The 60,948-nt window shown below is 42.3% G+C and overlaps 2 protein-coding genes across 2 annotated transcripts; both read left to right on the forward strand.

Moving 5' to 3' along the window:
• The first annotated feature begins 40,062 nt into the window (after window positions 1–40,062).
• On the forward strand, window positions 40,063–49,840 carry LOC143696568 (SWI/SNF-related matrix-associated actin-dependent regulator of chromatin subfamily A member 5-like). The gene is given in 12 exon segments (XM_077193137.1): window positions 40,063–40,190; window positions 41,021–41,247; window positions 42,493–42,812; window positions 42,901–43,053; window positions 44,302–44,438; window positions 44,897–45,041; window positions 45,427–45,546; window positions 45,780–45,890; window positions 46,429–46,542; window positions 47,161–47,283; window positions 48,558–48,690; window positions 49,650–49,840. Coding segments are annotated over 12 exon segments (1,887 nt in total). The 3' UTR covers window positions 49,826–49,840.
• A 1,056-nt stretch (window positions 49,841–50,896) lies between these two features.
• On the forward strand, window positions 50,897–60,000 carry LOC143696569 (uncharacterized). Its single transcript, XM_077193138.1, has 4 exons — window positions 50,897–50,904; window positions 51,002–51,533; window positions 54,759–54,883; window positions 58,855–60,000. Exons 1-4 carry the CDS (start codon window positions 50,897–50,899, stop codon window positions 58,946–58,948), a joined length of 759 nt encoding a protein of 252 aa, XP_077049253.1. The 3' UTR covers window positions 58,949–60,000.
• Window positions 60,001–60,948: the final 948 nt, after the last annotated feature.

Genomic DNA, 60,948 nt, shown 5'->3' on the forward strand with positions numbered 1-60,948 from the left:
CCTCTTAAAACACGAAACATAACTTTCCTGAGAAACAGGACAGAAGAAGCACCTGCCAGCCGCACGCGTTCCCAACGAACAAAGACCCACCAAGCTGCCGGAGCCCGCCAGCACCTTCCGGCAGGCGTGAGGAACGGGGCCCCAGCCACACCCTCACAGTCGAGCAGCACTGAGCAAAGGAGCTAAAAAGCCTCTAAAAGGGACGGAACGCCGCCCGCTCACAGCTGCCGCCCACCCCCGCAGAAGTCCTCAAAAGAACGAGGAACAGCTGCGCCCCACAGGTCCCCACCCTGCTGAGGATTTCTGAGGCGGGCACCCGTGAGGGGAGGGCTCTTCCCGCCCTCAGAGGCCTGAAAACGGGCGGGAAGCCGTGAGGGGGCAGCGTTTCCGCCCTCAGCCTCGCCTCCGGGTCGGCGAACAGATGGACACGGACCGGCGGAGACTTCCGGGTGTCTGCGCATGGCAAGTTAATTTTTTTTGGTATCTTTTTGTGCGTTTTTTTTCTGTGTGTTTGGATTTTTGTTTTGGTTTGTTTTTGAGTTTGGCCCCCAAAGCCTCCTCAGAGCCCTGCGGGGGGAGCCGGGTCCGTCCTGACGGAGGTGAGGGTGAACCAACCCTTCCGTGGGGTGCCTCCCTCAGACCCCAAACCAAAATAAAACACCCTTAGAAAGCCTTGTTAAACACAACGAACAGAACGGCCTTTCAGGTGTTCTTAGAATATTTCAGGAGAATCTTTTCCAATATTTCTCAAATATAAGAACTGTTCCTCAAATGGTAGAAGGCCAATCAGCACAAAAAAGTGGTTTAAAACCAAGTTGGCATCACTAGATTCTCAGTCTAAGTAAGCTCTGAGAAAATATAAAGAGAGTGATAACAATGATTTGCATTGCTTGTGCAAAGTCTGCTAGAACAAGTGTGAATGGGTTTCTTTGTTGTAGAAAACTGTTGAAATGGAACAGAGAAATACCATGGCAGCATTGGTGTGGAACTTAGGAAAGAAATGGGTTGATTTATAGAATGTGTGCAGGTGTTTATTCTGTGGGGTTTTTCGTAAAGCAAGTTATATTTATAAAGCATGAATTTTATTTTAAAAACTTGAAGAAATGGGGAAAAGCAGAAACTGACAATCCGCTTTAAATCTAACGTAGCATCTCCAACACCAAATGCTATCTTATGCAATGTTTGCTTTCCTAAGTAATTTAACCAATACATTTTGACACGTGCTGTCTATTATCCATCTCCTGCACGTTTAATGACTGCTCTATAGTTAGAAGTCTGGAGGATTCTAGGAAATTTCTTCTACATGGTTTACGAATCATCTTACTTAAACCCCAATTGTCCCCATTTTCAGTCTGAACCTGCAGCAGTCTGTGGCAGTTTCATGGCAGAGTTGCTTTGTTGCAGTCTCACAGGCTCTCATCTTTAGTAAAAGACAAGGAATTGGTTTGCATGTCCCATTTTTCTCTGATGGTGTTGCAAGCAAATCCTTTTTACTTCAGTCTGGCTGCTTTTCACATATTTAAAAATGTGCTCTTGCTTTTGATTGCTTCTCAAACATCTCTGTTAGTGTTTTACCCATTATATTCTGCATTTGTGATTTTTCTCCATTCAGACCCAGCTAACTTTACTTTTTAAAGGGGTAGTTTTATTCATGATGATTCCCAGCCAGATGTCATTTCCTGACCTAAGCATTCCCCAGCACCTCTTAGATTTCCCAGATATTAATGAAAGTACTATCTTGGTATATAAAACTGGCACTTGTTTCTAGCAGCTGAGGTATTAATGATAGATGGAGTAGGTTGTTTTACCCCAAGGCGTTGCTCTAATTCCAAATAAATGTGTGCTTTTCTTTTTTGTGCTGTCTCTTCACTTTTGCCCTGAGCTCCTGGTCCAGGTTCAGGAGAATGAGCTGCAGTGCTACACTGATAGATCGTTGTGTCTAACAGCAGATACAAGGAAGCTTTTAGTAACTCTAAAGCTTCCCTGTCGTTCAAGGCATCGTTTTCCTTGTATGTGTCCCAAACATGGGAAACACAGCTGGAAATACCAGTGTAGGAACATGGGAAGCTTCTGCCCAGCCATTTAACCAGTTCAGTTTAGCTCTGTGCTGATGGAACTGTGAGATGTGTTTTCTTTGCATTCCTAATGAGCACAGAACAGAGGGGAAGGCTGCTAGTTTAAAGCAAAAAGCTTATTTTTAAAAGTCTGTGGTAATTCCTCACTCTTAAAGAAGTTTACTGTGGTCTATGAGTGTGTGTGGAAAGAAGGTTTGGGTTGTTTGGGTTGTTTGTTTGTTTGTTTTTCTTTGCTTGCATGTTGCTGACCTAACATTCTACATAATTCCAGTGTGTTTTCAAAAGTTCTTGCTAGATTTGAAAAGTTTCCAGAGAAGAAATTGTCTGGTCTAGAGTATGAGTTTCATCTAACTGTAGAGGAAAGATCTTATGAGATTTGTAATACTCTCTCAGGTTCTGAAAAACCTTTAGATCAATTTTATACTGATAACTGGGTTTAATACTCTGCTTTTCATTCACAAAAAACAAAAACTTGGGTTAAAATTCATGTGTTGCAAAGTAGGTCTACCTCGGTTTATTGGTTCTGTCAAAAACCTTACTGTGTACTAACAGATATGTAATGTCCTTTTGAAACCCTGTCCATGAATTCCATGTTGGAATCCCCTAGTTCAGGAAAGCCTTTTTGGGGAGTCTTGGTGAGACAATTTTGTGTGAAAGCTTAACGTGTAACCATTTCATCCCTCCAGTGTTACCTGTGCAGATTGGCAGTGGCATTGCACTCTAGGTCTGCTGAATCCATTTCCTGTGCACAGAAACCACAACAGTCACTTGTAGGTGGAGTAGGTCAGGAGTGTGGACATGGGAAGTGCAGGGGGTGGTGCCAAAAGGAGGAGAAGAAGAGAAATGAGGAATGTAAGGAACAGCTCTCTGGCTTTAGCTGTGGGTGTCCCTGAAGGCTGCTCGAGCAGTGCAGCCACACGTGAGGGAAAGGCTTTCCCTGCAGCCACAGCACCCAGGCCATCATCACACAGGAAACTTCCAAGCACTGCTGAACTTGGTTGTGTCAATGCCAAACTGCTGGATCGATTGATGGGCCAGAAGTGGCAGCTTGGGGAAATATTTGGCCATCCTCTAAAGGAGAAAAGTGAGGGCATAAAACTGGCGGTGAGAGGGTGATTGTTCATTAGAGACTGTGTGATGTAAGAGGTTTAAAAATGGCTTGTTCCTGAGTCAGTGGAGCTTCTCTGAGGCAATCTTCTCACGCATGTTCTCTGGTGCTTTTTGGTATAAATGCCATTATTCTCCAATGCAGCATTCAGTTGGGCTGCAGGTTTTAGTATTGCTTAGGTAATCAGAGCTTTGAGAATGTATTTCTGGACTGGAGTAGATCTGCTGGTGTTGACATCTTTGAAAAGGTTGGCTGCTTGAAATTCAGTTTTGCCTGGGTGATCCTGCCATTTTCTAGGGAAAAGGAAAGTGTGATATTAGCCATTTTTAACATTTTGTTACAGAGTGTTTATTATGAAATTGTGACCGTGTTCACAGGGGTTCTTGGATGAGGGAAAAGACGAGGATCTGACTCCATGTTTCAGAAGGCTTGATTTATTGTTTTATGATATATATTACATTAAAACTGTACTTAAAGAATAGAAGACAAGGTTTCATCAGAAGGCTGGCTAAGAATAGAAAGGAATGATAACAAAGGCTTCTGTCTTGGACAGAGAGTCTGAGCCAGCTGACTGTGATTGGCCATTAATTAGAAACAACCACATGAGACCACCCACAGATTTACCTGTTGCATTCCACAGCAGCAGAGAATCGTTGTTTACATTTTGCTCCTGAGGCCTCTCAGCTTCTCAGGAGGAAAAATCCTAAAGAAAGGGCTTTGCATAAAAGATGACACCTTGAGTATTCTGTATTTCAACCAATTATTACTTGGGATGCATTTTGCTTTTGAATTCACGGGATGATGTTTAATTTAATATTCAGTCAGAAGTACTCGGTGCCGTTTACCATGACAACCAAAAACAATGAATAATATATTTATGTCATCCATTAATAACCATCCAGCCATTTAAAAGTTTCATCCTAATGCATTCTGGAAATCTGCAAATTAATTATGGAAAACCCTGAATGAATATAAAATTGAAATGCTGAAGAATTTAAATGATGCAATTAAATGCTATTGCATGTAACTCAAAGTTATTTTCTTCTAATACTTACTCATCAGTCTTAATTTCAATACCAGCGTTTAGCAACAGAATCAGCTCTTATATCATCTCGAAACATTGGAATTTCAAGTCAAGATTGTGTTCTTTTTCCTTTGGTTGCATTATTTCCAGGCACAAATTGAAAGCCTTTATTTAAACAAAAGTGGTCTTTTTAAAGACAGATTACGATGCTCATCAAATTAAGGAGGTTGAGGTCAGAGGTGTCAATTCTTGTTGTTTAAAAAACCCCAATGAACCCAGTCATGGGAACTGGTCTCCAATCACAGCTACCTAAAAATCCTGATTAAACTCTGTGGTGCTGGCAAATCCATACATAGCTAGTACTAATAAGTAAGATTTGCTGACCAGGCTGCCTGAGAAGTTCATATGTACATAAATATCTTTATCCTTATCACAGTTAATGACCTGACAATAGCCATTGAAGAATAGTTTGTGCCAAAACTAACTTAGACTGTAAAATCCTGAATGAACAAGAGGTCATGCAAACTGTATCCCAGTTAAAAACCAGCACAGTGGTGCAGAAAATCAAAGCTGTTGGGTGTGTACATTGGGTGTGCAGTGAAATCTTCAGGCAGGTCAATTGCTTTGAAAATGAAAAAAAATTGTGATTTGAGGGAAGGGCCAATTTTAACAGCAATAGAGAGAGGGTATAGGATCCCAAGGAAAAATAGCTTGAAGCATCAGGAAATCTTTTATTTGCTTATTTCTGTTTGTTTCACTGATATCAATGCTTTTGTATAAGCTCAATCATTTTGACCAAGGCCAAATGACTGTGCTTAGGTAGTTCTGTTTTAGGTACTATAAAATCTGAGAAATAAAAGACTTTGCAGGAATGTATTTTTTATCAGAAGTTCCACTTTGTGTATCCCTTTAAATCAGCAATTAAGGGGAGTGAGACAGTTTAAAATCTCTTCATAGTCTGGACTGGAAGGCAGCCCAGGAACCTGAACAATGTCACCTCACTGAGTCACCCTCACTGCTGACAAATCAGCCTGGAAATCCAGGTTCTGAGCCAAAACAAGGAGAACAGAAAATAAAAGCCCAGGTGAAGACAAACAGTAGAGTAGGCAGGGCTGAAATGTTTTTTACTAGGCAATCTTGAAAATAATTTTGTTTAAATAATCTGATTTAAACTCTAGAGAGAATGTTTTCTTGAGGGTAAATTCATTGAAACAAACATTTTGAAAAACAAGTCATGAAGGGTATCCATCTTATAGAAAACAGATTTTTTTTTTCTGTATTGTTTTCCTTCTCTTTTCATGAACAACAGTACAATACATGTATTACATGTAAATGATCAGATTTGGCCGTTTCAAGCCAAATTTAATCCAACTAAATATGTGGGGGAAAAAGTAATAACAAAGTGAAGCAGGTTTTTTAAATTATGTGGTTTTCATCAAATAATGCTTATTTTGACATTCCATTATCTGGTCGCGTATTTTGGGACAAAAACCATTAATTATTTCTCATATATCCTTAAATAAAACCAGCCCAAGTCTCTCAGTACAAACACTCCTGCTTTAAATTCTGAGACCCTGAGTGTTTCATGCAGTTTTGCAGTAATACAGGTTTTTTGGAATATCTGATTATGTCCTTACATTGTTTTATATGTATCAGAGGAAATCTAACATTTGATCAAGGTGCTGACTGTGATTTTTTCATTTGATAGCTGTCATAAAATTTCTGTATGACATGATTTGGCCTGGGGTTTTCATTGATTAGTTTTGATTAGATTTTGGGGGTTCCTTTTGTTTTTTAAATTTAGTAAAAAAAATCTGCTTTTATTCTAATTCTCCTATCATTTTGAGAGCAGAGCAGTGAGTCGGGCAGTACTCCAAGCTTACAGAGCTGTGTTGTTGCTGATAACAAGGGGAGGTTTTCTCTTTCTCTTTCAGTGCACAAGAGGGGAGTGCTGGAACCCTTGGCAGGAGGAAGCCCTTCCCTGACACACGGACGTTGGCCGAGCGCTGTGGAACAGCCCCGGGCTCTGCTGGAAAGGTAATCCACGTCTGGGCTCAGTCCCAGCAGAGCTGTGCAACCCCATCAGGAGCACGGGGATCAATATTCACCTTCCTTCCCTGATCCCCCACCACCGAGGCTTTCTGCATGCAGGGCCTTAGCCTTTGCACCAGTGTATGGATCTGTCCATGTAGGATCTAGCTTGCCTCAGGGGCACTACGAATACAACATTGCACAAGTCCTGCCGTATCAATATTCATTTGTTTTTATTGATTAGTTGGCACTTGTAAATTCTGGGTACTGAATTAATGGGTGCTGAATAACTACTTTGATTAATGAAGCTAAAATTGGCTTTAGCATCCTACACTAACTACAGACATTTTTTTCTATTACAAAGCTAATTATTTCTTTTTTTATGATCTGCAGCTAATTTACTTATTTGCTGATCCTTGGCACCTCACTGGAAGCCACAGAGTACTGAAAGAGAAGCTATTTATAAAGGTTCCTAATTTACAGTATTACACAAGAGCATCCTTACTCTAACTCCATATTTAAACATTAGAATTAATAAGTGAATTTCACCAAATGACTGCATTTCAGAGGGTAAAATTTTAGAAGATTAATTTGAGGTGCTGCCTCTTTTACCACTGTTTTGGCACATTTTGTATGTGTCTTATTCATGCACGTAGTTATTAGTGGAGACACAGCATAAGGTAGGTGAACACATTCTTGAATGTGTGCTCTGACACACAGTCCACGTGTCATGGTGGTGTTGTCTTTGCTATTTCCTTTTTGCACAGAAGTTCTTTGTCTGATTTTTATTGAACCATATCTTTTGGAAAAGATATATTTTCCTTTCTTCCTTGGTAAGTATAATGGGGCCCATTTTTTCTTTTTTTGGAGCCTTCTCTACACAATAAAAACCCCAGTGGAGGCGGACAGTGCTCATCCTCCATAGCTGGTCTGGGGCCTAAGCAGCAGCATTATGAGAGTCACTAGCAATGTGTGTAAGAAACAACTCACCACAAGGGAAAATGAGACACAGGCACAGAAATCCCAGATCTGTTTAGCAAACTACTTTTTTAGAGCTGCTTGGAGAATGTGACACGCAGTGGTGACGTCCTTGTGTCAGGTAATGCAGGTGACCAGCGCAGACACAGCAGGAGATGAGGACTCCAGACTGTCAAGCACTCGCACTGTGGGGGTATAAAAACCCAGGGGTTCCTTTGTTTGGGGCTCCTCATTGCAGGCACCAGACTGGAGCTGCTCTTTTTCTTATTGCACCATGAATAAAGTATTTTAAGGGTCGTGATGTCTGAGGCTCTCCTGTGGGGATCCCGGGATGGAGCCGGTGAAGAGACCTGGTCTGGCTGTGAGTGTGGAGGGCACAGGTGAGAAGGGGCCTCAGTCCCAGTGCAGGAGTGACTCCAGGATGTCCAGACAGGCATGGTGCCTTAGCAACTGCAGTTCACACCTCTCAAGGTTTTCATTAACTTTCATGGGAGAAGTAGCCCAGGTAAGGGCTAACAATCTATGGATGAGGGCTCTGTTAGTTAAGTGAAAAGGGAGATGTGCTGTGCAAAACTTCTTTGTTTATTGCTTTTGCTGACTGGCTGGAAGTGGGGTCACAGTAAGCTCGGAGGGCTTGATATAAATGAAATAATTTAACCAGAAAATACATTGTAGGGAGATAGAATATAAGAAAATAAAGGTAGTATAGAAAGTAATCTTAGCCCTTAAGGAGTTGCAGCTGAGCCAATTATTAGAGATTGGCAACAGGCCTGACTTTACCAGGCCAGAGCTGTAGCCAATAATAAGAAGAGTGTTATAAAAGAGTGGATTGGTTGGTTGAGGGGAACTGTAGTCAGTTGGCTGCTGTGAGAAGAAGGAAGAGTCAGTGCTTAGAGGAGCTGCCTACAAGAAACATCAAGGAGGTACAAAACTTTAGCAATACGGAACTTTTGTAATATAATGACAACAAAGCATCTTAAGGAAGGTGACTCTGCAAAATGCCATCCTTAACCAATCTCACATTTGTGCCTTTAATAGTTGTTATTAAAGTGTGATTTTACGTAAATGAAGATGTATATGGTTTCCGGATTGATGGAACTCAAGCATGGGATTACTGTAATTTTGCACAAAAATGCACCAAGGTATTCTCAGCCAGCATCAGAATTAATGAATGAAAGCAAATAATTTCAGTTCTTGGGGCCATCACAACTTCAGTGATATTGGGAAATCTCCCAGTGGCACAGGGCCATGAGATGGTGGCAGCATTCCCTTAGTGCTGCTGGCACCACGAGGGGTGGCTGCACAGCCGCGTGTCCTTTGTGCTGGCTCACTGATTGCTGTGGCTGGGGATGCCTTGACATGAGCAAGAGCAACAGTCTCTTTTAGGAAGTTCAGGAGCCGTAGGTTATCAAATATGGTTTATATTGGCTAATTTAACTGTTGAATAAAATGTAGGTGATATCTGCAATTCCTGTGCCAGGAAGCGGGTGTAGAAGTGCAAAAACGCTTGGATTTTAGCGTATGGCGTTATACATCCCAGTACAGTGTGTGTAGGAAGGTGGATGCCAGTTCACACACATTTTCAAAAGCAGGGATGACTAACTGTCAGGCTGGAGAGCAGAAGTCAAAGTTTGCTTCTGTAATGGGCTGTGCAGAGTAGCAATATTTTTGTTCAGGTCTCTAGTAACCTGTGCATTAGGAATAAAAATTACAACTTAGCTGTTTAGGAGTCAACAAAGAACACCTGCTGTCCTGTTTCTCTGTGAGCAAGGGCTGAGCTGGTGAGTAATGACATCTGGATCAATGCTGATTTTTATTTGCTATTTCCTGATGCTAAGCATGAGTCTCCTTCACTTTCACTGCTTGAAGTACGTATGCCTTCACTGCTCTGTTTTTCATGATTTCTGCCTTCCCACTGAAGCTTGATCCTTTTAACAAGACCTGTATGGGGTAGTTTGCAGTAAAAAGTATGGATTGTTTTTGGGAATCTACTTGTTTCTGACTTGCACCTATTGCACTGAGCCATGTTTGTAAATGTGAAGCTGAAACGTTAGCAATATTGCAATACTGTACATTTTTACTTGTTATTCAGAAGTACTATTAATAGTGTCCTGTTTATGGATGACTAAGCAAAAAAATTGAAATGCAAGTGAAAAAAAATTTGGCTAAGAAAGAGCAAAGTCTTGCCCACATATGCTTTAAAATAACAGTGTTCTGAGTGGTGGCCCCAGGCAAATAGTTCGACGTGGAGTGATGGGAGCAGACTACTGGAAGTAATTATAAAAAATTGATGAGTTGATAACATAATGCTATAAAGCACCAGCTTCATCTGTAGCTTTTTAGAGTACAGGAAACTTTGACCCAAAAAGGTTTAGAATGGCTGGAAGGCATTTGATTGAAAAAAGGGGAGCTATAAAGCTTAAAATAAGAGGCAGATTCAAGTGCTGGTAAAGTTATCATTTTAACTGAGCTGACTTTTAGTAGACTGAATTCCTGTAAACCATCTAGTGCATAAAAATAAAGCAAAATGGTAACTGAAACTATATTTTGTAGCACAACATCTTTTATTTCAGTATAAGTAAAGGACAGTTTGAACAGTAGAAGTGGAATTTTTAGAGGAAGGGTTTTGCTTTAATGCAAGTTTGGAGACTAGAATGTCAGTGGTGAACAGTTTGAGAAAAGCGAACATCTTTGATTTGAAGCTATCAGGATTTTTTGTTCCTCCTTGTAAAGAAGAAAATAACCAGAATCAGTCACTAAGGTTCCTTTGAAGTGCTCTAGCAAGTTATGAACTGCACATGTTGGTAACTGTCTGCGTAGCAAAAGTGCTTTCCTTTTAGGAAGTGGGTGAGAGAAATAATTTGAAATTTTCATTTGCAAGATGATGTTCATGGTAGAAATGGCTATAAGTTGTCCTGATCTTTCTAAAAAATATTTCATTGACAGACCTTGTCCAGATCAGGAAAAAGAGTCACTAACAATCTCAATTCACAAAAATATGTTTAAAAGACCATTAGTACTTTAAACCAAGTTTAGAGGTATTCACTTTCAACCTACCGTTGCTCTTGTTCCTTTTTGCAATAATAATAACTTCAATAATAATAATTTCTGTTCCATATTCCTGTTTATTGCTGTATATATGGTATATATATATATACCATAGCTATGCTTCTTTATTTATTGCTGTAACAAACACCCGGGAAAATTGTGCAGTACCTTATTCTAAATGATATAGTAACCTGGCCAAAAAAAGAAATTAATTCACACTGTGCATACAGTCTGAGTGAAAAGAGCACAGCTCTCGTTTTGGTAGGTAATGCAGATTGGTACAAGGTTAAGAAACAGGTTACCTTTACAACCTTACAATTTTTGTGAAAGTGTTAGCACTTAAAAAAATTTTTTCTGCTTGGTTTTTTAAGATGTAGTGAGACTGCAGGAGTTGGAGGCATGCCAACTTGTCTTGTGCAGGAACAGGTGAAAATGATTTTAAAAGCAATATTTGTGTTTTACTTCATTAGCTTTCTCTTACTTACTGGTATTCAGACTTGGTTCCTACTCATGCTTACCTGCACACCACCACCAAAAATCCCCCACACATTCCCTAGCCCTGTGAGCTCCCAGGAAAGCGCTGCAGGAATTCATCAATGGAATGAACAGCTGTCTGAAGGCTGCCCACACCTGCACAGGGAACTGGGGTTTAGCTCTTATCCCACCATGCTTACTGTCTCCTGCTTGGCACAGATCCTTGCCTTTGTTCTGGCTGTCAGAGCTGCAGGAGGAAGGTTGGTTCCAGAGGGAAGTTTGTGCTTCCTGGGTTCTTTGCACCAGGCAGAGAATTCTGTCATTGCTGGGAGCTTGGCCATCAGCAGAGCAGAGGGACTGATCTCCTGGGGCTGGGGTCAGCGTGATCCAGGGACAGGGATACCAGCAGTCAAAATAGAATCCCAGATGTGTTGTTTGGTAATGTGGGAATCCCAGCAATGAACATCTGAAAGGTGCTTTTCAGAGAAGGATTCTCTTTTACCAGAGTTTCCATTCAGAGGTTTATAAGGCCTGGTGCTTGTTTTGGAATTTGCTAATCTTTGATTTTCTCTGGCAATTAAAATGTGCACAGTCAGTGATGGAAATAGAACAATTAAGGTTGTGTAAAGACCTGGCCTACTCAGATTTTTCTTGGAGAGAAAAGAGGTGTGGGAGGGGAATTAGCTAAAGAAGGCAGTACTTCTGTCACCTACAGCCTACATGAAAACTCTTGCTTATTTAAAGAAATAAGCTGTCACTGTAACTTTGGTGGATGGGGCCCAAAAGGAGGATGAAATTCAGGCACTTTTTCATACACTTGTGGCATAATGAGTGGCTGTACTTCTGGCAGGGTATCACAGTACATGAAGTAAGTTCAGGTTACCTGTAATCTTGATATCACAAATGATCTAGTATGGGTCATAAATCCTGTAAATTTGAGGTTGCCTAAAATAGAGAGCAAAATGATCAGTCATTCTCATGAGCTGACCTAGCCTGGGTAATCACAAGGAAGAGTTGTGACAGGAACTAAAGGAAAATGGGGTTCATTGAATCTTTTATAAATTGATAAACTCTTGCAGCTTTAAAGGAATGACCCTTTCAAAGCAAAATAATGAAATCCATCTCTTGTCAGTTTGGGGAGATTTATAATTGTAAGCTGATGAATTTTAGCAATGCTGTCAGTCTGCTTTTCAGATCAATGCCAATGAAATATTTTGTTTACAATTTAGCCTCCAGCTCCCCTGAAATTTGTGAGTTTTAATACCAGAAGTAGTTATGTCTAACTCTATCGATCCACTGGTAAATTAAATGGTAAACAAAAGCAACCTTATTATTTTGTCAAAATGCTCTCAATAGGAAGCAAAACTCTTTATTAAAACAGGATATGTTACACTGAAATGAAAAGGAAGTTTCATTTCAAGAACCATCTTCTAAAAAACAGAGCAAGACCTTCACACAGCTAGATTTATTTGATGGGAATAGTACAAAGGTAATAAAACTGAAATTGTATATTGAATTTTTTTTCCCTGGAATAGAGACAAAGGACCTAAAAAAAGATCTAAGACCTACCTAAAATGCACATATGATAAATTTGCTCCAGCAATGTATTTTCTTTTTTTTCCTTCAAGTAGCTAATGAATAACTTTTCTTTTTGAAATTTTAGGGCTTATGTATTTCTATTTCATGTCGAATCCCCTACTGATCTCTGAAATATGTTGTGCAAACATACATTGTATGTAGGTTATATATTCACAGTGACATTACTGTGGTACAGGAGCACAATGAACGCAATCTTTAGGGGGGTATTTCCAGTGCTGAGTAAGTTAATATTTCAGCCACGTTCCAGCCCATGGAATCATTTACTTTTGAAAAGAGCTTTAAGATTATCAGTTTAAAGTTATCAAGTGTGCTGACCCTGCACTGCCAAGCCCACCACTAAACCATGTCCCCAAGTGCCACATCTAGGTGGCTTTTGAGTAATTCAGTAGGAGAGTAACTCCTAGCTAAGGACAGCCACATAAATGTTTTTTCTTATGTGGCATGATAATTCCATAAAAGAACCAAGTTAACAAAATAACAATATATTTTTAAAAAATCCAAACCTGCATGTAATGCTAAACCATGATTTTAAGTTTTTTTCTTGATCACACCAATCTGAAGTGCTTGCATCACTACCGGCCTCTTAACAAATTTCTAGAGATTGAGATTTGTGCAGCTTACAAATGCCAGTGGTTCTATAGTTTATCCATCTCTAAATACCTCCTTGAGATGGTATTGGCTATTTAGGCTTGAGGCAACATGAAAAAATTGCTATTTTTATGATTAAAATCTACCTGCTACAAATAGGACATGAGAATTCCTTTGCAAGGCATTCATCTGCCTTTGGGATGCTCCCATCTGTCTCTGGGAGCACTATTATTCTCCAATAAGTAAAAGAACCCTAACAAAATTAACTTGTTTATAAATCCTACATTTTAGACTCTTTTAACCTTTGACATGATGGTTTTCAAAGCAGTTTTTTTTAATGTTTCCTCAAGTGCTTTGCTGTGCTGAAGCCCTGGCTGGAAGTGAGGCTACATGTCCATGCGGGATTAGATGGGCTCTGACTGAGGAGCTTTTCCCCGCTGCTCCAGGTGTTAGTGCAGGTTTTGTGCTGCCCCAGTGGCAAAGCCTTGTCTCCCCAGCCTGGGAGAAGTGTCAGTGCTCTAGGAATTTTCAACCATTCCATCACCTGGAAATACAGGATGAGAATGCTATGGTAATATTATTTAAATTGAAGCTATTCAGCATTTCAGCATTCTGGGAGCAGAATTTGAAATGTCTGTTTGAGGAGACATTTCTGAAGTAAGCCATACACCTTGTGGTGATCTGGTGGAAAATCTGTGTACGTTGGGTAAGTTGCAAAGGCTCTCAGGCGAAATAGTGTCTGCATGGTAGCACTTACTGGTAATATTCTCCTTATGCCAATACTCATTCAGAGAGCAGGGTTCCATTGATCCAGAGGAATGGCAAATTAAGTTTCCCAATCTACTGTACAGGCGTGTGTGGGATGTAATCTGTAATAGCAGTGTGTAATAATTGCAGGAGTCTCTCCTGCAATCTTTCCCTTAGAGGCTTTGTGAATGTTATCTTTATATTTATCAACTACTTGTACTAATTAATAGCAAAAGCTAAGCATAATATGATTCAAAACAAGCAAACAATTTGTTTGCCCTGTAAATATGACATATTACAGAAACATTTATGCAAAGACCTCAAATTTCAGGAGTAGGTATAGCTTAGTGTGTTCTTTGCTTTTGCTTTTCAATGTGATTTCCTGTTGACACTGGTAAACTCTGTTCTGTTCAGCATGGGGACAAGAACATGACATGGCAACTTGCAACTCTACCCAGCCCTATGACAGGATGATATGGAAATTTTTTCTTGCTGTTTCCACCGATCTTATTGATCTGAAAAATAAAGCCAATGGAAGGAACAGGATTACTGTTTCACAGCAAACTTAGATTTCTACTCCTTTCAATTTTGGTCTAGATCTGCTCAAAGTTGCCATTTCAATTTTCCCTATTGACTGAGAGCAGGTAGAGTTCTGTTTCCAAACCACCAAACCACAAAAACACATAATGAAGCAGCCCCTGCTGTTTCGTTGCCATTCTTGTCAGAGCTACCGCTGCTATTAGCAGAGAAGCTGACAAGAGCACCAGTGCCACTGAGCAGGTGGGTTGTCCCCAGAATGTATAATTCTGGGCAGTTTATTCCAAAATGACCGCAGTCTAATCCACACTCTTTTATTTGAAGCCACCATCTCGAAGGTCTATGAACTTTTCACTTCCTTTTTGGAGGAAGGGAACTGTGCTTTGAGAAACACCAGCATTCAGATGGATTGGCTGGATAGAATATATTATACTGTCCCCTTGTCACAGAGCTCAAATTTCTGCCATTACCAAGTGTTAATGCCCCTCAGAGTTTCAGCAAGGTCTTTTACAGCTCTTCCTGACATGGGCAGATGTTATTAGTGTCACTGATGGAATGAATTGCCTCTGCCTAGGGCTGCCATGGCCTCTGAAGTCTGAGATAGAAATTTTCTGTCATCATAATGTAAAATATACAAGCACTGCTGAGAGAATCTGGAGATTTTTGTATCAGAACATGCAAATTTTCATTTATTTTCACCCTCTGCAGTGAACCCTTTGTCTCCAGCGAGAGAAAGGGCAAAGGTGTTACAGAGTGGCACCTGCAAATAGCCAGCAGCCTGTTGCTGTCATTTGCTCTTAGCCGTGCTCCAGCTCTGCCTGAGCCTACAGAGGACACCTCACCTGGCTGTGTTTTTCTCCTGGGCTGCCTGTGCCTGATGAGCCATTCCCTGTAGGACAGATCATGGACACTCCTTAGTAACTCTGATAAACTGTGGAGAGCAGCTGAAAGGAGCCTTTGCAAGGGGATGCTGGGATAGCAATAATGGCACAAACACAGCTGCACTGGGGGAACACCCAGAGTAAATATTCTGGAAGTTACTGGGGTGAGACAGTCCCATTTCACCGGTGACCCTGTGAGGCTGAGCTAAGGTTTACTTGGCTTTCTTCATTCACTGTAAATGTTCGTCCTCTCTAGGTTGTGATTGCTCATGGTCATTACGGGCATGTATCTGTCTGCTGAATTAGATTTCAGAGGTAAGCTCAAGACCTGTAACAAAATCTCATTTAGTCTTTTTGTGATTAAAATAATCTCCCTACCTCTTTCTTTCCCTTCAGAAACAAATTGATTGCTGTAGAAGTGTAGGTAGAATCTTTTTTAAGAAGATGCCTGCTACTGGAAAAAGGTTGAAGTTGACATTTTGACTGTAGGTCCTTCTAGCTGAGGAACAGATTATTAAAATACTTCTAATTATAGAAATTGCTTAGGTGTCTTACACTATGAAAAAGAGTATTTTACAGGGGGTTGGGCAGTGTCTCCTCAACAGGAGAGTTCACACAGATTGTTCCGCCCGTTGGGATGCCAGTGAGCCAAATTGATTCTCAGCAAGTTCTGATGTGCTTAGCACTGAATCTGACTCAACTTGACAGTTCTCTAAGTCAAGTGGGATTGATAGCCTTACAGCAGATCCACTTGTTTTTCTTTCTCCTTTATTTAATTGAATAAGAGTTAGTGAAATTCTATTGTCTGTCTCTGCTGTGCAGACCCACAGTGTAAGTATAAAGCTGTCTTTGATGTGCTATGACCTCATGATTTTAATCTAGCCAGATAAATTGCACAATTATATATTTCATGACAGTCACAGTAGCTGGGCTACAGGAGTTGCTTGAGAAGCATAAATTAGCCATATGCCCAGGTATTTAATTAATAAGCATCCTATTCTGGATCTTGCTGAATCTGGCATCTCAACTGTAAAAACAATGAGTTGTTCTGTTATGCTTAGATGTGCACTTTGATTTTCAGCAGATAGAGTTATTGAGTCTTTGACAAATAAATTAGGTAAATAAGCAGCTAAGTATGTTAAGAAGCAGCTCCTGTCTGCTGTAAATTAGTCTGGATTTGCTGACTTTGAGAGAGGAGGCTCCTGCCATCCCTGCCCATGCACGTTGGCGTGCAAACAGCCCTATCAACTTAGCTCACACGGTGGAACCCAGTGCTCTGCCCTGTATGGTAGCAGCCAGTTGAAAATATTTGTATACAGACAGGGCTTAAAGGAGCTGTAGAGCAGTCTGATGGTGCTCAGGTAAGGTTGTGTGATTTGGGAACACAATCAGAGACAATTCAGAGCAGCAGTACACTTGTGTTTTCCAGACTTCTGCAGTGGCAGGACTATAGAAATTATCCCTGTGTTAGCTAAGAGCTGACCTGCTGTTCTTATGCCACTAATACTGACATAGACACAGATAGACGTATTTGATCCTTAAATGCAAGACTGAAATTTTCAAAAATAAAGCTACAACATCTAAAAATAAATAGGATGCTGCGTAACTCAACATCTGTCTGTTGAAATCAGAGCTGCAGAAGTTTATAGTATGAAATAGTTATGTGTAATATTTAAAAAGGGCAATTTTAGAACTGATAATCAACACTTGAGGTTATGTAAACTGAAATAAGGAGCATGCTCTCATTTTCAAGAGTAAAAGCTACTTGCTTATGAAAGGCATGGGAGCAAGAAGAAATTTCTTCACTACTCACATCACAGTTTGCTTGGAGGTAGATGATGAGCTTCCATCAGGGAAACCATCATCCTTCTTCCTTTTTGCCCTATGTAGGCCCTAACCGTGGATCACAGGATTTAGCAGGGCCATTTACAGCACCGCAAGATAGATAGAAGGAAAGGTGTAGCAGTTATTGTAGACAGCACTGGATGATCCATCACTTGGATAAGTGAGCAGCCTGTTCTTCCTTTCTATTCTCTCCAATAAGGACTTGACAGACAAGAAATTGTCCTCTGTGGTACCTAAACTATAAAAAGTGTGCTGGAACTATTGCTGGAGTGATTGAGCCTTGCTTTGTGCTGTTTCCTGCTGTGTGTCATGGTCTGCATGTTCCAGTTCTCTTCCCCTGATATTAGCCCTTGCCAAGAGGACCATCAGTTGTGAGAAGGTTCAGCTGTCTGTCACCCATTAATGAATTCACCTTTTCTTCTAAAACTCAAAAGACAATAAGGCATAGATTAGTGTTTAAAAAGTTAGATAGTGTACTAACATGGTAACTTTCAGGTAGACAGATATTCTCAAGCTATGTTATAATGATCCCTGAATCAATTCTTTAGTGAATTATTGAAGTTAACCCTCACCTTAATTAAGGTCATGGAAAACTAAGTTTGATATCAAAATTTATTTATCTCTTAAGTCTTTCTCAAGATGTCACATCTGAGATAGGAATCAATAAATTAATTCACAATGCTGATATATTGCAACCACTTGGCTTTAAGAAAAGAACATTTAAATATTTCCTTATCTAAGTATGCACACACTCACCTGAGTTTATTTTCAATGTTACTCATTAAAAAAAAATCTCTTGCCAGTGTTCAGTGCTCATGAACAGTTATGGTTTTCTGAGGAATCAGTACTTATTCCAGCACAAGTGTCTGGGTTTGGAATGGGATCATTTCATTTCTTGAAATCAGAATATGAAATCAGGGAGTTGCAAAACAGTATTTGCCACTTAATGGAATCTGTTTCTGCTTTCCAGTGTGTTAAGGTTTTAGATCTGAATTTTCATCTTGATAACTTTTCTTTGATTCCTTACTGAGGTTTATTGTCCAGAGAATGTGTTGTGTCATCAATCTAAGCACGTGCATTATTCTTTCCATTGTTTTGCAATAATAGAAAAAAGTCTAAGTAATAGTCAGTCTAAAAATCTTTCTAATCTCATCTTGCTTATTCTGTTTTAATTTTATCTTGCTTATTCTGATAGAATTCCAAAAATCAAAACTCACTTGTGTATTAAGGTATTCTCAAAATTGCAGAAGAAGCTACTAAAGGTTTGGAGAAATTTTCCAATCCTTTTAATTCCATTAAATTCTTTTAATTCCATTTACAGAGAATGATTTTGTAAGGCTATACATATTTCCATTATTTCTGAAGTTGATAGAATGAATTATATTCTAGAGTTGTTAATCTGTTTTTGTGGATGAGTAGAAATTATCAAAATATTTTTAAATATCTTTCACATCCAGTGATGGTCCACGTTCATCGCGTTACCTGGGTAGTTAGCTGGAAGCAAATAGGCAATTTTGCATTAATTTGTGAACAAGCAGTGTTAGCATTGCAAATGATGCAGATGATGCAAATACAGAAAATGGTCTCTATAAAATTAAAATCACTGACAGTATACCAATATTGCATTTTGAAATATTCCTAATGCAGCTCTACTGGTGTCTTGAAAATCATCTAATAAAGATTATTGCTCTTTGAACTGTAATAACAGACTAACCATTTGAAACATCTGCTATTTCCCCGAATCATTTCTTACAAGCTGTGGAAGACCTATGGGTGAATTTGAAAGGAAAAACCCAAACCTGTTGGGTTTTATGTCACTCTCATCTAATTAACATAAGCAGGTGTCTATTTTTTTCTGTAGATGTTATTGTGTCACTTTACAGAAGTGCATGCATTTTATACATACAAAAATGTTTTAAGAAATCTGTTTTTCATGTTATGCTGGAATTGGTTCTATATTCTCCATTTGTCTTGTGTTTTATGCCTGGAAGGCCAGGATGAGCAGTTGAGAAACTCATTTTGCATGGACTTGACTTTTAATGGCAGGTAAATCACTTTGTTGAGATTCTATTTAAATAATTAATATTGTGTGAAACTGAGGCCACTACAAGATGTTGTAGCCAAAAAGTGACTTTGAAGAAAGATTCCTAAAATGTAGTCATGCAGAAATGTCACAGAGGCTTGAAAAATCAGAATATTATTGGCAGATGGTTTTAGGTCTTCATTTCCTTCTGGACAGTTTTTCAGTCTTGAGATGGTATTCTCAGTAGAAAAAGGACTTTCAAGGATTCAGGTCTCTGAAGCTCTTGATCTTCCTTCCAGTTCCATTGAGCAGTTCTGATATTCTGTAGCTCAGTATCAGAGTATCAGTAGCTCAGTCTGAGTAGAACTCCCTCCAGATCATAAGTTACTTAGGCGGGCAAAAGTATTCCGAGAACTTGAATGATACCTTTTGTTGGATGTTTCCAGGTTTTGAGCAGGGAAACCATTTTCCCAATGCCTGTGATACTTTATCCTCCCCAGAGCAGCCAGTGAGACATTGGAGAATGGTAACATGCATAGGTGGTAAGCAGTTGTAGTTGATGAAATCCAATTAAACTGGGTAGCAATTTTCTTCCATACCTTTGCTTCTCCTCCCCAGCTCTGGAAGTACAAAACCGGAGGCTGGGCTGGTATCCAAGGAGGAACAAATTCAGCCGGGCTTCATCCTCCTGGAGTCAAGATTCAAGTAATGGGTTTGTGTTTCATTAGTAGTTTGTCTTTATAAACCGAGTTTCTTCAGGCTGAATTTCATCCTGAAAACAAGGGTTAAGTCAACACTATCTTGGTTGGTGTTGCTTTGAGAAAGATTGATTCTTTCATTTATTCCTTTGCTCCTATACCGGCTGAAATGCATTATTTGCCCTAAAATGATGGGTGTGTGATAACTCTAATGGGCAAAGCCAGGTAGGTCCATTTTTGCTCCTCACTGAAAGAGTAGGAAAAAAAGGAAGGAACAAAAGAAATAAACTTCAATGTGTGCTTCATGTTGGTTTTGGAGCACTGGGAAAAACCCATTTAATTTTTTTTCCTCGTCATTTTAGGTTCTGAAGGAAATGCTCACCTTTTTAGCCAGCAGATGGTCAATAAATATTCTTTTAGAGTAGAGGAAGCAGTGTAGATCTATAACAGCAGTTGTCTCCATCTGTTGCCTTTCCCTCACTTTGCATTGTAATTTTCCTTTAGTATGGAGTTGCTGTCCTTCTTCCCCTTCTGACCACCCTCCTTTATTCTGGATAGCATCCTGGACAGGAAGACAAATATGGCTTGTGATGGGGAGAAAACGCTGTCTGTGCTTCTTTTTTGAGCCCTGAGAGCAATTTCTGGAAATTTATTAATTTTTTTAATGCCAGTTTTTAAATAGCCTAAGTTGGAAACGAACTAGGGGAAAAAAATAAAATTCAGTGTTGTAGTATGGAATGTTAAGAAAACCAAATTGAGGCTATGGAGCCTTACCAAGCTAATAAAGTGATTCTCATTTACCACAGTAGGGATTTTTAATAACCTTTTCTATACACATGATTAGATCCTTAGCAGAAATAAGAAGGTGCTATGGCCTCCCAGAAATACCCAGGGTTGTTTCAATGGTGGTCTGAGGCTCACTGAGTACACCAAAGACAGAAAAAGCTCATGGGGTATTGCTGAGATGGTTAAACTGCAAGTTTTCCCTTTATTCCTGAGGTTACCAAGTGAATACTTGTTACAGATTTCTGTGTCATGTGAACAGTGCTGACAGACTTGATGTATCAAATCTGACATGTCAGTGAGTGATTTACCGGGGAATGTGTGGTAAGCAAAAGTAAAATCAAGGGAAAGTAGTAAGTAATATTTTCTAGGAGACCCATGATTTCTGGGATTCTCAGGAGAAGTGTGATTTTAAATTCTTGTCTGTGGGAAATCCCTCCTTTGTGTGTTGTGATTGACCTTGATATTTTCTCAGATGGGTTCTTGTTACTGGCAAATGCTGATCAGGATGAACTTAGGTCCTAAAAACCCAAAAATGCTAGTACTTTTAAGTGATTTTACTTGTAGAAATATGAAAGTAGAAACCTTCCTGCATCACACATCAGATTAGGGATAACGGCACCAAATAACTCCACAGCCCTTCAAAGTTCAATTCCTGAGTGTTCCTTTCAATCAAAAGGTACTTTTCTGTATTCTCCGTAAAGCTGCCCAGAAATTATATCAATGCAGATGTAAATAAATATTATCAATGCTTTAATCCTCTAATAGAACTCAGCTTCCATAATCTGCTGAGGGAGAGCACCGCAGGGAAAAAAGCAAGTTTGAGTTATGACTGGAAGTGTAAGCTTTGGAATAAGAGATTGTTAGAAGGTACACTGAGCTTCATAGGTAATGTACTCAGTGCCAGGAAGCTGCCAGCTGAGATTTCAGTGAAATATGAGGAGAAAATAATATCAAACAGTATGATCTCTATATGCTTTTACAGGCCAAGCACAAATAAAAATATCACTCTCTGTTATGACAGTGTGAAATAGAAAATGTAAAGCTGAACACAATATTCTGGCAAGTAAACAGAGGAGACAATCTTAGCTGAAGTGAGTGTATCAGGAGGTTCATGCCGTGTTTCAAGCCTGTAGTATTCGAGGGGATCAAAGTTCTCCAGACCTTTGTTCTCTTGTTCTTTCCTACATTGCCAAAAGCTAACAGAGAAACGACAGCAACTAACATTTAAAAGTATTTAAACAGCTCTGTATTCAAGTAGGTCTGTGTTAATGATTGAGAATGACAGAAACACTTGAAGGAGAAATATTCAGGGTGCCAAAGATACATCCTGTTCAACTCTTCAACTTTTCTCACTACCTAAGAAGTGGAGTTTGGGAGCCAACAGTTTTAATTTAAAGAATGCTGCAGATGTGCTCTGTACTTGTCCAGTAACTCCAGGAGAGGTAAGCAAAACTCTTATTCCCCAACCTGCAGACAGGGCTGGGGAGTGACAGATGAGCTCTGCTTGCTGACAGTGTCATTACCAGAGGCCAGAGCAGGGACTCTCTGGGACTCTAATTATCAGCATAAACTGATAATTATTCATGTACAGCGTTGCGTGGGTGATTGGATGGGTTACGCTCTCTGTCAAGGCAAATGTTCAAACTGCTTGAAGGTGGGGAATATCCTCATGGATACACTTTTTCTCCTTAAGGGACTCATTCAAAACTGGTTCAAGTGAGTGACTGATGAATTTCAGTGGTTTTGAGTTTAGTATTAAGATCTGGAAAGTGCAGGGTGCCTGAGTTTATCTTTGTTTTGTTGCAAGGAGTGCAGAGTACACTCTAAGTGGTTTATCTCAGCTAAAGCCTTCACCTTAGGGGGCTGTGTGTTTGCTCTACCATTCCCTTGTTTGTTTAAATTACTCCTACACATTTCCACGTGTTCTACATGTGTTAATGGGCTTATTATTTCACAGATGAAACACTGTCTTCCCTCTGAGGATTGCCATTTGCAGAGAATCATTCTTTTCAGTGTATTTCTCTTCTATTTCCTCAAGTAGCACCCTGACCTGCCATGTTGGACCTAGACCACAGCCTCACATCAGAAAGGTAAATTAATGGATTGAAAAGGCTCCTGGAAGGACTCCTGGCTTAGCTCCTGTAAGTACCGTTTTCAATGAGAGTGGAGGGAGAGGGGAAACTGGAAGGATGACAAGACAAACTATTTATAGGCATTGAAGTTACAAATTGTAGTCTCTGTGCGCAGCACATCAGAGAACAGCGTTTTCTTGTAGTTGGAACACCAAAATCCAATTGCAAGTGTAGAAAAGGAAAGTATTTGAATTCTTTTTGCTTGCCTCAACTGAAAGGTCTTAGTTCTTGATGGTCTGAGCATTTTTACAGTTCAGAATTGGTCACTAATATTAGGAGATGGAGTTCTGCCATCTGACATGTTCTGAAAAATTGGCCTGTATAGCAGCATAGTGCAGATCCTCAAACCTTCTCAGCATAAAGAAGTGACAGACACCACCTCTTCCCTCTGTCTAAAGCTAAACATCTTATGTGAGAAACAGAGAACTTGGCCTGTGTTAGTCTCTAACAGCAGCTGCTTAAGTGCCTTGGCTGCATAAACACTTGGTGTAAGTAAAAATGGATTCAGATCTGACCCCCTGTTCCTTTGGATCTACTTTCCATGTGTCTGCTGTTTTAATGGTTCAGTTCTTGAACAGAATTTTTGTAAGAAACCGAACTTATACAAAGCAGTTCAATTTTTTTCCTTTTTCTTCCTCCTGGCAAGAAGTATTCTTAAATTAGAGCCATTAACATCTATTGTATTGCGGAGAGTGCACATGCCAGACATTTTTTCCCTCACTAATGTGGAGTGGGAGAAACAGAAGTTTGACTACATTAATGGATTGTGGGGAGTACACTCGGCTACCCACCAGCTTACAAGGCAAAATGTAGCAGCATACAGAACTATAACAAAAGGAACTGAGCTGCAGGAGGCTGTAATAAAAGGATGGTAAATGAAATCTAGCTGCATATCACCATGACAAGTAATTCCTAATGGAATTCACTGATCAAAATTCTGCTGGCCTGTCTAAGGCAAAGGAGCGGTTGAAGCCTGCCCTGAAGGCTTTGTGCTGATAATGCATAGGTGAGATAATCACACTCAGTAGTAGGGACCTTCCTAAGTGTTAGAGTTACACATATCAGAATTATGCTTGTGTTGGGAACGCTGGGATCTGCAAGCATTTCCCTCCCAATTTCCCAGATGCAATTCTTCTGTTAAAGATAAAAGCTTTTTTGGCAAGCCAGTACCCTTTTAATTTCCATTATTCTTTTAAAAAATAATCGAAACGGTCAGATGACTTTGACATACTTACCTGTTTCATAGGGTACAATTAGTTGCATGCATTGAAAGATGCAAGATTGCCATCAGAACCATAACTCATGGTGTGAAAATAGATTCCAAGTGAAAGAAATTAATAAATCCATGCTGGATTATGCTACTGACATTTCTCTATCTTCAAATGTTTCTGTGAGAAAACAATGATGTAAAACAAGGAAAACTTAGCTGAATGAAAGGAATAATTTCAGGATGACTCCCCTTATGAAAGATGTCCTAATTAATTGTTGTACAATATTTAAGTGATGAGAGGAAGAATTGTATGGAATGTAAACAAAAAGTGTTTTAAAGCATTTCAGAAGTTTTAAAGTTATTTAACAAAGGTTTAGGTATTGCCTACTTCGTTTTCTTTTTGCAAAGACAAAGGGGAAATTGGCATGCTGAATCACAGTAATTCGTGTCATTAAGCTAATTGTTACCCAGGCAGTGTGGCAGTAGTCACTGTTGGAGCCATTCCTGGCCAATTTATCAATATTAGAGTCTAATACATTGATTAAAATCAGTTACATATGTCAAGTGAAACCTTGGTTTTCCTGCTTCACGACGCTAACTATTTGCCAAAATGGATCTATAGAGGAGTTTTCTTTTTGGCAAGTTGAAAATGTGTCATATCGAGGCACTAAGCCAGAGACTTTGAATCAGCTGGCAGAATGACAAAAAGCAGAATTACGTTGAAGGGAAAGAAGTAAAGTTTCTCTTGGATGAAGGATCAAAATGATTTCTGGCAAGAGAAATAGCTATTGCCAAGGAGATGTGAAGGCCCATCTCTGCTCTCAGCTACCAGCACGTCTGGTGCGGCTGTAACAGCTTCTTCTGCTGTGGAGTCATACGTGCCGCTGTGGCCTCTGTCCTTCTCATCAAAACAGCCTTAGTTCTCTAATCATTTCCATGAGAATGACCATTCCTGGTTCTTTTCTGAAATATTCTATTTGTGCATAAACATTTCTAAACTCTTAATAACCATTCTGTAGTCCATGTGCCTGATCTGTTTTCACTTCTATTCAATTTCCACTCCCCAAGGGAGAAAATTGAGTCCTTTCTCAAAGCATATGACACTAAAAGGATGTAATATTTTGGCAAGCCTCATTACTGTCAGGTGACCTGCTGATCCTCATTTATCAGGAGAGCACGAAATAATAGAAATAAAATATTTTCAGCACTTGTCAGTGGTTATACAAAGACGTACTGTCACCAAGGATGTAGGTCACTTCAGAAATCAGAGCCTCAGTAAGGGAGTACCTGACCTGAAAATGAGCAAAACTTGGAGAAGTTAGACTCAAATGATTTATTGTAGTGGTCCAAGCTGACTTAGGTGGCACACAACATGCATTGCTTTGGAGTAATCACCTGCAATGTCATGTAGGAAGTAGCACAGGAGAAGGGTTAGGAAAATAATAATGGAAATGAAAAAATGACTGTTCCAAGGCCAGCAGTATGTAAAACTCTGCAGAGGATTGGTTTATCACTGCAGGTAATACAATAATGCAGACAGACACACACACCAGGTCTTGCCAAACCATCTTGGGGTTCTCCATTCTCCTTATTGCCAGCTTCCAGCTCCCAGTTCACACTGCTTTTAGCTGGCACTTGAGTTTACATTTTGAAAGGTAATGGAGATGCAATTTTGTGGTTGGCCAATCATTCCTTGACCTTGGTACAAACCTGGGAGAGAAGGGAGGGTGGTGGGAATGCAGTGATCATCCACCTGCTTGTAGCTGCTACCTTGTAATGTCAAATCAGGCAGGACTTGTGCCCATCCAAGAAGGATTTCATCAGGCCTAGCACAGACAAGCTGAACGTGTCCTGCCCTCTAATCACAGATCTGGGCCTTTGTGTTATTTCAAATTATTATTATTAGTGAAAACAACACTAATATCAACATAACAGAAAGCAAAGTAATATTGCTGAAAAATAACACACCAAATGTTGAAATTGAAGGAGAAAAATAAAAGGATTTGCACACTGGTCAAGATGTTGATTGTGATTTCAACCAGAAAGTGCAATAAACATCCCTGAGGAAAAAGTTTTTGTACTGCTATGTGCAGTTAATCCACGTCCTCACCTCTCTTTCCTGGTCACAGTGTTTCCCAATTAGATTTCTATTTCAGTACAGTTTCTATAGCAAAGAACTTGCATAAAAGAGAAGGAGGGGGAGATTTTCAAAGTACCCTTGCTAATTAGGTGTCCAGCACTCATGGATTTGGAAGAGGAGCTGGGTCCCTGAGAACTCTTCATGCCTTTGAAAAATTGTGCTGTAATCTCTGCCAGTTCCCTGTACAGCCTCCAGCCTTCAAAGACTTCAAGCCCACAGAAGAGACAGTGCGAGATGCCTGGGCTGCATTCCCCTTCCTGTCAGACCTGCTATTTACAACTGGAAGGTTTCAAAAGGACAGCCTATATGTTGTTGACAGAAAGGAATTTTAGGGCTCTTAATGTTTTGCACATGAACTCCTTACCTGCTGCAATGCCTGCTTTAGTGTAACTTTAAACATAGGATTTCAGTAGGTCTGTGTGGAATCAATACATGTGACAATGCATTGAGCACCACTGCTCAATGCTCAGGGTTTAATCAGTTTAAGAAACATTAAGTCAGAATCACAGCTTTAAATGACTCTGCTGTTTTCTAAAACTGTGACTCATTTGTTAGGCCAGACAAGCTGGGAATTAGTTATTCCATGTACCATGCTCAAATTCATTGAATCAGCAGTAAGAATAGCAAGTTATTTTAAATCATTCATCTCCTGGCTCATCGGCAGTCAGAATGTCTTTTCTTTGATCTTAAAACTAGCAGTGAGGATTTAAAGAAATTTCTGTTAATAGAAATGAAAAAATACTGTCTGATTTTTACTCGACAGAAGTTCTTGAAATGTTAAGTGCATATTTCTCTTTTTCACCACGGCTGTTATGTGGGTATTGCTGTGTTTTCTGAGCTTTCAAAGGCATAAAAAATGAAAGCCTTACCTATGTCCCTGGACTTTGTTAGATAAATAATTTTAAAGGATTTTTTTATGTTTTTAAATCACCTGGGTTTGTTTGGAAAGAAAGAAAAGATATGGTACTGCCGCCTTTGTGACTGGGACAATCATTTTTACTGCAATTTTCCAGCTAACCTGCAATGTCTGCTCTGAAATAATGAAATAGACACGATTGCCTGAGGCCTATGCAAGGAGTCTGAATATGTCTTTTGTTCTAAATTTTCCAAAATAAATTGAATGGAAGCCCAGTGTTTGCTGACATTACAGCTGTAAATAGAACATGGTGTCTTAGGGCAGAGTTCAGGAAAGGGGAGAAAAACAGGGAGCCTTTTTCAAAGTTTTTTTTTTCATACATTTTCAGGTTTGCTGACATCAAAGATTGCCCCCAAGCCTGCAGGAAGGAATTTCATTACTTGCTTGTAACATTTTTTGGTTTCTAAAAAATATTGCCTTTATGTTTGATCCAGCATTAGGGAAAGAATAATTTCCATTTCTGGTTCTGCATCATTTGATCTTCCTGAGGTAAGGAAATTGAAAGCATTCTTGCAGTCATTGTAGGCACACTACGCAGGTTTCTTCCAGGAATGCTACTGATGAATTCATTTGGTTAAAAAGAAGCTGAAGTTTAATCTCCCCTAACTATAACTAATACAAAGATCACAAATACAGATGATTTTCTGGATTTGCACTTAGAGTTTCTCTCTTTTGATCACAGGGGACCTTGGACAGCTCCTTCCTTAATTTCTGCTCTAAGTGTTCAACAAAGTGAATCTTCACTAGTTCTGTGTCTTGATAGTGACTTTTGATAATAAATAAACATTCTTTTTTTTCTAAAATACTGTAGCCTAAGAAAAAAAGGATGATCAAAAAATTACCTCTAGGTTTGTGGATACAAAGGTAAGTTGTTAATTTTCAGGTTCTTTTGTTTACTTGAAGCAATTATTGACGCCTCTGAAAACCAGCACATTCTGTTGACTAAATTCACTGGAAGGGAAAAATTTACGTGTTTTATACAGACCTAAGTCACTGGCATAGAACAAACAAGGTACCACAAGTGAATATATATTTCACTTAATTGCAGGAGATGTGTGATTCTTTGAGGGGAAAAATTCAAATAGGTAACACTTCAAATGCAGGGAACTTTTGCTTCTTTTAACTATTAAATAATTAATAAGCTAAATATAACCCCCCCAAACTTTTATTATTTTCATGACTAGAGGGTGCTGATTTGTCTAATTTATTTAGAACAAGAAACATTTTAAAATGTTATAGCTTTGGTTTGCTCAGTCTGATTTCTTAAGAATTCTTGATAACCCAGAGTGAGGGTCGAGGATAAGAAAGGTAGGAGGTGAAGATGGTAGGGCAGTATCACCAATTCAATTTAATCTTGAATTCTAAAAGCCTGTTCAAAATCAAATCAAACATAGAAGGAAAAATTAGCATAAGAATCACCAGCAATAAAAGTAAAGAGAAAGAATAAAGTAATTGCTTTTCACTAAAGTTTAAAGCAAAGCAATAACAGAGAAAATACTGCAGCTTAAAAAATGATTTTCCATTGTGATGATTCATGTCTAGCCTCTAATAGGTGTTATTTCCCTGCTTTGCAGTAATGCATTCATTACATGCCCAATTTAGAGCAAAGTTAGCCACAGAATTCTTTATAAATATCCAACAGTCACTCTTCAGCTCATCTTCAATGCTACATCAGCACCACAACCCAGATGGTAACAGTGCAGCACGACAAGAAAATGTGCACAATCCTTCTCTAGCACTGTCTTATTAGCTGAAAGAATAGGCAAAAATGACAGCAGTTCATTGTATAATTCCTTAGTCCAGTTTCCAGTCCCTTTGGAATCAGCATTAAAATGCTTGTTGTTTGGAAAGAGCATTTGCTTTTCACAGGCACACCCTGGATAATGGTTAGCGCTGTACTGGGAGCACTGGTCTGGTGGAGGTCTTTGTGTTTTGGCACGCGTCACACGCTGTGAGTCCAAACATGTCCTGTCAGGCAGGAACCATGGGTAAGACCATTCTGATCTAGAAATACTTCCACACAGTCTTTGTGTCATATACAAGGTGAGGGAAAGGTGCGTCCATTCAGGCCAATGAAATTACACTGAGGAAAGGTGGGCTTGGCTGAAATTAAACCCAACAGCAATTTACCACTAGAAATTGGTAGCCATTTAGCGGTTACTGTCGCTACATGAATTCAAAGAAGAGGAAAGATGTACTGGTTTACTCAAGGTACTGAAGAAAGAACCTTTTTAACTAATGCAGTAGCTAACTTTCTTCAAGCCCAGGAATTTCCAGAGTACTCTACAGTGAACAGACAGCAAGGAGTTTTCAAAGACATTTCTATCTTACTCTGCTGAGTGCCTATGAAACTCTCAAATTTATTTTCATTGCCCCAGTCTTTAGGGAACTTAAAATTTAGGTGAAATCTGGGTACATTTGTAAACACCTCCAAAACACTACATTTTTTTCAGATGAGTTGATTATGATGCTCATTTGCAAGAAATTGTGAAGAGAAACATTTGAAATCAAACTTTTGTTTCAGGAAGCTTTTAAAGCACCTGTTTTTTTACAGGTTATCAATTGTATATTGCATAGGTACTGACCTGTAAATATGAGCAATGCAGTTTGTATGTTTACAGTTTAACAAAGAAAGCATTATAAAATATGTCACTCAAAATAATAGTCCAAAAAAGATTGATTTTGCCACTTTGGACATGCCTTTGCCAACTGTCATAAAATGATTTTTAGAGCACTCTCAGTTCCTAAGGATTGTCTGTTGAAGCAATAATATGAGGAAACAATCTATCTGTCTGGAAATGCCATTGTCAAAATAAACCAGACATATTTTCAACTCTGGGATGTAGCAGTGATGAAAATGTAACAGTGCTGAATCAATGGCAGAATTGTCCATGAGTTCAGCAGGACGGAGGTTTCATCTCAGAGCTTCTAATTTTCATGAGTTTATATATTCATTTTCACCCCTAAAAGGACACATCAAGAAATACAAGCATTTAGTTATTCTGATGCACAGACTAGGAGAGCAGGCCAGGCCATCTGGCATCCAAAAAAATATTATGATTACTGGGGACTTGTTTCCAAAATATCAATTGCTGAATTGGTTTTTTCATTCCAGCAAAAGCAAACAGGTTAAGAGCTTTCTCTCTGAAGGTGATGTTATTTCTGCACAATACAACAGATGGAAGTGCTTTTCACCCCACTCATCACTAAGCAGGAGCATTGAGCCTTATTTTGAGAAGTCTACCAGCTGAAGTTTACAGCTTCATCAGGAACATATTCTAACTTCTGCTATCATTTCTTGAACAAGTTACAGCTTTGTGCATTGTGTTTTGTCTGGGAAATGTTCCAAGTTTCAGAGACCTGCTCTCCACTAATTTAAAGTGGATGTTGTGTGAAAAGTAAAATGTCTTTGTAATACGGGGCTGTAAAGTCACAGCAAATTAACGCAGCCAGCAGTGCACAGAATGACACATCTGTGCCAAGTACACCTTTGTGGCAAGGCACTGGCTCTCAGTTTGCTGCCTGGGAATCTCTGCTGCTCCTGGACAAGGTCTTCTTCTGCAGGTTGGCTACAAAATAGAAATGCTTTAGCCTCGTTTTTTGAAATAAAAAAAAAAATACACATGCTGTTAACCCACTCAGCTGAAAAAAAAGCCATTGGCTCAGCTGCCACCATTGGGCTCCTGACTCTTAGACATCCAGTGTAAAATCAAACCAAATCATTGAACACAAAGGGCAGTGGCCTCAGGTCCAAGTCAGATTCCTCCCTTAATTCCAATTGTATTGTCCTTAATAATTGTATTAAGGACAATAATTCATTTTTTTTCAGCAGTCAACAAGTGCGTATATGTCGCAGACATCTTTCATGAAAAATCCTTTCTTAGGATTTTTCCTTGTGAGAAGCTGCAGTTTCAGCAACCAAAAGTAACCAATGGTTATCTGCTGCTGTGCAATGCAACAGGTAGACCCGTGATTGGTCTCCTGTGGATGTTTGGATTTACTGACCACTCATGGCAGAGCTGGCTCTTGCTCTCTGTCTGAGACACAGATCTTTGTTAGTCCTTCTTTTCTATTCTTAGCTTAGCTAGCTTCTGAAGAAACCTTTTCCTTTCTATTTCTTTTTAGTATAGCCTTAATGTAACGTATATCATAAAATAATAAATCAAGCCTTCTGATCATGGAGTCAACATTCTCATCTCTTCTTCATCCTGAAAACCCTTGTGACCATACATATAAGTCACACATAGAAGTCATATCTGTACCGTCCATATTTCTAGGCTGTTAAAGAGGGCTGGACAAATTATTAACTCTTAACGTTCTTACCAGCATTGCACAGCAAATTACATTCTAATGGGCAGGTCATGAAAGGAGCAACCTGATGTGGTATTGGACTGAATGCCTAGATTCACAACATTGGGAGGGGTGGTAATAATAATATTTTGTGTAGCTGTAGAATACGTAAATGTACAAAGAAAGAGCAAAATGGAACAGAACCAAACAGAAATAATAAGACCACCTTCTGATAGGTGACAGTATTGAGTATCCAGTTATGAGAGCCATTTTTCTAAGGTGTGTAGAAATGCTGGAGATACTTATTTAAGAGTTTCTGCTAGAAAAGTTTAATAACAGAGTAATATTATGAAACTGAGAAAACAGGCTAGCTATTGAAATTACCATCATAGCTATATAAATTTGGCTGTAGATTGCTATTGCCAGTAAAGGTAACAACTCTGCACTCAAGTCAATGAAAACTTTTTAAATATCAAGTCCCACAGCAACCAAAGCAGAAAAAGTTGAGCAGCTCCAGGCGAGCCAATAAATACCACTGAATTTTATTACTCTGAGAACTGAGGAATGAAGAAAGTTGCACCCTGAGCTTTGTGAGCTTTGAAGAGAATATTTAAAAATTAGGTTGAATTTTTTTGGGACCTGAGCTTTGATACGTGGAGTACAATGGAACTGAATTCATATGAATTTTCTTTGTTACAAGCCTTGCTTTGCTGGCTGAAACTGTAACCCAGGCGGAGAAGAAGAAAGGCATTGGAAAATCTCTGCCTCCTTCTGCCCCTCAAGTCATTACTTGTGTAAATACTTAGGAGAGAAGAGGGTACTGTAAGACACACTGAGACAGAAGACAAGTATTTTATGACAAATTAGCTTCAGATATTATAGGAGTCTCTATTAGGAAAATAAAGGAATGCACAAAGATCTTACCAGGGCAGCCATTTAAACCATGCTGCAGCCTGGCTGAGTGCTCAGGACTGTCCTTGGTGCATTCCAGTAGTACAAGGACTTCTGTGGTTTGTCATTATTGATTGGTGGGGCACAAAAGATCAGTTTATTGTGATTTCATTTCTCCAGCCCTAGACTGTGGAAATGAGCAATCCTCAAACACATTTACAAAGGGCTGTAAATGCAATTAATAAGAAAAGCCACCCTGCAGTATAGGTGGAAAAGCCCACACCTTAGGTCAAAGATGCTCAATATACTTTCAATCTCATCTAACCCATTGGAACTTGCAGATTTGTGTTTCCTGAAGGCAAAATCTGAGAAACGGAAGAAGTATTTTCACTTACTTCAGTTTAAATAAGAAGGTGGTCTCTGTTCTCAGCTTCTGCAGCCATCTGTGTATGTGGTCATATCAAATCCTACTGATACTAATTTCGATGGCAAAGAGTAATATAATGAAGAGTTAAGTTTATCAGTCAAATGGATAAAAATAATCCCACTTCAAAAGAAATGATTTTCTAATTCTCTAATGAGTACCTGATTTACATGTAAACAATGGTTATGGTTAATTAATTAAATGTCACATGATTGTTCAAAGTGCACTTACTGCTACTTGTGATGCAGTTTAGTCATAAACAACACAGCCAAGGAAGAATAATTTGAGACACATTTGCTTGGGCTTGCTGCTATTGGAATATCCCTGCAATTGCATTTTGCTTCCTGAAAATGGGACCTACATGGGTAGGTCCTTTTGTGGCTGTAGTACCAGCATAGCAGCAGGGCTGCTCTCCTTTCCTGAGAAGGGAATCTGCAGTGTGTGTTTGAAGTTATTATTGCATTTCCTGATTTAGAGTGGAGATCTGTAGCACAGAGTGGCAATCTTCTCACTTTGGTGTTTTGGTAAACCAGAACTAACTGTTGCCAAAAGGCTTTCCTGTGTTCTCACTGGTACAGTTGGTGTCTCCTCCTTAGGCTCGCTTTGTGGCTAGAAAATTTTATACTGACAGCTGTATGTCTTATTTTTGTTTGCTTTGTTTTCTCATGTTGATCTTTGCTGATTCTTCCCTGCAGTGTATCCTTGAATTAGAATCAATAGACAGTTTATTGTGGAGGAAGAGGAAGAATGTATGCAGACGACAGAGAGGGGAATCTGAAGGCTTTGTGGCCGCTGGATTCTGTCGTAGCAATTTCATTTCTAATCAGAGACTTTATTTATTACCCTGGCATCACCTGTCATCCTGATGAGGATAATGATTCAAGTGTGGTACATTTGTACTTCCTTTAAACTAAAAATAGGCTCCTTTTAGTTCTGTGTCTTTTCAGGATGTCTTTCATTTTTCTTTGACAGCTTAACTCTGGTTTTCATTTTAACTTAGGAAATAGTTCATAAAATACAAGTAGACAAATTCTTCCAGGGACCATGATTTTTAAAAACATTTAATGATGCAATTTTTGTAGAGGGACGGCACTGAATGTTTTGTGTGTAAAGTAGCTATTAATCAAAACCTACAATATGTAACAAACAAAGCAAAACAAAATTGGATTCACCTCTTTTCTTAAAAAAGAGCTGTTCCTAATGATGGAAATTAGAGATACTTTAGCAAAATTGAATGCTCTCTATCACAGAGCTGAAACCCTGGAAAATGCACTAAATGCCGTGAAACCCAACTGGAAATTCTTGTTTTCATAATCTATTACAAACTTGATGGATAACAAAGTCATGGTTGACCTTTCGGGGAAAGCAAATCAGATGTTTTTTTCCAGAGCATTTATTATGTCCCTACTGGATTCCTTATTTATCTGGTGTGAAGAAATCATACACATGACTTCTGATGAAGACCGTGTGTAACTGTATCTATTTCTGCTTGGGCTGAGGTTTTCCCTTTATTGGTACTATTGCATAGATCACCTTGTTGGGATGTATTTTTCCATGCAGAAAAAGAAAAAATATAATATTATGTTTTTTAATGTAAGGAATGCAAGTTTTCCATATCTTGAGGCTATCTGGAGCATTATTTGGTTTAAAGGAAGCATTATTAGTATTAGGATTCCCACTTTGAGGCAATTGGCCTGTGTTGATCTAAAGGATTAGGGACTGTAGCATTTTCAAAACCTTTGTCAGAGGTTTCTCCCCCTTGTTTACTTTGTGTCACTGATAGAAATGTATCATTTTTGGAGTTGATATTTGTCATACCAGACTATGTGCATTTAGAAGGGAACACCCGCATTCAGCATCACAACAAAACCTAAACACCAGCAAAGTGGTGACAATCCTTGAAAGGAAATTGTAATTAAGTTTTTAATTATTTATTGTTACTTCTATAATCATTTCATGTCTGAACAGTAGCTTATGATAAAAAAAATCTCCATCACCTGGAGCCGTGAGGCAAAGGCTTTCCATTAGTCATCATACTCTGCATAATGAGCAGCATTGCTAATGAGACACAAAGCACTTCAAAGTTATTCAATCAGCAGTCTGAATAATGAGATTTTACACAAAAATGTAAATAGTGAGCATGCAACAAAAGCAGTAAGGTGGATTATAGCTTTTTCTTTTAAGCCACCATGAATGGATAGATTGAACGAAAATTAATTACATTTTATAAATAATATAGTGTTCCACAGATTCCTAAGAAAACAGAATAGGCCAGGGCACTTGGTGCTTTAGAAGAATATGAAATTAAATATGAGACCTAGCTGCTTTGAATAAGCTTTATTGGAATCTCTAACATTGCCTTTAAATTTTTGTGGGAAACATCTGCAAAATGTTTCTTATAATAAGTCAGAAGATTATTAATACCATATTTGACAATTAGGTCAGACTTAGAGATCGGCCTGTAGTATACATTGATGCAAATTACATTAAAATATATATTCTATAATATAATAGGCATCAAGCCTGTCAGAATTCAAGGGGCATCCAGACAATGCTCCAGTCATGCTGCTTAACTTTAGGTGGTCCTGTGAGGAGCACAGAACTGGACTTGATCCTTCTGTGTCCCTTCCAGTTTGAGATATTCCATGGTAGCAAAATACCACGTCACATAACAGCAACCTGAGAAAGGACAATGGGTGACTGAGAGTTGAACATAATTTTTTCACATGTACAATCATATGGTTTTTAATCCTACTACTTGAGAGAAGCAAAATTAGAGGACAATGTTTCAGTTTTATTTAAAATGCCGTGAAAATCAGTATCAGGACTGGTAAAACTAATGGCAGCTTCGTGATAGATATTACTGAAAAATAAAAATTTTTACTGATGGAAACCAGGAACATTTGAGATTTGACTTTGGATGCTTTGGAAGGTCTATGTTGCAGGATCATGCTTTTTTCAGAATAATTCCTGTATTTTTATATGAAAGAAAAAATGTCTTTGATGTAAAATTCTGCAAATGTTCAGGTGGAGCTTTATAAATCAATCAGTAGATTATGATTATGAGCAGTAGCAAACTCAGTTTCAAAGCAGTGTGCTCCCTTTATAATCATGTCAGCAGGGAAAAGCTTTGCTGCTGGCCATCTGCTGTTCAGGCAGGCTGCACTAACCTTCCACCTGCCTGAAAGAATAAAGGTGTTCTTTAGAAAGAGACACCAGAATTGTATTTAAAATTATTATTCAGAGCTGCAAAAAATTGTCAAAGTCGGAACCAGCAATGGATAGAATATAACTTAGAATTACTGAGTTATGTTGCATTGAAGAGAAATATATGATATGGGTCTCAATTTCTTACAAAATCTATTATCCCTTATGGAACAAACAAACAAATGAACAAGCAGACCCAAAATAAAACAAAAAAATTGTCTGAAAAATAGATCAATTTCTAGTGAATGTTTTTTACATTGCTGATTTCACTAATTCTGTTTTAAATATGTAAGCTACTAATTATCTCTGGTTATCAAACCAGATTCAGTGGCTAGGAGATGAAGTCCAATGTATTCAGACTTTAAATGCAAACCATGAAATTTTTACAATTCCCAGTTTGGTGAGAAACAACAAAAATCAATAAATAAATTTCAGTTGTAAGAGACTTATACAGAAGAGACTGGGATTAGGATTTTCAAGTTTATCTGTTAGAAAGGGCAGAAAACTACAAAGGGCAGAAAACTTATTGAGCTTCACTTTTTGCTGCACATAAATATCTGATGGTTTAAATACCACTCCTCCCAAGATTCATTGCTCCCAATGATGAAATGTATTTTTAGCTCAGCAGCACATCTCCTGGTGTGGGATAGGTAGCTGTAAACTGGACCAAGACTTAAAATAATGGCCCTGTCATTTTTAATTGTTCAGGAATAATATGAATCATTGTGAACTCATTTAGTATTAATTTGGTTGTTATAAAATGCTTCTATAGATCCTCTCAACTAATTAGCTTGACCTTCCTTTTGAAGGGTAACCGGTGGCTGTCTGGTGTTCAAGCTTGACTTGGAGCAGAAGGCAGGCTGGGAGCAGATTCCTGAGCCCCAAGTTCAGCCTTTCCAAGTTTCCTTCCCACCCTTTGACAAGAACTTGGTTGGATAAATGCAACAATGACCTGGTTTGCTGGTTGCATATGAATAATGAGACTTGATGTTCAAAATGAAAAGCTTTTCTGGATCTCCTCTAGCTGTGGATCTCCTTAATTGCTGTGATGTTTGAGGTAGTTCAAACTTCTCCACTCTTCTGGGAGTAATGATGCTTGTGCATCAGCACAGGAATGTTTAATGAAGAGTGTCTGGGATGCAAGCATATGCCTTAACAGCAAGTTTAAAGAGAAAGAAAATAAACTGTATTTAAGATACATTTCTTCAAAAGGGGCAACACCACACCAAGAGGGAGAGACAAATAATTCCCTGAAAAAACAGTGATTTCATTTGTCCTACATGACTTCAATGAGATCATAACTTTTTTTTTTGAGAAATAGTGATGATTTTGCTAAACTGAGCTTTTAATGCAGAAGCCAGTGACCCATCCTATTGACAGAGATGGATACTGCAAGTGCAATAATTTGATTGCCAGAATATGACACAAAGTAGATAAGGTATTTTATCTTTTTCATCCACTAGATTATGCATTCTCCTTACTTTGGTATTTCTGATATATTTTCTGAGAATCAGTTTTGTCTCATGTAAATGGTTCTCTGGAGAATTTCATAACTAGAGGCAGCAGAAATAAAAAATAAAACCTGTCATTAAGGAAAAAATATTTTGCATTGTTGGCACAAAAATAATCCAAATATGCACATGGCCAGGCAAAGCAGTGGAGCAGTGGTTGAGTTTGTTCAGAAAAATGTCCCGCTGTTCTGTCAAAAGCAGCACATGTATCTCATGTCATTGGGCAAGATGAGCAGGCCAAGCTGTAGACTTGTAGTAAAATACCCAAAGAAGAGGTGCAAGTCTAGGATGTCCTTCCAGGAAATTTTAAATCTATGTGCAAGAAAGAGGAAAATACTGTCTATTTTTTTATTTTTCTAAGGTGATGAGTTAATATTAACTGTTTTCCTGTTTCTGCTGCTGTGCTTCCCCCTTCTGTGCAAATGTGTGCAGAGTTGCTGCTGTTACATAAAGAATGCAAAGCAGTAGTTTATTTTCTTCTTGCAAATTAAATATTCTGTACATTTTTTTTCTGGTGTTTTTTTTCCCCTTTCCTGAACATCCTTGTTGCTGTTATTGTAGGCAACATAACCCTGGTTGAAAAGAAATCATCTGTACAGAAACAAGAAGAGTGGATTTGGGAAGAAATTGCTGCAAAGAAGAAATGCTAGACTGATGTTTTCAAAAGAATAAATGCTATTTTCAACATTTTTGGCATTTTTGGTAAATGCACAAGTAATATTCTGCTGTAACCTATTTCCAGAAATCTTTTGCATTGTGTAAGTCACTCCTTTGAATGTCTGTGGCTGGGCAGATCACAATATTGTCAAAAGGTGTTCAAATATGATTATTATTTCAAATGTAATGGATATTTTCTGAGCAAATGAATTCTTGAAAATCAGAGATGTTAAAGATATATGAAGACTGAACCCAGTAACCTGCATTCAGATTTTGATGTTTAGTCAGAAACATGTCATAAGTCAAGAGACATTGTAATTACCAATGGATATTCTTTACCAAGGTGCGATTATTAGTTTAATTTTTAATTTTTTCAACTTTGCTCATTCTTACTTAAAGGAGTTTAAGTCTTTTCATTTTCTTTTTGTAACTAACATTTAATATTCCACATCTGGTTGCCAAAATGGAAAATGTGTATTATTTGCTTACAGTAGAGGTGGGAATTATTCCTTGCCATAGCACTGGTATGAAGTTTGTTTTAAAACATGAAAGATCCATTTTAGATTCCTGAAAAGAGGTATTAAAATTTCTTGTTAGATATTGCTGATTGTGATTGAAAACCACTCCATTGAATTACAGTAGAGGGAGATGAAGGACATCTTGCAGCAATGAAAATGGTTGCAAATTTAATTAAAACATTAAATTATTGTTGGAATAAAGGTCATAATCATAAAACCTAATTGAAGGAAGTACATTAGCATGTACCCTAAGGTATCCTTTCCATTTCCAAATATCTATTACATATTTGACATTTGAAGAGGAAAGAGGTTCCATTTTATCTGGATGGATGAACGGCGATGGGGAGAAGTGTTATACATAATACAGTGTAAGAGCCCCATTTTTCAAAACATCATTTGCTCCTTGCATAGGTGCAACACTCTGATTTTATGTCTCTGACTGAGGAAATTCCCCTTATTTATTGAGCATCATGGACCTGCATAGGGCAGAGGACATCATATCATGTACTTAGACTTTTCCCTGTGGAAAAAGTGGAACTTAACTCCCTTTAAATTTGACAAAGCCTCAGTTACCAGCTGTCACCTTGTTACCTAGGCTGCCTTTGTGAGAGATGTGTTGCTGCCTGGAGAATGGGATGTCTGTGTAACATCATATGAAATGCTTATCAAAGAGAAGTCAGTATTCAAAAAGTTCAACTGGAGATACCTTGTTATAGATGAGGCCCACAGGATTAAAAATGAAAAATCAAAGGTAATTTATTTTACACTAAGCAAGAGATCTGTGTGGGTTATTTAGTTGATGGTGTAGGGACTAGTAATGTTTAAATATATATGTTTGATATTTGGACATGTCTCACTGTCCTTCAGTTATCAGAAATTGTAAGGGAATTCAAGACTACCAACCGACTGCTATTAACTGGAACTCCACTTCAGAACAATTTTATTTACATGATTTTACATACAACATTTTACATACAAAATTACATGAACTCTGGGCACTTCTCAACTTCCTTTTGCCAGATGTCTTTAACTCAGCTGAAGTAAGTCTTTTGTTTCTGAATCAAATTAATTTTGCTGGTTTTCCCAATTTGAAAGTAGACCTGGATATGTATAGTTAGTGGTGTCAGTTACTGATAAGTGATAGATTGAGTTGGAAATGTTTGTTATAAAGCTTTTCATAAAATAGGCCAAATAAGGTCATTTGTTCTTTTACTTCCTGGCCATATGAGAGTTGTATTTGTTCACCATTGTGATGCTATTGTACCTTGAAAGGAAGCCTCTTATAAACCAATGATTTTGTTGATACAGGATTTTGATTCGTGATTTGATACCAACAACTGTCTAGGGGATCAAAAACTGGTGGAGCGCCTTCCTATGGTGAGTCCTTTTGCCTTTTATACAAGGGTTACATTTACCTAAGTTAAATCCCAAACAGTTCTTCTAATACTTCTTATGATAGACTATTAGGATGAGAGAGATTATTCCACAACTTTTCAGTCAAGCAAAATTAAGTCCAAGGACACAGAACCATGTCAAAGATCATTTTGACCTAATCTTTGAGTCTTTCAAATAAAGCACATGTATATCCTATGTATAGCAAATAATTTCTCCATAGAGGTTGCTTTTTTTTTTTCAGATTGTCTAACACTAGATCATGTATCTGTGATAGAGAATATCTGCTCTTTGCTTCATCCATTGACCTGATCAGTGTTTCAGTTTCCAAAATGCATTTAATGGTGAACCTCTTTCAGGTGCTACGACCATTCCTTCTCCGTCGCATCAAGGCTGATGTGGAGAAAAGCTTGCCTCCAAAGAAGGAAGTTAAAATTTATGTGGGCCTCAGCAAAATGCAGTGAGAATGGTAATTAATGCATGTGCTTGACTGGGCTGTGGTTCAGGCTCAGAAGGAATGTGCTGTCTGTGACTTGGAGGTTGTGTAGAACTCAATTTATTCTCTCTGGTATACTCCCAGTTTATTCCTGTTTCTTTCTGACACTGCTATGACAGAACCATGCATGTCAGGGAGATTTACCTGATTAAATGAAGAGAAGGGTGAGCTTTAGACAGTATTTGTAGCCTAAAGACTTATGAAAACTTGCTTAACTTCTTGCTTAAAGGAGAGGAGGTTCAGGAGGAACCTTTTTGCTCTGCACGACTCCTGGATGGGAGGGTGCAGCCGAGGGGGTCATCAGCCTCTTCTCCCAGGCAACAGAACAAGAAGAAATGGCCTCAAACTACACCAAGGGAGGTTCAGGTCAAGCATCAGGAGGAATCTCTTAATGGAAAGGGTTGTCAAGCATTGGAATAGACTGCTCAGACAGGTGGTGGATTCACCATCTCTGGAGGTATTGAGGAAACAGCTGGATGTGGCACCCAGTGGATGGTGGTGTTTAGCCTAAGGTTGGAACTGATGATCTCAGAGTTCTCTTGCAACCCAATCGATTCTGTGAGTCTGTGCTACATTTCTGACTTGCCCAGAGGCAAAAGAATGACACCCAAACCATGTCCCATGGCTGCCATGATGCTGAGGGCAGGTTCTGTCTCCCACAGGCTTTTCCTGGCTTACATGTATTCAAACCTTTCCTCCTCCTCCCTCTGCACCAGCAAAAGATGCAGCTTGTAAGTCATCCCCCAGCTTCATTTTAGAGTGAACAGAAGGGTTTTTTTCTTTCCGTGCTGTAGGTATACCCGAATCCTGATGAAGGATATAGATATCCTGAACTCAGCTGGGAAGCTGGACAAGATGAGACTGCTGAACATCCTGATGCAGCTGCGGAAATGCTGCAATCACCCGTACCTCTTTGATGGAGCAGAGCCTGGCCCACCTTACACAACAGACATGCATTTGGTCACTAACAGTGGCAAAATGGTACTTCTAGACAAATTGCTGCCTAAGTTGAAAGAACAAGGTATACATCTCCTTTCTGGGGTTTTGAGAGTTTTTTGGTTCAGTAATATTTTTGTGTATTCTGAGCAAAACCCAGCGGACTTTAGCCAGGATTACTGTTGGTTTCTAGTATGATACCAGCTTGGATCAATAGTCCATTATGGCTTTTTGTGTTGAAGTGTTTTGATTTCTTTTTTTTTCCCACTTTTTCATCGCAGCTAAGTTCACACCATAAAAACATCATTTGATTGGGGCTTTAGATTTTCTTTCATAGTTTTCTTAGCTATCTGAAATATAATTATGTAGTATTTTAGCCACGCCTTTGATTTGCCATGAAGGACCATTTCAGATTCAGAGTCCTCATACATAGCTCAAGTCAAATCCTGTGTGAAATGTTGGTCTTTCTTGCTGGATGTGATTTTGAACAGTACCTGAGGTTTTTCTGTGTATTCTATAAACACTCAGACATGGGGGAACTCTTGAGTTGTTTTAAAGTTATTTGAGCTTTGAAATGGATTACTGTAAAAGTCACTTGCAACAGAGTTTTTGACACTGGAATAAATTTTTAGCTCACTATTTTTTGAGTATGCTTACAGTAGTAACTTTGCTAAAGAAGTTGGATGTAGGTTTGTGAGTGGGGACACTTTGCAGGAAAACAAAACCACGTCCAAACCTCAACCTTCTGTAGTATAGAAGTAAACTGTACTTTGTATCTAGGTATCATCCAAGCAGCTGTGACTGTATAACTCAAGACTGAAAACCAAGCAATTCAGTGGTTACTGTGCTTTTTTGATCTTGGTTTCTTCCTGATATCAGGTTTATTGATGAGGTGTTGTAATTAATACTGGACTGGTCTCAAATCAAATTAACATCTTAAACAAGAGAGTTCAGTATTAACCCTTGAGTCCAAAGGACAAAAGGAAGTAGAAACTTTGTTATATCCTGTGTTTTACTTAAATTTCTCCAGTAGACTGGAAATGGTTGAGTGTATATGCATAAAGTACTGAACCTTTTCTTTTTTTTTTTTTATTTAAGTTGTTCTTGGCAGTAAACTGACAAGTACTTAAGAAGAATTCACTTTATTTCTAGAGATCTTAAATCCAAAACAATCAAATACTTCAAAATTTTATTATTTATACTTGATAATGTTTTTATATTTGTGCTACCATCTTACTCTGCCATGTCTGGGAACTTTTCCTTGGGGAGTACAACACAAAATGAAAAGGAGAAGCCAGCCATTAATTAGACAGTGACATATCAGGGTAAGACAAACGTGTCCTATGGCATGGATGTGCTGTGGCAGCAGCAGCTGCAGCCCTGCATTGTAGTTTGGGTCTGAAATTCAAACGACTTTTCTTCTTAGTACATGGAATTGCCCTCCTTCCTTTTCTGGTAGTGCAGACTTGGAGAGTTTGTTTAATCTTACATTTTGGTGAAAGCATAAGAAACCTTTTTACCCAAACAGGCTCAAGGGTTCTAATCTTCAGGCAGATGACAAGAGTTCTAGATATTTTGGAAGATTACTGTATGTGGAGAAATTACGAATATTGCAGACTGGATGGACAAACTCCTCACAATGAGCGACAGGTATTTACAACTTCAGGGATTGTATTTATGTAAAAATACTACTTGTAAAACATTTTGTTTAACTGATACATTCTTTTCATTGATTTAGGCTTCCATTAATGCATTCAATGATCCTGACAGCTCAAAATTTGTGTTCATGTTGAGTACCTGAGCAGGAGGTCTTGGAATCGATCTGGCTACTGCTGATGTTGTAATTCTCTATGATTCAGACTGGAATCCACAAGTAGATCTCCAGGCTATGGTAAGATTCCAGATGGAAATTATGGGGTTTTGTTTTTCTTTTTCTCACAGTACTTTGCTAGAAATGTGTACTTCCAAAATAAATTGGTATTTTCCCATTTTAGCACAGGAGCAGGATTTGTAAGACTAATTTTCAGTTCAAGTGCAGCTTCCACTGTGTGGAACCATTAGTCCTCAGTCACATTTGGGTTATACAGTGTTTTATGTAGTGGGAAATGCTGGGTGTGTGCTACACCTCATAGTATTGTTTAATGCAAATAGCCTACTTGAGTAAGTAAAAATGAATTAAATCTAGGTTGTTAATCCCAAAACTATAAAGCTGTTGTGGGGAGTGGAGGTGAATGTGTTTTCACTGTTTTTCCTGCGATCTTGAAAATGAGATAAAGAAGAGTTGAATTAAAGTTTTCAAAAACTGCTTTTATGGTGATGGTAATGAAAGGATCTCATTTTAGTAACTATCCTTAGGGGTTTTTTTAAGTAGATGTGGATGCATCTCCATCCTGGATACATGTCAAGGACATTAGTGACCACCTAAGAAAGCAAAGCTATCTAAAAACTGCCAGTGGACTTTTGGAGTTTTGGTTGGGTTTTTTTTGGTTGTTTTTTTTTTTTTTTGACAAATGAGGCCTTTCAGAGAGAAGTCTTGGAAATGTCTTAAATTATTTCAGTTAATCTGTGGGTCTCAAGTACTCTAGCAAAAATCACTTCAAAAGAATGAAGGAACTGGTGTCTAATAGCTCAAATGAGGCAGTACCAGCTACCACTACAGGTGTGTGTTGAGAATACTGATTCTCACAGTGGTTCATGTTTCACTAGTCAGGAGAGGCAGGGTTATTGTATTTTTCTTGAACTATTCATGGCACTACTGAAGGATTTTGAGAAAGGCAGCTTTTGGTCAGCAGAGAGATGATTTCTTCATGCTTTGATTCTACAGAAGGTTGCTTAAGGTCAGAAGCATCCAAATCTTCTCCTCTGTGTGTGATTTAATGAAAAACCCCAAATCCTGCTGTTTTTTAGCTATGACACATAGAGACACACTCACTGTCAGTGTTATTGAAAAAAAAAACCCCAAACCTGCAATGTAGATAAAAATGTAATATCTTGGGTAGCCATGGATAGCTGTAAACATTTTAGTAACCTGTGCTGTTCTGTTTTGTAGATTTGTGCTGTAAATAATGAAGATCTTAAACCTCATTATGTAGTCATGCTGGAAGGCAAGTGCTGACTTTTTTGTTACTGTTTTGGGCAGGATCGAGCGCACAGAATTGGGCAGACCAAGACTGTCCGTGTGTTCAGGTTTATTACAGACAATACCGTGGAGGAAAGGATAGTGGAGCGTGCAGAAATGAAACTGCGCCTGGATTCCATAGTCATCCAGCAAGGCAAGTATTATATGAAGGCACTTCGGATCTAGGATGAAATTCCCTTCTTCTCCCATTGTAAATCATGGTGGAATCAGCCAGTAAGAACCAGTGGGAGTGTTGCTTTTGCCTCATCTGAACTCTGAAGGGAGTTCATGTGCAAAGGCCTCATCCACTTGGAAATTTGTTTTACTGTAGGAGTAGGCATTTCCTCACTAACTTTTTGCTTACCTGCCTAGTGGGGTATAGTCATATTTGACTTTTTAAAGCACTCAGTTTCTTCTTTCACTTTAAATTTAAATGAATGCCTTTCCTTTTTCTAATAGACAGAGAAAAGTAAGGTAACCTTAGTTGACTTGCTTGGAATCAGTAATATGTAGTTTGTATGTGGAAATATAAGGGGGAGAAAATCCTGTATTGCTCCTTCCATAACATAAACTCTTCAGTGAGTTGCTATCCTCAAGCATTTTTATCTTTAGGAAGATTGGTGGATCAAAACCTGAATAAACTTGGAAAGGATGAAATGCTGCAAATGATCAGACATGGAGCAACACACGTGTTTGCTTCAAAGGATAGTGAGATTACAGATGAAGATATTGATCACATTTTGGAAAGAGGGGCAAAGAAGGTGAGAAGGTTTGAAAAGGGGAAGCTCACCTGTAGATTTGAATGTGATGGCAAGATAGTGAGTCTCTGGATGATAACTTGGTTCCAAGCTGGAGAGAAAAGGGGTTTTTGCTGTAGAGGGTTTTTGTGTTACTCAATCGTGTCTGTTTTTTCTGATGTTGTCAATAAGATGTTTTATAGTCAAGTACCTTCTAGAATGGCTCCTCTTCTTTCTGGCAATGGGATGTTTTAAAATGAAGTACCTTTCAGAGTGGCTCCTTTCTGGAATGAGGTGTTTAATAATGACGTGCCTTCCAAAATGGCTCCCGTTCTATCTGGGAATGAGATGTTAAATAATGAAGTACCATCCAAATGGCTACTATTCTTTTCTGTATCCCCTGTCCAAGACTGCGGAAATGAATGAAAAACTTTCAAAGATGGGTGAAAGCTCCCTTAGGAATTTTACTATGGATACTGAATCTAGCGTGTATAATTTTGAAGGGGAAGACTACAGAGAAAAACAGAAGGTAATGTTTTAAGTTTCTTTTGGAGGAATGCCCTGAATTGCATGTTTTAGTCATACTTATTTAAGAGGTATTGGGTAAAATACAGTGTCATCTATGAAAATAGTTTAAATAACACTTATAACACTTATAATGAAGTAGATGTAGATCTAATTTTACATAAAACTTGTAGCTGGTCTCATGATCTTGCAAGACATAATTTTTGGTTTTGGGGGTGATGGGTTTTGTTTTTATAGTTGGCATTTACAGAGTGGATTGAACCCCCTAAAAGAGAAAGAAAAGCCAATTATGCTGTGGATGCTTACTTCAGAGAGGCTCTTCGAGTCAGTGAACCAAAAGCACCCAAGGTGAGTTGACTAATCAAAAGAAATAAAGTTTTTCAATATGTATGGTAAATGGCTGAAGCTCTAAGCAACAAATAGGTCTTGAGTCATAAAAACTGCTCTGTTCACTTTTATAAAGTGGAGGGACTATCTAAATTTAGAAAAAATTTCCAAAAGACTTGAGACAAACTTCTGTGAGAAAAAATAAGAACAGTATGAAACTTGTAAGACGTTAGGGAGGCTAAGATCAAGTTTTTTCTGGTTCTTATTTAAGCAGCTGTAAATTTTCCTGTGGAAGATTAATGCTTTAAACACGTGTGACTTTTTCACCAGCCACCTCCTCCCAAAAGACCTCTCTTCCCCTTCTCTCACTGCTCTTTTACTTTTAGAATTCTTTGTGGTGGTTGGTGTGTCTTGCATGGTGTGACTTTTTTCCCCCCAAGTTAAGACAGTGCATTTTTGTAACAATAATGCTTTTTGTTTGCTCATAAACTTAAATTACTTCTTACAAGCAAGCAGATTCTGGATGTGAAAGGGAGCAAATGCAAGCTTTGTGTTTCAGGCTCCACGGCCTCCAAAACAGCCAAATGTACAGGACTTCCAGTTCTTTCCTCCTCGCCTGTTTGAACTGTTGGAAAAAGAGATTCTCTACGACAGGAAAACAATTGGTTACAAGGTAACTGAAGAATTTCCTTGACCAGAGGGCTGGAGCACCTCTCTTAGGAGGAAAGGCTGAGAGTTGGGATTGTTCAGTCTGGAGAAGCAAAGGCTCTGGAGCAACCAAATTGCAGCCTTTCAGTACCTAGAGGGGGCTTGCAGGAAAGCTGAAAAGGGACTTTTTACAAGGGAGCAGCTTTAAACTGACAGAGGGCAGGTTTGGGTTGGATATTGGAAGGAAATTCTTCACTGTGAGTGTGGTGAGGCACTGGCACAATTTGCCCAGAGAAGCTGTGGATGACCCACATTCCACTTGCTTGGAAGTGTTCAAGGCCACGTTGGACGAGCCTTTGAGCATCCTTGTCTAAGCAGAAGGTGGCCCTGCCCATAGCAGGGGCTTGGAAAAGAGGTGATCTTTAAGGTCCAGTCCCTTCTGTGTTATTCTCTAAATTCTTGCAATGGAACAGTTTAATGCAACAGTAGGAGAATAAGTACTTTTCCAGCCTTTCACAGTAATTTAAATGAAATAAAATCATGTTCAGCTGTCGAAGCTATTAGGTTATATTAACAAAAAGGTGACAATTAGTAATTATCTGTGAAAAATTAATTCAGTTTTACAAAGTGCAAAACCTTTCAGGTACCTCGTAATCCTGATCTCCCAAATGCAGCCCAAGCACAAAAGGAAGAGCAGCTTAAGATTGATGAGGCTGAACCTCTTAATGATGAAGAACTGGAAGAAAAAGAGAAACTTCTAACCCAGGTATTGTTGGTTCTTCAGTGAGACTGAAATCAGCCAAAGCTTGTTTTGTGTTTCACAGCATTATGGGAGCATTTCTTGGTCACTGATCGGCATGTGCCGTAGTTAACACATCTGCACAGTTTGGTTCAGACTGAAAAGAGTTTCCAGCATTAGGTTTGTCATAGGCCTATGTCATAGGATATCTTTGAGGAATGTGCACCAAGGATTCTCCTGAATCCTAGTCTGGCATTCACTATAGACTGTGATGTCTTTCCATGAAACCTTGCAGAATGGCTGCAGAGCTGGGTGTGCTGCATTCCACATGATTTAATGCACATATTCTGCCTCAGTTTCACACCCTTATGGAAGTGAATCCTGGGGTCTGAACAGTCAGTTTTCCTAAACCACATCTGGTAGTGGATAGTTCCCCTCACTAAAAGAGGGTGTGAGCTGAATAAGTATATAATTAGGAAGCCTGTATATTTAAATAATTTAAAACCAGGTGAATGCTTGATATGCCTTATTTGGATATTTTATTTACACGTTGTATTTTGGCAGGGGATCGGAATTACAGGACAGGATTTCTTGCTTGCGTAGTAATGAGCTGGAACAGCTCACTGTGGAGACACCAGAATCACAGAGGTCAGGAATCAGTACAGTCCAGTAAGCTGTGGCTAAATCACAACATGGCTGGCAGAACTTGCTACTTCCCACTACTTGTAAAAGCTACTGGTAATATGAAATGAACCTACTTTAGCTCATGACTTCAGCAGTGCTACTTGTGTCTCTGCTGAAAATCACCATCACAAGGTGGCTTTAGTCCTTCTGAGGGAGAGTGACCATGCAGTGGTCACTGCAATGATGCAATGGCTGAGGGTGTCTGTGAGGCACTTGGGGGGGCCTTTTTGACAAAACAAAAGCCATTACACTACTTTCACTTGAGCAATTTTTTTTTCTTAGAAAGTAATCCCACAGAGAGACTCTTAGGAGGAGGGATTAATTTTTCAGCTGAAAACTTACCAGAAATTACTAGGTAAATAAAGAACTAGTGCTAGTCATTTTGCAGTATTTAAATAGAGAGACTACAGTGACTGCAGTATAAAAAGAGTTCTACTAAATTACAGTGACTGCAGTATAAAAAGAGTTCTACTAAATTAAACTGCAGAGAAAGAAAAGGTTTAACACTGTGGAATGATGGAAGTGTTACAGGCAATTTCAAGAAACCAGTTGAATCAAATTCGGAGATGGACAAATCCTGAACCTCTGTGCAATGTTTCCTCTTGATTGCTGTATAGGGCTTCACTAACTGGAATAAGAGAGATTTCAACCAGTTCCTCAAAGCCAATGAGAAGTGGGGCCGTGATGACATTGAAAATATAGCACGAGAAGTCGAAGGAAAAACCCCAGAGGAAGTCATTGAGTATTCAGGTAACTTAATTCTGTACTCAGCTCTGAGAGTATCTAACTCTGCTTGGCTCATTTGAACTGCCTAAGAACATGGTAACATCCTACTGCTGAGAATTTCTTACACTGCTGTTCTAAGATTTTTGGGGTAGAATTATATTGATGTATTTTGGATCTGCTGCTCTGTCTTTTACCATCATTACTGCCTGCACAACTAAGGCTGTACTAAAATGCACACCTAAACTCCTGCTGAGCCACTTCACTGTATCCTGAATCTAACTGGGTAGCACTGTCTTCAGTTCTTGTTAATTTTTGCAAAGGGAAATGCTGAGAAACACTGCTTAGCTGAAGAGATTTCCCTTTTCCTTGTATTCATTAATGAGAAGTTAACCTTTACCTCCTCCTCGAGAGCAGAACTCAGTAAATACATCACGATTGAACCTACAGCCACCACTGGTAACCTGAGTCTTAACCTCGCATTAGAAGAGATTTTTTTCCACTGTAGTGTAGCTGCAAAGTCCTGGCACTACATTTCTAAAGGTACAGAGCAAGTTGAAAATGTGCAAAAATCTTGTACAAAAACCCCTTATTTAAACACCTAATGGTCTTTCAGGCACTTGCTTGTCTTCAGGCACTCAGTTGCCCTCTTGCTTCTATTGATAAAACTGTATTCTGTTACATCCGTTTTCATTTGAAGAAGCTTTGTTTCCTTTGAGGAGACTGACACACAAAAGTCTTACTGGCCTGTATTGTACCTCACTTAAACTGAAGATTCCTATATCTACCCTCTTCAAAACAGCATTTGTACTACTGCAGCACATGGTAGCTGGAAGGGAAGGTTTCTTACCAGCTCAAGGCATGTCTGTTGTTACACAGCAGTAAGCTCTGGTAAAAGGAAGGAACAGCTAACATCCTTTTTTTAAGGTTAAACCTCTGACTTTTACAATGCATGATAAGATACTAAGAAGTTGTTCTTTTCTTAGCTGTGTTCTGGGAAAGATGCAATGAACTCCAAGACATAGAGAAGATCATGGCTCAGATTGAAAGAGGAGAAGCTAGAATTCAGAGACGAATCAGCATAAAAAAGGCTCTCGATACAAAGGTGGGTTTGCTCAGTTTCTTTTTTTTTTTCCTGGTGCCAGTGAGGGGAGATGCATGACCCCTGTCTGACCAGTGCTGCTGATGTATGAAGACATCTTGGGCATGACATTGGTCTCTTTGCATAGCACTCAGCAATTTCTTCCTATGGCTTTTCCATCCCATGGAAGTGCTGTGATGACACCCTTAGCTATGGTCTACCCTGGTGTTTGTAACAGTCTTCTGTATTACAGCACACAGTTCAGAGCGCTGTGTAACTCCACATAGTACAGGCCTTGGGGAGGAGCACAGTTCCTTCTGGACACGTGGAACTGAAATTAAGAGAGAGAGAGAGAAATGGAGAGAGGGGGATGGAGAGAGGGAGAAATGGGGGAGATAAAGGGATGGAGAGGGATAGAGAGAGGGAGAGAGAGAAATGGAGGAAGAGAAGGGAGAGAGGTAGGTGGGTAGAGCAATAGGGGGGAGAGAAACATAGGAAAACAGGTGGAGAGAATTGGAGTAAAGTAGAAACAGGTAGAGATGGCAGAAGACAGAGGGAGTTAGAAACATCAGATTAGAGAGCACTTAAAAAAGACTGATCCAACAGTCTTGGGGAAGGATGGGAGATAGACCTTTTAACATTTCTGCTTTTGTCTCTTTCTGTGGTGCATCATATCCATCCCTTCCATAGCTGAACCAGTGGGTCTGGACTTTCTGACAGGAATTCAACAGAAAGCTTTTTCAATCTTTTGTCCCCCTAGAAGCAGCCCAAGTTTTTGGGGCAATCCATCTCAAAACATTTCTGTAAAATTTCCTTTTGGTTCTTGATGCTGCTCAGGGCCATCAGACTGACACAAAACCCCCTCAGTCATGTCCCCAGCCCCGGTGGAACGGCTGAGCTCTCTGAACTCCAGCCTGGCACTGTCCCACCGTAATTACATTGCAATTGTAGATAGAATTGTGGCAGGTTCTGGGCCACTGGCTTGGAATCCTCCTGAATCCTCAGGGCTGACCACGGCATTTGTCTGTACTTTCCTGTCCCTGGGGCTGATCACTCCGTGCTTCCCAAGGGACAGAGCGCTCGTTCTGCACGGCTCCTTGGAGCTGAGGGTGCCTGTCCACACTGAGAGATGGGTGAGTGAGCGACGCCGTAATGTTCAGGTGGGTTCGGCTTATCTAGTTCGGTCGGGCTTATCTAGTTCGGTCGGGCTTATCTAGTTCGGTTGGGCTGAACGCGGTTCCGTCGCGTTCTGTTCAGTTCACCTCAGCTAAGCTCGGATGGATTCGGCAAATCGCGGCCAGAGTCGGCCGTTCGGGTAGGCTCGGCTGTTGTCGGCTGCTGTCGGCCAGACTCAGCTGTCGTCGGCCACACTCGGCCAGACTCACTCGGCTGTTGTCGGCTCCACTCGGCCACACTCGGCTGTTGTCGGCTCCACTCGGCCACACTCGGCTGTTGTCGGCTCCACTCGGCCACACTCGGCTGTTGTCGGCTCCACTCGGCCACACTCGGCTGTTGTCGGCTCCACTCGGCCACACTCGGCTCTTCGGCCCTACCTGACTCTGCTCCGCGCTGCAATGGCGGCCGCTGGCAGGGCCCCGCTCCCCGGCCTGAGCCCCGGGAGGGGACAGAGCGCTGGGACAGCCGCCTCAGCCCGGCTCACCCTGTCCCTGCCCGGCCCCGCGTCCCCCGGAGCGCGCCCTGCAGCGCAGAACGCGGCCTTTGGGCCAGGAGCGGGGACAATGCCCTCGGCTCGGCAGCAGCGCCGGGAGGCAGCGGGCGGTGCCCTCAGGTGAGCGGCCGGAGGGGAGGGAGCTGGGCCGGGGGCACCGGGGCCGGGGGCACCCACAGGGGGCCGGGGCTGCTTTGGGCGCTGCTGCGTGGGACCCGCTGCGGGTGGCACGGCTCTGTCCCGGGCCTTGCGGCTCTCTGGGATCGTGTGCCGTGGAATGAAGGTGGGGCTCGTCCCAGCTGCGGGAACAGCGTTTTATTGGGTGAGAAACAGAGTTCACTCTCTAGAATTTTTACACGTTTGTTAAGGGATAAAAGGCAGCGCTGGGGTGCTTGGCTGTTTGCCAGGAGCACCCGGTTCCCTTAAACCGTGTTCTCTAGATTCTGTTCCATTGCAGTGGGGTGTGCATATTCATTAGAGTTTATACATATTCCAAGAGTCCTTTTCAGTTTAGATGTTCTTTTGCTTGGTTGGAACCTTCGCGCCATCTTGTGGATTAAACCAATATACTTTATTTCTTCCTGTGGTGCCATCCTGTCTTATTTTCAGTCCCTCGCTATTTGATAACGAGGGTCAGTAAATTTTTCCTTTTTTTTTTCAGTGCTCTGGTTTCTGTTTCTGTTATCTTGTGTTTCAGATAAGATTGTCCCCAGCTGTGGGAAATCACCTCATTATCTGACACCATTTTCTGAGTTCCTTACGTGTAAAAGCATTTGAACATTTCACAGTCTCTATTATAGTCTATTATAGTATTATAGTCTAAACTAGTGTCTGTTACAGTGCTGTTTATGAAAGCTGTGCAGTGCATACACGAACTGACAGATGATCCTTGATCCAGAGCAGTAGTTACAGACTGTCCCCTCTCGGGAGTTTTGTGCTCAATAACAGCGTGCCAGAGCTCAGACATAAATGGCAAGGGCAAGAACTGCATTTGTTCTGTTCCATTCTGGGCTGGGCTGAGCTCTGTTTGCCGGGAAGCAGCGGGATGGGTGTCCCTGTGCCCACCCCCCTGGGTCCCAGAGAGAAGCTGCTCCTGTGGCTGCAGCTGAGGGGCACTGGGAAACCTGAACGGTCCTGATGGAAACCGATGCCAAACCGGGTTTGGTTGGGTTTGGGACTTGCCATTTTCCCCTGATGCGTGGGTTTTGCCTTAGGAAACAGGAACTGGGCACCAGGACATTTTGTTAGCCTAGAAGGGAGGAGTTGGTTTGTATTTATTTCCTGAGGCACCTGGATCGATTTGGGTCTCAGTTGGCACCCGAGAGCCTCCTCTGTGTCCTGGGTGGGGTGGTGGCTACCAAAGGGGTAAAAGGTGGAGCAGGAGGGTGGGTGGAGAGGAGAGCAGTGGCTCTGTGGGGATTTGCATCTGGAAAGGGCCCTCAGTTTCCTGGCGGGAGTCCTGGAATCAGAGCTGAGAGTCGCTGAGCAGTGAGGATCGTGCAGCTGCAGTGCCGAGAGTGCAGAGGCTGCAGTGGGCGTTGTCTGCTCGCTCTCCTGATGTCCCATCTCTAATGCTGGGCTGGCACCCAGGCACCTCCCAGGGCTGCACAGCCTCAGGGCAGGGGTGGTTTGTAAATGTTTTAAATGCTGCAGCAGCTCCCTCAGGCTGGATGAGTGTGAGGATATCCAGCTCTGCCTTCGGGCTTGGAGCACGGCAAGGGTGCAGGGCTCACTGTCAGTCTTGTTTAAACACTTGTAATAGCAAAACATTTTAAAGCAGAGACTGTGAGGCAATAACAAAGGCGAGTGTGTGGCAAGGATAGGTCCGAGGTGTCTTTATTAAAGATCCACACTGCTGGATGTTGTGTCAGAGCCCTCTGGGGACAGAAGGTGTCCCCAAGCTTCATGAAGCCCTTGTTTCCTGCTGGCAGGGCAGGGGGTGAGCCCAGCCTCGGGGGCTGTGTGGCTCCTCCTGCCTGGAGCAGGGACAGCCCGTGGGGCTGAGCCCCAGAGGTTCAGTTGCTGGAGCAGGTGGGGATCTCTTTGTGCCTGGGAATTGTCGCTGCTGCGTTCCTGTCCCAGCTGCAGGGTTCCCTCAGAGCCCGTGCCCTGCAGCAGCACTGGGAGCTCCTGGGCTGGGCAGGGAGCAGCTCTGGCCTGGGGCTCTCAGTGCCATCAGTGCCCATGGAAAGCCAGCTGGGTTTGTTCTGCTGCCATCGGCCTCTCTGCTGTGCCAGCCTCGGTGCCAGGGCACAGAGCTGTGGGAAGGCTCCATCCCATCTGTGCCAAGCGCTGCCAGCGCTTCCAGCAGCGCTGCTGGGGCACCAAGGGCTGCCTTTGGAGCCTGGCTGGCACAGAGGGTGACACACTCTGCCCTGCAGCACCCAGCTGCATCCCACAGCTGCACAGTTCAGCCAGCAGGGAGCAGAGTCAGCTCTGGGCCCAAACCAGGTTTTGTCCCCCAGAGAGCCCCTGAGCTTCCTGAGGCAGCACACAGATGTGCCCTGGCCTTTGGGGCTCGTGGTGAGGGCTGCCAGGGGATTGTGATAAGGCTGAGCTGGAGCTTTCTTAGAAAAGCCATCAGCTGTAAGGAGAATCTCTGGCAAACAGGTGGCTGGGGCACTGGCTGGGAGCAGGTCCTGGCCTTTTCTCTTCTTTTCTTTAAGCTGTTCTTAAGAGGAGCCCAAAACTGCAAAATGGAAAGGAAGGGGGCTGTGGGGGTGAAAGTTGCTTTGCATTTTTTGAAGTGTTGCTGTGGATTTTGGTGTGTCAAGTGGCACTACCAAAACAGCACTGGAATAACCAAACTTCAGGACTCTGCGCTTAATTCCTTGAATGTGTTTGTGTGGGTGCAGGAAATGCCAAATCCCAGAGCAATTCCATGTCTGTAACTTCAAGTGCAACATCTTTAAAAGCAAGTGCTCAGTGTGGGCTTTCCATGTGGGTGCAAATGGCCCAAGGCCTTTCTTGTGTCCCAAAAGCAAAAACCCTTTCCCTGGGAGGTTTTGGAGGGGATTCTCTTTGGGATTTCTTGTGGTGCAGCATCCCGGGTGTCCCTTCCTTTGTGCCAAGTCCAATGGGAAAGGATGGAATGGCTGCCACGTGGGCTCTGGGATAAAAATGGTTCTGTTCAAATGAGGCAGAGAATGCAAGATGAAAAATGAGCATCCTTTCATTGTCTGAAATAGTCAGGAATAAAAGTGCTGGCAAAGGACACGTTTGTGTTTGAATTGGTGTCACCTCTCCTGGGTAAAACCCCATAGTGAGCCAGCAGAGCAGAGCTAGGAGAGCTGGGATCCTTGGACTTGCACAGTGGACTTAATTTTCTTTTCTCCTCTCTTTCAGGGCAGGAAAAATCATCCAACTCCTGCCACGTTTGCCCGAAGCTTTGGTGTTGGAGCAGCCAAAGGCAAGAGGCTTCAGCAGCAGGGCTCTGCGCTGGAGGGCTCTGGTCCTGCCCACGCTGTGGGGTGAGTCAGAGGGACACAGGGCTCCCCTTTTCCTCTCTGCTGGCATGAGCTGCCATGGCAATGCCATTGCTGCCAGCCCAGCCCCAGCTGTGCCTGCTGGAGAAGGGCAGAGGTGCAGAGGCAGTGCCAGAGTTCCCTGGGGCTGCTGGAGCTGTGGTGCTGGCTGTGCCCTGAGGGCAGCTTGGGCATTGTCTGTGCAGCCCAGGGCTGCTCTGGGCCTTCCTTGGGGAGCTCTCAGTGCATGCCCAGCTCTGCCAGGGCTGGCAGCCGCTGCAGGGCTGGGTGACAGCCTCTGCTGGGGCTGGGGGCAGGCACGGCCCTGGCACAGGGGCAGGGGCAGGGCTGGCAGCATTTGGGAGCCGTGGGAGCAGAGTGAGGGGTGGTGCTGGGCACAGGGGTCAGCCTGTGCTCGTGTCAGCACAGCCCTGCAGGGCCCTGGCATCTGGGAGCAGCTCCAGCTCTCCTGGGGCCCAGGGATGGGCTCTGAGGGACTGGCTTTGCCTGTGCCTTTCCAGGGCAGCAGGAACAAGGGCAATGTGGTGCCAGAGCTGGGGCCCATCAGGCTGTATTTCCCTCTGGGAAAGCAGAACAGACTCTGGGCTGAGCTGAGTTTCCTGCAAGGGCTCAGAATCCAGGGAAAAGGGAGTTCAGGAATTGCATCTGCTGCTGGGAACATTGCCTTAGGCTTGCTCAGTTTGTGTCTGTGAGCAGTGGGCTCTGGGCTGGAGAGGTGCTGTTGGCAGCAAAAGATGGAGTCCATGCTCTGCAGGGATGTGCAGGGAAGGACTGAGTGGGAGGGAAGGGCAGTATTTAGAAATGAGATCAGCATTTCTCCCAGAACTGGGGTGCAGCAGTGATGGGGGTGGTTGGCTTTGCTCTGGGCCTTGTTATTCCTTGTGCAATTTGCAAATTCTGCTGCATGATTTCCTGTCCAGTATCTTTCTAACAAAAACTGACAGAAATTGAGGTTTAGGAGTAGAGCTGAGGTCCATTCACTGCACAATCTTGCCAAGGCTGGAGGACTGGGATGATGGCTGCTCTCAGCAAAGGCCACTTCTCAATGCTGTGTCAGATTTGCCTCAGTGCTGGGCAGGAAAGGTGAGGGTTTGGATCAGGAATTGTGCAAACAAGGCCTGGGTGTGGTTGATTTGTTTTGTTTTTCAGTGAGCCAGGGCTGGCACAGGGAATGGTGCAGGTGCTGCTCTGGCACCAGAGCTGCTGCCCTTTGGAGCCATGTTCAAGGTGTGACCATAGAACACTTTGGGGGCTGTTTTCAGCACTCTGGGTTTCAGAACTGCTGTCCCCAGCCCGTTGCCAGCCCTGGGACATCTGCTCTGCTTCCAGGCTGTCCTTGCTGGAGCAGCCTGGTCCCTGCCGTGCCCAAGCCCTGAGACACAGAGGGAGCCCTGTGCCCAGGGGCCTTTGGCACCTTGTCAGGAAGGTGGCAGCAGCCCCGGGAGCAGGCTGGAGGTGAGAACTGGGTGTTGGGAGCTGAGGAGTGCTCATCTGGGCTGGGGGGAAGGGGCAGGAGTTTCCATGCCCCTGGAGCTTTCCTGCTGGCATGGGGCAGCACAGGGAGCAGCATTCATTGTGCCCCTCCCACGGGCAGTGCTGGCCTGGGTGTCTGTGCTGTGCCACCAGAGCGTGGCACTTGGCTGCTGTCACTGCTGTCACTGCCAGCCCAGCTGGGGGCTGTGCCCTCCTGCCAGCCCCAGCCAGGAGCTCCAGGGCTGCCTCTGGGCCCTGCTGGGAGCGTTTGCTGGGAATGTGCCCCATCCCTGGGAGCGTCCCTTTGTCCCTGGGCTGCCAGCCAGAGCTTTGGGCTGCTCAGGCTCAGGCTGGGATTGCCAAAGGCACCGAGAGGGAGCAGCACAGGGAGGGTGCTCAGAGAGGGGCTGGCAGAGCCCAGCTGGCAGGCTGGGCTGGCTGCTGCAGGTGGGGCTGTGTGCACTGCAGGCAGGGAATGTCCCCTTCCCTCAGCAGCCCTGCAGATCCCAAGGGCTCCCAGAGCAGGATTTTATTCCTTACCTCCCTTTGTGGAGATTGATTCTCCACATTGCCATGAGCAATTCTTGGATTTCTCTAGGAGCAAACCTCCCAGCAGAGCCAGATTGCAGCGGAGGCCAGAGCTGTGTTTGGAGCAGGGAGTGCTGAGAGCTGCGTCTGCCTGTGCTGCCCCAGCCTGAGCACAGGCACAGGGAACAGCCTGGGCAAAGGGATTGGGGCAGTGGCTGATGCCCAGGGAGAAGAACACAAACCCACAGCCCTTCAGCCTGACAGTCCCCTCCACCCAGAGCTCAGCACACATCCTCACAGGGAAGCCCAGCAGCTGAAGGGAAAAAAAACCCACAGAAGAAAAAGGTGATTTATTGTGCTGTAAAGTTCTTTCAAGTTGTTATTAAAGCCCAACCAACATTTGCTCTTGATTTTGGTTGGGTGAATAACGAGCAGTGGGCACAGGTGATGCCATTCATGTGGCTGAAAACCTGGTGTGATCTAGAGGGGATCCAAGAACTGTTTGTGTAGGGCAATGGAATGTGAGGGGATGTCAGGGGCAGTGAGGTGGCATTTTGGAGGGAATTGCTGAGGTCATTGAAGGGAGACGAGCAGACAATTTCCCTGGGAAATCCCAGGCCCCTCGGGCCCACAGCCAGGACTCTCCAGGGCTGAGGGGGCAGCACTGGAGACTCCCTGTGGCCTCCTTCCTTGGCAGCAGCCAGCAGGGAAGGGAGAAGAGGATCCCTGTGGGATGAGACTGCAGAGAGCGAGCAGAGGAGCAGCCTCGGGCTGGAGAAAGGCCAAGGGACCAACACGGTGGCACCAGGGCACCTGTGAGGAACAGAATGGACACTTGGAGGCCACATGGAGGTGAGGAGTGCATGGTTTGGGCAAAATGTCAGTGAATCTCCAGAGAGATAAGGAGGGGATATTTAGGAGGGAAACGCTGAGGTGAGGAGTTCACCCAGCCTGGCACAAGGTGTGTTTGCACAGGCTGGGGCCAGAGGTGGGGGTCAACCCAAAGCCAGCCCTGCTCAGCCTCTAAATCCCAGGATAAGATGTACAGGCTGCCCACTGAGGGATTAAAAATACATAAAACTGAAACCAAGAGCATTAATGAGATTCTTGGGAATCCCATTAACTTGTTGGCAGAGCTCTTGACACAGTTTGGAGCTTTGATGACAAGAATGCATTTCTTTATTTGGATTATTCACTGTGTGGGATAGGGGGTTTGTTTGGATTTTAAGGCCCTCATGGTGGCCCTGACACTGCTCAGGAGCTGGTAGAGAAGCAGAGTCAGAGCTCCTGGCAGGCACAGGGTGTTTTCCCCCATAGTGGATTGTGGAGCAATTGTCTGGGACCCGGATTGTCCCTCTGGGTGATGCCACTTGCTGTGGTTTGTATCATTCCATCCATTTAATTCCCAAAACTTCTCAGCCCAGGGGTTGGAGCTGACAGGGCAGGACAAAGATTGTTCTCTGTATGGTGCCCAGATTTGGGGTTCCCTGTCAGCTGTGCCAGTTCTGATGAATTCTACCCATAGCCCCAAATTCCCTGCTCCATTCCCGCTGCAGTAACCTCCCAGTGCCCCATGGAGTGTGGGCATTCCCATGCAGAGCTGCTGCCTTGGACAGCAGCTGTGTCAGGAGCCAGCAGAGCTTCCAAGGAAGCTCAGCAGCACAGGGCCAAGGCCAGGGTTCTATTCCATAGAAGTGGCTGTTGAGAGCCCTCAGCCCAATGGTGTCCCTGGGCTCACTGGCCAGAGCTGCCTGGAATGGAGCCCATTTCACCCCCCTGAGCTCCAGGATGGAGAAGATCCAGTGGATGGTTTAGAGCAGGAGAAGGCAGTGGCCAGATGTGCTCCCAGCCTGAGCTGAGGCAGCCCCTGTGCCCAGGGGGGGACATCTCTCCCTGCAGAAGCTCAGCTCCTTTCAGAGCCTCAGCAGGGGCCTCTACAAATTCTTTTCTCTCAGGAAAGGGATGCACAGCTTTGTCTTCAGCACACCTCCTGTGGCACCTACCTGGGAAAGCTTTCCATCACTTCTGCACTTCCAGCTGGATCCCTGAAAAACTCCGAACTCCATCCCACTGATTTTCAGGTACCTCTGAGGGCTGCTGCCTGGGATTGAACACCTGTGGGGGAAGATGGCCTTGGCTTTGATGCTGCTGATGGCCGATGGCCTCAGGCTGGGGAGGAGGGAAGGGATTTGGGGTGGCTGGGCCACAGCTGGCAGCTGTGTGGGAGCTCTGAGCCAGGAGTTGCTGCTGAGCCCCTCTGCAAAGGGCCCGTGCCTCCATTCCCAGCAATGCCAGCTGCTCCTTGGGGTCCTGCTGGGCTGCTGGTGGTCTCTGTCCGGGCTGAAGCATTTCCAGGGGCCTGCTCAGAGCAGCCCCTGGCCCAGGAGCCACAGTGCAGGCACAGCTCCTCCCCTGCAGATGCCAAAGACACGAGGTGCTGCTGCCTTTCAGGAGCTCCTGGCCTCCTCCTGCCCTGTGCTCCCAGCCAGCTGGGACACAGCCAGGGAACACCAAGGAGCATGGCTGGCAGCCAGCAGGAGACACTGAGGCCCCTGGGCCAGAAAAACAGCCCTGGCCTCAGCAGCCAGCATGGTTTGGAGCTGGCAACACTCACCTGCAGGCAACGCCCCCCGGCACTCTCCAGAAGAGCTTTGGCCACGGAGCAAGGTAACCCTCAGGGCTTGTCTTGTTGGCTTCTTCCTGGGGAAACAAAGGGACATTGTGGGAGCACATTTACAGCTGCTGGGGAAATCCTGGCAAGGGCAGAACAATCAGGGCTATGGGGAAGAGTTTGGTGCTGCCATGTTGAGTGCCAGCCAGTTCTGCCCCACAGCCATTGCAGGGGCTGCTGTGCAAAGCAGCAGTAGCAGAAGGGAAGGAGCTGCATTTGCAGAGGAGTTCTCTTAGTGGCAGCAGTCATTGCCATCCCACACAGGGCCTTTGGAACAGCCCTGGGATTGGCTCAGGTGTTTGGAGCAGGGTGCTGAGAAGGCCAAAATTCTGGGTTTGATGCACAGCTGGGCCAGTCACTTCTCACATTGGACTTGATGATTCTCACGGCTCTGGAAATAAAGAACAAATCGTTTGCACTGGTTTTTTAACCCATGGGGTTTTTCCTAGCGTTTCCCTGGGGCTCCAGTCCCACCCCAGGCACAATGGCAGCGGGAGCAGCAACGCCTCGGCCCCAGCGGCCGTCCCAGAGCGGCTGCTCGTGGCTGGGAAGCTGCAGCCCCCAGCAGGGGCTGCGGGCACGGAGCAGGGGCTGCGGGCGCTGGGGCTCGTAGGGGAGCGCGGCGCTCGTGGCGTTACCGGGCCGGGGGGGCTGCGGGGCGGCGCCGTGTCCGCCAGGGGGCGCCCCGCGGGGCGGGCGGCGGCGCTGAGCGAGCGGCGATGCCCATGGGGTCCCGGGGCCGGTACGGGCGGTCTCGGTGTCCTTCCCGCTGCCAGCCGCGATCCGGAGGCTGCTCCGGGGAAGCGTCGTCCTCCTGGCGGCCATGGCAGCGGCACGGCACCGGCTCCCTGCCGCCGCAGCCGGAGCGTGCCTGGAGCCCCGGCGAGACCCAGCCCCACGCTGGCCGCAACCGGAGCGGCAGCGCCTGTCCCGGAGCGGCTTTTCCCGACCGCAGCGATAGTGGTCCCGATCCCAGCCCCAATCCTACCTCGATTCTCTGGCCTTGGCACCCATACCCTGCCCGCCGAGAAAGAAGCAGCTCGGCCCAGCTTCCACAAGAAATAGCGGCAGGACCAGGATACGAATTCCCAGGCCTAAATCCCCATCCCCGTCCCGCTCCCAGCCGAGCGCCGTGGACCCCGCGCAGCACCAGCAGCAGCCCCCGATCCGGATCTCCGCACAGCGCTCCGACCGACGCTCCCGCCGCCTCCCGGGATGAGCATCCCGCGCAGAAAACGGGACAGGCGCCGATCCGCCGGGATTTATGGGCGGGCGGGGGGCGGGGGGGAGGCGGGGCCCTGGGGGCGGGGCCGGCACAGGTGCGAGGGGCGGGGTCTGCACAGGTGTGAGGGACCCCAGTGCGGCTGCGCGGGGCGGG

The sequence above is a fragment of the Agelaius phoeniceus genome, chromosome W (genome assembly GCF_051311805.1).
Source record: "Agelaius phoeniceus isolate bAgePho1 chromosome W, bAgePho1.hap1, whole genome shotgun sequence".
Classification (NCBI taxonomy): Eukaryota; Metazoa; Chordata; class Aves; order Passeriformes; family Icteridae; genus Agelaius; species Agelaius phoeniceus.

Excerpts from the sequence above, each read along its gene's own strand:
- LOC143696569 (XM_077193138.1), top strand. Across the intron at positions 51,534-54,758 it reads GCAGCGGGCGGTGCCCTCAG|GGCAGGAAAAATCATCCAAC; the intron begins GTGAGCGGCCGG and ends CCTCTCTTTCAG. Across the intron at positions 54,884-58,854 it reads GGTCCTGCCCACGCTGTGGG|GAAAGGGATGCACAGCTTTG; the intron begins GTGAGTCAGAGG and ends CTTTTCTCTCAG.